Source organism: Eulemur rufifrons, chromosome 16 (assembly GCF_041146395.1).
Source record: "Eulemur rufifrons isolate Redbay chromosome 16, OSU_ERuf_1, whole genome shotgun sequence".
NCBI lineage: Eukaryota > Metazoa > Chordata > Mammalia > Primates > Lemuridae > Eulemur > Eulemur rufifrons.
The window spans coordinates 13,875,057-13,947,145 of NC_090998.1; the positions used below are offsets into that span (position 1 = coordinate 13,875,057).

General features: G+C 40.8%; 1 pseudogene; it reads left to right on the forward strand.

Annotated features, from left to right (window-relative positions):
• The first annotated feature begins 27,012 nt into the window (after positions 1–27,012).
• On the forward strand, positions 27,013–40,245 carry LOC138397238 (Y-box-binding protein 1 pseudogene; annotated as a pseudogene).
• The last annotated feature ends 31,844 nt before the right edge of the window (positions 40,246–72,089 follow it).

Below are 72,089 nucleotides of genomic sequence, written 5' to 3' on the forward strand. Positions count from 1 at the left end.
CAGGAGGTTGGGTGTTTAGTCTACCTTAGGTATGAACGTGGCTGTTCTATATTCATTAGCTCATTCACTTAACCTTTCTTCACCTCAATTTTCTCATCAATCAAAGGAATGTTGAGGATTTCTGCTTCAGAGAAGATGGATAACACATACTTTTCCCTATTCCTCTTTCAAAGTACAACTAAAAACCCTCTACATTTTGTATAAAACACACATAAGACGACACTGAGAGGTGGAGAGAAGACAGATCAGCTAGGGACTTTGGGACTTAATGAAAATCACAATGATGAGTTCCCTGGGCTTTCAATTTGCCTCACACATTCCAGACTTGGAGCCAAAAAAGCTTGAAACACCAGCAGATACAGACAAAATGAGCTCTAACAAATGCCGGCTCTATTTAACCAAAAGGCCAGGAAAGGAGCAGACAGGCAAGACATAAAACTTTAAGACAACATTGCTCAACTTTAACCAACCACCACAGAAAAGGCTGTAGCTACCTCATACCCACGCCAGTTAAGTCTACGTGGGAAGCCTAGAGTTCTACCATCACTAGGCTCCATTGAGGCATCCCAACATCCCCACCAGGATGTCAGACAAGGTGTCAGAGAAGGCCAGGTGGGAACCCAGCACTTTTGTCTTTGCTAGAAGGTAGCAAAACACCCCCCTCTTGGTGTCAGTAGACTGTATCAGGAGCCTGGACTTCTTTCCCCTCTCTCAGTAATGAAGTGGCAACTCCTCCTTTCCCCTGCTAGAGCAGTATCAGAGAAAGCCATCTAAAATAGGATGTTTAAATAAGATCCAGAGCCTTATAACATAATACCCAAAATGTTCAAATTTCAATTGAAAAGTATTTGTCATACCAAGAACCAGGAAGATCTCAAACTGAATGAGAAAAGATAATCAGTAGATGCCAATCAATGACAGAGATGCTAAAATTATCTGAAAAAGATTTAAAGGCAGTTGTTATAAAAAATATTTTAATGAGCAATTATAAATATGTTTAAAATAAATTTAAATATTATAATCTTCTGTAAAGAAATAAAGTGTCAGCAAAGAAATACAAGACATAAGGAAGAACCAAATGGATATTTTGGAAATAAAAAACACAATAACCAAAATTAAAAAAAAACCTCAATGGATGTGGTGGCACACACCTGTAGTCCTAGCTACTCAGGAGGCTGAGACAAGAGGTTAACTTGAGCCCAGGGGTTTGAGGCTGCAGTGAGCTATGATGATGCCTCAACACTCCAGCTTGGTAGGCAGAACAAGATCCTGTCTCAAAAAAAAAAAACTCAATGGACAAACTCAAATGTAGACAATAGAAATTATCTAATACAGTCCAGGCATGGTGGCTCATGCCTGTAATCCTAGCACTCTGAGAAGCCAAGGTGGGAGGATCACTTGAGGCCAGGAGTTTGAGACCAGCCTGAGCAAGAGTGAGACCCCATTTCTACTAAAAATAGAAAAAATTAGCTGAGGGTGGTGGCACACACCTGTAGTCTCAGCTACCCAGGAGGATGAGACAGGAATATCGCTTAAGCCAGGAGTTTGAGGTTGCTGTGTGCTATGATGATGCCACTGTACTCTAGCCCAGGTGACAGAGTGAGACACTGTCAAAAAAGAGAGGAAAAGAGAGAGAGAGAGAGAGAGAGAGAGGGAGGGAGGGAGAGAAAGAAATTATTCAATACGAATAAAAGAGAGAAAATGCACTGGAAAAAATTGAACAGAGTCTTGGGGACCTGTGGGACTATAAGAAAAGCTGGGATGGTCCTGCCATCAGAGTCCTTGAAGGAGAGTGGAAAGCGGGTGGCACTGATGGAGCATGCAAAGGAATTTGGCTGAAAATTCATCAAATTTGGCAAAAGACATAAACCTATGGATTAAAAAAACTGAATAAACCTCAAATAGAATACACTCTAAAAATCCACACAAAGATACATTATAGTCAAACTTGTGAAAACTAAAAACAAAGAAAAAAAATCTAGAAAACAGCTAAAGAAAAATAACACCTTCCCTAAAGGGGAAATACAATTCAAAAGACAGCGGATTTTTCAACGAAACTATAGAGGCCAGGAAAAGAGTGGCACATTTCTCAAGTGAGTTGAAAGAAAAATTTGTAAATCTAGGATCCTATATCCACCAAAAATATCTTTCAGGAATTAAGGGGAAATCAAGACATTGTCAGATGAGGCAAAACTAAGAGAATTTGTTGTACCCTAAAAAAAAGGACCAAAAGAAGTTCTCTAAGCAGAAAAGAAATTATTAAAAATGTAAACCTGGGAAAATCAGGACGGAAGAAAGCATGCAGTAAAAAAAAAAAAAAAATAGGTAAATACAATAAACTTTTCCTTTTGTGTTTTGTAAATTATGTTTGATGGTTGAAATAAAATTTATAGCATTGCCTGATGTAGTTCTGAATGTATGTAGAGGAAATATTTAAGAAAATGTATTATAAATGGATTAGGGTAAAAGAACATGATGGGAAGTAAGGTATCTATACTCTGCTCAAACTGATAATATGATGATACTAGTAGACAGTGATAAGTCACGTATGTTCAAAAGCAGTACAAATAAGTCAAGCTGAAATTCTAAAAAATTTTAAGTAACCCACAGAAAGACAGAATAAAGGAAACAGAAAAAAAGAAAGAGACAAATAGAAAACAAAACAATAACATGGCAGACATGCCCTAATTTACCAATAATTATATTAAATGTAAAAGACACAGAGAAGGACATTAAATAATGATAAAAGAGACATACTACCAAGAAGACATAGTAATCCTAATGTCCTAATATATACACCAAACAACAGAAATGAAAAATATTTGAAGCAAAAACTGATAAAACTGAAAAGGGGGAAATAGATAAATCCACAATTATAGTTGGTAGAACAATTATTACACAGAAAATCAGCAAGGATGTAGAGGAACTCAACAACACCATCAACCAACAGAATCGATCAACATTTATGGAACACTCCGCCCAACAACAGAATGTACATTATTTTCAAATGTCCATGGAACATATACTAATATAAAACAAATCTTGGGCAATAAAATAAACCTTAATAAATGTCAAAAAATTAAAATCAGAGTATGTTATTCAACCAAAATGGAATCAGACTAGAAATCAATAATAGAGATTACAGAGATTTAAAAAAATCCAAATACTTGGAACCCAAACAACATACTTCTAGATAATACATCAGACTGGGCATGGTGGTTCTTATCTATAATCCCAGCACCCTGGGAGGCCAAGGTGGCAGGATTGCTTGAAGCTAGGAATTCAAGACTAGCCTGAGCAACATAATGACACCCCATCTCTACAAAAAATTTTTTTAAATTAGCTGGGCATGGTGGTGTATGCCTATAGTCCTAGCTACTTGGGAGGTTGAAGCAGGAAGATCGCTTGAGCCCAGGAGTTTGAGGCTGCAGTGAGCTATGATGGTACCACGGCACTTCAGCCTGGGTGACAGAGCAAGACCCTGTCGATAGATAGATAGATAACATTAGTCAAAAAGGAAATCTCAAAGGTAATTTTTATATAGATAGATAGATAGAACTGAATGAAAATGAAAACATAATATACTAAAATTTGTGGGACACAGCTAAAACAGAGATGAGAGGGTAATTTATAGCACTAAATGCATATATTAGAAAAGAAGAAAGTCTCAAATCAATAATCTAAGTTCTCACCTCTGGAACATAGAAAATGAAGAGCAAAATAAACTTAAAAGCAAGTAGTAGAGAAATAATAAAGGTAAGAGCATAAATCAGTGAAATTTAAAATAGAAAAACAATAAAGAAATTCAATGAAAAGAAAGACTTAGTTTTTGAAAAATCAAGAAAATAAGATCAGCAGGCCCCTAGCAAAACTGAAAAAGAAAACAAGAGAGAAGACATAAATTACCAGTATCAGGAATGAAACAGAAGATATTACTACTGACTCTACAGACACCAAAAGGACAATAAGAGAATACCACAAACAATTCTACATGCAAATTTGACAACTTAGATAAACTGGACCAATTTCTTTTTTTAAAAAAAGCACAAACTACTATAACTCATGCAAAATAAAATAATGTGAATAGACCAATAACTATTAAGAAAATTGAGTTTATAATTTGAAAAACTCTCAAAACAGAAATCTCCAGGCCCAGATGGCTTCACTCAAGAATTCAACCAATAACTTAAAGCAGAATTGACAGCAATCTACACAATCTCTTCCAGAAAATACAAAAGGGGGCAACACTTCCCAATTCAATCTATGAAGCTATAATAGAATTAGCCTGATACCAAAACCAGAAAAAGATAATTTTAGAAAATTAAAGACCAATATCCCTCATGAATATAGACATAAAAATCCTTAACAAAATATTATCAAATAGAATTCAGCAATGTATAAAAAAATTATAAATCTTTACCAACTCGGGTTTACTCCAGGCATGCAAGGCTAGTTCAATATTTGAAAATCAATAAATGTAATTCAGCAATTAGGCTAGAGGAAAAAATTACGTGACATATCAATCAATGCAGAAAAATGCATTTCACAAAATTCAATACCCATTCATGACAAAAAACTCTCAGGAATATGGAATAGAGAGGATCTTCTTCAATTGAATAAAGAGCATCTACAAAAAAATTTCAACTCACATTACGGTTAATGGTGAAAGACCTAAAATCAAGAACAAGGCAAGGATGTCCACTCTCACTGCTCTTATTCAACATAATTCTTGAAGTTCTAGCCAGTGCAATTAGACAAGAAAAAGAAATAAAAGACATACAGATCAGAAAGGAAAAAATAAAACTGTTCCTATTTGTAGATGATATGATTGTGTACATAGAAAATCCCAAGAAATTTATTAAAAATCTGCCTAGAACTAATTGAATTTATCAAGGTCATAGGATACTAGGTAAACAGGCAAAATTCACTTGTATGAATATATACTAAGAATAAACACATGAACACCAAAATTAAGAATACATGGCATTTACCATTGCTAAAACAGAGGAGAAATACCTAGGTTTGGATCTAACAAAATATGTGCAGCACTTGTATGTTGAAACCTAAAAAACACTGATGAAAAAAATTAAAGACCTAAATAAATGGAGAGACGTACTGTGCTCCTGAATTGAAAGGCTCAATGTAATAAAGATGTTAATTCTTCCCAAGTTAATATGCAAACTTAATGCAATTTCTACCAAAATTCCAGCACAATTTTTTGGTAGATATAGACAAAATTATTCTAAAATATATATGGAAAGACAGAGGAATTAGAGTAGTTAAAACAATTTTGGAAAGGAAGAATATGATGGGAGAAATCAATTAATCTGATTTCAATATTTACTGCATAGATACAGTAATTAAGACAGCGTGGCACTGGCAGAGAGATAGACACATAGATCAGGGGAACAGAATAGAAAATACAGACACAGACCCACACAAATATACCCAGCAGATTCTTGATAAAGGTGCATAAGCAATGCAATGGAGGAAAGATGGTTTTTCAACAAATAGTGCTGAAACAATTAGACATCCCTAGGCAAAGAACAATGATAACAATAATAATAATAATGTGCACCTAACTCTCACTTCTCATGCAAAAATAAATTCAAAACGTAGAGCAGACTTAAATGCAAAACATAGACTATAAAACTTTCAGGAAAAACCATAGGAGAAAATCTTCAGGATCTAGGACTAAGCAAAGAGTTCTTATACTTGGCTGGTCCAAGTACAGTGGTATTTACAACTAATTGATCACAACCAGTTACAGATTCATTTGTTTCTTCTCTACTACCACTACTTCACCTGACTAGCTTTAAAAAAAGAAAAAAGAGTTCTTATACTTGACACAAAACGCACAATCCACAACAGAAAAAAATTGATAAATTTGACTTCATCAGAGTCAAGAATTTTTGCTCTTTGAAAGATCCTACTAAAAGGATGAAAATACAAACTATAGACCAGAAGAAAATATTTGCAAACTACATATCCAACAGGGAGAGAGTGCCTAACGTACATAACTCTCAAAACGTCAACATTCAAGTACCATATGACCCATGTAATTGCAATTCTGGGTATTTATACCAGAGAAATAACTTATGTTCACACAAAAATTTGTACATTAATGTTAATTGTAATTTTATTTATAATAGCCCAGACTGGAAATAAATACTACTCAGCAATAAAAAGAAACAAGCTATTGGTGGACATAAATCTCCAGAGAACAATTCTGAATTGAAAAAAAAAAAAAAATCCCAAAGGATTACACACTGTATGATTCATTTGTGTAACATTCTTGAAATGACAAAATCATAGCAACAAAGAACAGATTAGTGGGTCCCAGAGATCAAGGAGAGAATGGGGCAGGAGGGAAGTAAGTGTGGTCATAAAAGGGCAACATGAAGGGTCTTGTGATGATGAACATGTTCTGTATCTTGACCATATCGGTGTCAATATCCTGGTAGTCATATTGTACTACAGCTTTGTAGGATGCTACCATTAGGGGAAACTAGATAAAGAGTACACAGGATTTCTCTTTGTTATTTCTTAGAACTGCATGTAAATCTATAATTATCTTAAAATTAAAAGTTTAATGTAAAAAAAAATTCAAACATTTGATATCTTAAGGTCCTTCTGAAGCTGACATTGTAATTGTCACCATGATTTATGTGGATACCTCTATGGTGGTTTTCCAGAATATGATACATAGAACATGAGTCCACCTCAAGACGCTAGTAAATGGATTGTGGTTAAGGAGATTGTGGTCAAGTATGTGTGGAACAAGCATTAACATAGTAAAGACAATTAAAAAATTTAAAAACCTAGTTAACTTTAAACCATCATTTCTAAAACATGGCACAGAGTCCTTTTCCTTTCCTTAGATTTCCTTTCCCTTTCCTTTCCCTTCTTTTCTTTTTCCTTTTTTCTTAGAAACACCTATTAGCATCTGTCTGAGTTCATTTGGGCTGCTATAACAAAACACTATAGACTAGGTGGCTCATAAACAACAGAAGATTTTTTCTGATAGTTCCAGAGACTGAGAAATCCAAGATCAAGGTGCTGGAAGATTCAGTGTCTGGTGAGGGCCCATTTTCTGGTCCATGGATGGTACCTTCTCACACGGTGGAAGGGGTGAGGAATCTCTCTTGGCATCTTTTATAAGGACACAAATCCCATTCATGAGGACTTCTTCCTCATGACCTAATCACCTCCCAAAGGCCCTACCTCCTCATACCATCACTTTGGGGATTAGGATTTCAACATATGAATTTTAGGGGACACAAACTTTCAGCCCATAGCAGCATCTAATGAAATGCTGGTGCTCCACAGAACCTAATTTGGGATACATTGTTATGATAAACAGTTAATGCCTTTTACATGCAGTACAATTTTTTTTCATTTTCAGTCCTCTCTCAATTCCTCTCTGGCTATATTCCTGTATCCCTGGGATTTCACCTGTCTTTCTCTTTGTACTCTTAGTCCTTTCTTCAACACTGAATTCAGAGCTCCCTGAGGGCAAGAACCTTGTCTTCATCCTCAGAGTCAGTTGAGCACTTGCTTTGTACCTACCTCTGCATCTCCCCACTTGCTCTTCCAAGTGTCCAGGCAGTACTTTTGCAGATATTCTTCTGAAGTGAACCTCTCTTATTTCTGCCTTCCACCAGCATTCTGTCTTCCACTGGGGAACTGATCCTCTCTCATTTCAATTGTGTCATTCTGGCGACTACCCATCTGAGTCACCTCTCTGACATGAGACATAACACAGCCAATGATAGGCTCCTGTTCTCCTGGCCAACGTGATGGACTCAGGGTCAGCAGAAGACCCAAAGCAGACCAGTCAAAGCCTTTTCCTGGAATTTTCCAATCTGGAGTTGGAAAAGAAGGATTCTTCCCTCTTGGGTCACAGAAGCTGGAAAGATGTAAATCTGAGACCATGTTACTAGTTTTGGGAAAGCCTATCTGTGGTAAACAAGGATAAAGCCACTCAGAGACCAGCAGAATTAAGGAACAGTGTCTTAGTCCATTCGTTCTGCCATAAAGGAATACCTGAGGCTGGGTAACTTATAAAGAAAAGAGGTTTATCTGGCTCACAGTTCTTCAGGCTATACCAGAAGCATGGTGCCAGCATCTGCTTCTGGTGCAGGCTTTAGGCTGCTTCCATTCACAGCAGAAAAGGAAGGAGCCTGCCTGTGCAGACATTGCAGAGAGAAGAAGCAAGAGGGGGTGGGAAGGTGCCAGGCTCTTTTTAACAACCAGCTCACAAGGGAACTAATAGAGCTAGAACTCACTCATTACCATGAGGCTGGCACTAAGCCATTCATGAGTGATCCACCCTCATGACCCAAGCACTTCCCATTAGGCCCTACCTCCAGCATTGGGGATCAAATTTCAAGATAAGATTTGGAGGGTCAAATATCCAAAGAATAGCAAACAGGAAGAGTGCAGATGCTAGCTGTTGAATTTCTTGGATCCCTGTGGATAGCTCCACTCCTGGACTTCCCACTTACTTTAGCTAATATATTCCCTTTTTTGCTTAGGTGAGTTCAGGGCGGATTCCCACCACTGCAACTAAAACTAATACATTCCCATTCCGCTTCTCACTCATACCTCATCACCCTAATAAGCAGTAATGATTGGAGCTTGTCATGAGTCATTTTAGCCCATTTGGAGCCATTGAACACATTTATACATTTTGATGTAAATCTGATTAGCTATCCAGACACATACGGGGCTCTTCATGAACGGGATAGAAAAGATGTGCTTTGATGAAAAGGAGCCAGGAAAGGTCTGAAGTGTAGAGAGATGCCATGTGAGGACATGACACAGCCAGTGAGGAGAACAAGAACTGTGGAGAGAAAAAGAGATCAAGAGAAATACAGGAGAGGGTGGCCCCTAAAATATATGTCAGGTCTTTCAAAACGCTGTCTAGCAGTAAGCCTGCAATGGTCGACCAGAGGCCTATGATAGCAAGGAGGAGCTAAAGAAGGAGGTGACAGGGAAATTGGGGAAGAATTGGACAAAATTAACATTTATTCAGTGCCGCATACATGCCAGATACTGTGCAGACTGCTCTGCACGTGTTATCTCTTGCAACCACACTGCAGACTCAAAACTATTAAATAACTATTAGCCCAAGGTGGCAGTTGGTTCAGGGTTCAAACAAGTCTGTTTGCCTCAAAGCCAGTGCTCTTCACACTCTCATATGGGTCCGCATCCCATACCAGAGTGTCCCAGGGTCTGCAGGTTGGGAGAGGGTGGAGCTTGAGCAGAGAACCAGGTCTGGAGCCTGGGGCATTTGAGCACCTGGTTGGAGGGGGAGGAAATATTTCTATGGAGCTAGGCTGTCAAATTTGGAAGAGTGTTCAAGAGAGGTACTACTGTACATAGAGAAGGGTGTGATCCTAATCTTTTCTTTTGGCCCCCAGCAAAGCCAACCGAACTTAGGCTGTTGGCGGTAGGCGTGGGGGGTGGGGGGAAGTAAAAGGGAATAGCAATTTCATGAAGACTGGTTGACTCCGGAAGTAAGGAATCTGGTTCCACATTATATAATCTAAAAATGCCCCCACCACCTACCCCCACCCCCACGCACAAGAGAAGGAAAGGGGAAAAAAACCTCCCAGAAATCACACAGTCAAGGCAAATGCAGCGAAATGGCTCATTGGTTACTGTGGCAACCGACTCTTCCCTGCTCCGGCTGCTTATCCCACGATCCCTCTGTCACCCTATTTTTAGACTGGAGACAACGAATGAAAATGGCTTTAAAATGTTTTTTTTTTTTTTCTTTTCTGTATGTCTAAGACATGCATAACCTTTGAAAAAGACTCAGAAACCAGAGCACTGGTGTAGGGGCCTAATTCCCTAGCCCTGATACTGCGGTGACTCTCATTTCTCTGAGACCTGGACCGCTGGGTGAGGAGGGTGCTGGGCTTCCTACAAGTTAAGTGGCAACAAATAAAGAGAAGCCCTGAGAGGCTGGACCAGGCATAAGAAGCGCAGCTACACATGCAAAGTAAGGTGGAGAACCAAAGTCATTAAAAATAAATTAAATAACAGTTCTGAAGAACAGGAGTTTTGAGTTATCTGATAAGAGTGACTTACCACCTCACCTCCTTCAGCTTTAATTTTCTTCAACTGTAAAATAAAGGGGATGATGGTCTTTCAGAATTTTAATGACCTCTAAGACTCTTTAAAGTTCTAAAATCTCTGATCAGATCACTTTAAATGTTGGTTTCAGCAACCCTGCAAGGGAGCCAACTGGTAAGAATTTACTATAGTTTTCCTGAGAAACAGCCCCAAATCTTTTCACAATTTTTATTTTCAGTTCTGATATTTGGGAAATGTTACTGTAGACTGTCTCCATCTTTTATTCTAAAGGAAAGATACTGTTTTTTAAAATTTCCTCTGCTGATGAAGATCGAAAATGAAAAAAAAATGTCAACACCTTTCCTCTTATAAAACATTGAATGAGTACAACATACAATTAAGATGTTTTTAAGAGAAAGGTGACCTTCTGCAATTCAATGACAAATAAATTATCAACTGAAATGCAAAGCAATAGGCTTGCTATGTGGCAGAAAATAGAACAGGGTTGGAGGCAGGGAAAACTTGGAAAATGCTCACTGAAGGAGGAGAAAAACCTAAACCAGATATAAGCCATGTGTTTTACTTAGTTGAATCAGCACAGTGGTGGCAAGGGGGCCCATGTGTCCTGGTGGATAAGGAGGCCCAGTTCTAAGGGCCCGCATGAGAGAGCAGGGCTGAGAGAGCAACGGGGGAGTGGTCTTCCCTACGGGGGGTTGATGAGGAGACTGGGTGACGCTTTGGGTCAGTCGAGCTCCCAGAGTGGGGACTCTCAAAGTCCAGCATGCAGGAGCATTGCCAAAGTGCTTGTTGGATGGGGGTGGGGGGAGGGGATGGGTGTATGCCTACATGATGAGTGCGATGTGCACTGTCTGGGGAATGGACACGCTTGAAGCTCAGACTCGGGGGGATGGGGGGCATGGGCAATATATATAACCTGAACTTTTGTACCCCCATAATAAGCTGAAATTTAAAAAAATGTAAAAAAAAATGCAAATTCTCATACACAGCACTGGTTTGGAATAATCTGGTCTTTATACTCTTCACCTAGCTAAGACCTATTTTCTTCTTGGTTTGAGCTCAGATGTCCCTTCCACAGGAAGTCTTTTTTTTGATCACCACCAGCACCCTCATCTCAGATGTGACAGGTCTCTTCTCTTGTGATACCACTGCACCCAGGGCCCCTCCCACTTTTGTAATTTTTATTGCACTTGCAACCATTTGCTTAATATCTGTCTTCTATACTGGACTGTAAGGTCTGTACGTTCCATAAAGGACATGTGTCACATCTGTCACCACTGTACCCCTAATGACTCACACAGGGTCTAGCACACAGTAGACACTCAATAAGTATCTGTTGAGTGAATGAATGCTATAAGACATAGCTGTGCTGGATTGAATAGTGGGTAGACTCTTGTCTACCCAGAACTCAGAATGTGACCATATTTGGAAATAGGGTCTTTGCAGATGTTGTTAGTTAAGATGAAGTGATACTAGATTAGGGCAGATCCTAAATACAGTGACTTGAGTCCTTATAAGAAAGCCAGGTGAAGACACACAGGGAGCGAGGCCATGCCAATGACAGAGGGAGCGACTGGAGTGATGCATTTATGCAAAGGAACTGCATAAAGGATTGCTGGCAACCCCCAGACGTGAGGAGGGAGGTAAGGAACAGACTCTCCCTCAGGGTCTCCAGGAGGAATCAATGCTGCTGACATCTTGATTTTGGACTTCTGGCTTCCAGAACTATGAGAGTATAAAATTCAGTCTTCCAGTTTGTGGTAATTTGTTATAGCAGCCCTGGAAAACTAATACAATAGCCTACCTACTTTCCCTGTAATCTACTCATACCACCAAAATTCTCATAGTTCCTACTCCAATCAGACAGTTAAAAGTAACAGAAACCCAAAATAGCTTTAACAATAAAAGAGATTTCTTGCTCATGACCTGGAAAGTACAGAAGTGAGATGGGTTTCATTGATGGCAATGAGGAATCATTTTCTTTCCAGCCGCTCTGCCTTGCTTTACAAAACTTAAGCTTCACCCCAAGTTGGCTCCCTCCCCTGGTCACCAAATACCTACTCACAACTCTCTGGGCTACAATTTTTTCGTCTTTTGTGTTCATTATTTATTTCTCCCAACCAAGTACTAAGCAGGCCCGACCCTGATTAACATTCAAGATCAGACAAGATAGGGTGTGCTCAGGGTGTTATGGGCATAGACGATTATTTATTTCTGTGCAATGAATTACACCAAACCTGGTACCTCAAGACAACAACGATCATCTGTTATCTCTTGCAGTTAATGTGGGTGTGGAATTCTGGACTGGCTTAGGTGTAGGGTTCTAGTTAGGTACCTGTTTCAGGAGGTTGCAATCAGATGTCAGTTGAAGTTGCAGACACTGAAGAGCTTTCTAGAGCTGGAGGATTGACTTCCAAGTTGGTTTACTCACATGGCTGATAGGCTGATGCTGGCAAGTTGGTTCTTGTCCACGTGGGCTTCTCCACCAGGCTGCAAGGATTGTCATGACATGGTGGCTGACTTTCCCCAGAGCTAGAAATCTAAGAAAGCACAAAGAAACCTGTAATGCCTTTTAGCTGCAAAAATCACATGGCATCACTCCCACAGTATTCTATTGTTTACACAGTCAGCCCTGATTCAATGTTAGGAGGCGACTACAAAAGGCCAGGGATACCAAGAGACCATCTTAGACACTGGCTACCACATCCACATCCTAGAAAAGCAAGTTTGGGTTGCATCCTGGAGTTTTCTCAGAAAAGCAAGGAAACTCATTTCCCAGAGGTCCCCAGAAAACTTTCTTCCTGCCTAATTGGCCCATCTTCAAACTAGAAACTGTAGCTAGGGTTTGGTATTGAGCTTAATTAAGTGTGAGTTACATAACCCATCTTTTGGGATATGCAAGGTTGAGGGGTATAAACACTCAAATAAAAATCTGGGTAGATACCAGGAGAAGGGAGAGTGTGTTAGGGAGCCAACCACGACACAATGTTCACTAAATCCAGTCACTTGACCTCAGGAACTTCTATTTCAGTAAATAGTATGTTTGTCTGAAGAAATAAGGACTTTTAAAAAAACATAACCACAATACCATTATCATAGCTTTAAAAATTAGCATTATTTCCTTACCATCATCAAATATCCAACCAGCATTTAAATATCCCTCAATACTTCATTATCCTACAAAATGTTTATATTATTTATTTTGTTTTAATCAGGATCCACATAAGGTCCAAAAACTGCATTTTTTAATGTCTCTTAAGCTTCATTTGACCTATAACTTTCTCATTTACATCTTTTTTCATTGCAATTTGTCTGTTAAAGAAATAGGTCGTTAATCCTACAGAATTTCTCACGGAATGGATTTTGCTGATTGCATTTGCCTGGTGTCATTTAACAGATTCCTCTGTCCCCTGTTGAGCCAGAGGCATCATCTGACTCAGGCTTCGTGGAGGATTTATTGTTGTTGTTGTTGTTGTTGTTGTTTTGCCAAGAATATTTCATAGATGTATGTGTATGGTGATCTGCATTTTAACAAACTCGTATTTAACAAATACGTTCTTTTGAAGTAAGGTATTTCTTATTATCAATATTCATGGAATTGGGCCAGGCACAGTGGCTCACGCCCATCATCCCAGCACTTTGGGGGCCAAGGTGGTAGGATTGCTTGAGGCCAGGAGTTCAAGACTAGCCTGGGCAACATAGATAGACCCTACAAAAAAAAATAAGAAAAATTAGCTAGATGGGGTAGCATGTGCCTGTAGTCCCAGCCACATGGGAGGCTGAGGTGAGTGGATTGCTTAAGCCTAGGAGTTTGAGGCTATAGTGAGCTGTGATGGTGCCACTGCACTCCAGCCTGGGTGACAGAGCAAGTCCCCATCTCTAAAAAATAAATAAAAAGAAAATTCCTAAAGGAAAATTATTCACAGAATTGACATTAAATATTTATATGGAGAGGAGAAAGCTTTAAAGCTGTGATTGTAGAACTCTAATTTACATGAGAATCAACTGGGAAGACTTATTTAAATAGATTGCTGAGCCCCAAACCAAAAGTTTTTGATTCAGTGAATATGAGTGAGATAAGGCCCAAGAATTTGCATTAATAACAAGCTCCTAAGGGGTGTTGATGCTGCTGTTCTTAGAACCATGCTTTCTCTGCTTTAGAACACAGTGGTTCTAATATCTAAGGAAGGCTCTGATATCTGAATATCTAAGGTGAAATTCTGGTTTTGCCACATGCCAGATGAACAGTCTTGAGAAACTACATGACCTTTCTGAGCCTCAATTTCCTCGTTTGTAAAATGGGGTTGATAATACTACTGCCCACCTTAAGGTACAGTGGTGAAAGGATTAAATGAGATAATACATGTAAACCTTAGCATTGAGTCTTATCAATAATCAACATTCAATAAATGGTGGTGGTAGTAGTTTATTATTATCCATATTATTATTCATTTGCTGGTTTTATAATCTATGATCAGGGCCTAAGAAATTACTGCATTCCTGGGGGATCTACTAGGACATCCGCAGCCCTGGAGATATGAGTCTGTGGTCAAGTTGTGGCCATGAATTATTTCAAAGTGGAAAATCAGGAGGACAATGAAGAAAAGTTCTGTTTCTATTTAGAGTCAGAGGTACTCTTCCAAATGGTGCATCAAGAAACCAGTCCTTCCTACCACAAACATTAGTTCTGCCGTGTGGACAGCTTGGTAACTTTTCCCAATATCCCAATGAAGGGGCTCATCTCTGTTAAGAAATCAACAGAAGAGTTCTAACATTATGCGGGATGTGAAGACACAAAGACAAGCAAACCAAAAAAATCAGATAAAGATAATTAAGAGAAATTAAAAATAAAGGGAGCAGAATGAGTATTGTGAAGTTAGGATTAAGAATATTTTAAACATGGCCAGGCATGGTGGTACATGCCTATAATCCCAGCTACTTGGGAGGCTGAGGCAGGAGAATCCCTTGAGCCCAAGAGTTTGAGGCCAACCTGGGCAACATAGCAAGACGCCACCTCTGAAAAAAAAAAAAAGAAATATTTTAAACTTCACTGGTCATTACCAGTAGATGCTTAGGATTCCCTGGGCTGCTGTACCTCTGTAACTTCCCTGGTTCCATCATTCCTTGATTAAGTCATCAGCCTAAAGCAAATTGAAGGGGACTTGGGCCAATTTGGATGAGGATAGTACTAAAGAAGAAAGAACACACAGGAATAGAAATGAAATTTTAAACTGGGCCGACATTTTTTTAAAAGTTGCTAATCCCTAGCAAAAACAGATAAGAAGTCAGAGTAAGATATACACACACACACACACACACACACATATATATATAATGCATATTTATGAAATTGAAGTAGAAATTACTGTTGGGGAAATAATACAGAATAATGACTAAGAGTTAGTAGGCCAAGGTTTTAACTATGTTTCTGCCATTCATGGGCTGCGTGACCTTGGAGAAGCTGTGCAATCTCTCTAAGCATCAATTTTTTCATGATGGTAATTTCTTTCTCATGGCTGAGTAGTACTCTGTGTGTGTGTGTGTGTGTGTGTGTGTGTGTGTGTATCTACGTCATATTTTCTTTAGCCATTCATCGGTTGATGGGCACTTAGTTTGATTCCACGTCTTTGCGATTGTGAATTGTGTTGTGAGCCACAATTCTTATTTAGGCTGAAGAATATGATTCCTGATCACTATGATTGTAAAGAAAGTAAAGAGAAAATAAGCTTACTAGTTAGAGGAAGCACTCTTAGAGCTAATGATGATAACAGATCTATCTCAAGAGGAAGGAAGATTGGGGTGCGATGACTTAGGGGAAGGCTATCAAAAGCTGCAGAGCCAGAGATTTTACCCTACTTGAAAGCTAACAAGATCTACCACAGTTTCATGGACAGAAGACAAATGATTTGTGGGCCAGGGACAAAGGACTTTATTACTCAGTAGGCAACATGAGCATCAGCATATTTAGATCAGTTCCCCTTCCCCCCAAGTCCAACAGGATATGATAGGACCAATGATACCTGCACACACAGAGGGTTGATTTACAGGAAAGGAACCCAAATCCTAGAACCCAGAAATTTTTGATCAAGCAGCAAGCATTGTAGCAAGCGGAAAATAAATCAGTCCCCTTCCCCCTAGGGAAACAAGCTGTTACAGGTAAGTCACACTGGAGTCATCTAAACCTACCTAGTTGCCTGTGACTAGCTACAAAACTGTTCAGTATCAGGAGATGGATACGCCTTGCAAAATGGCAGACTCAGCAAGAAAGTGCAGGAAGGTTTGGAGTCCATAGCAAACGGCCTCCCTAACACAGGGCACTCACCCTTCCTGAGTGCCTTTAAGTTCCAAGCAGTCTGTTAGGTGCTTTATTAACATTTTTGCAGGTATTTTTCTCATTTATTGAAAGTTGAGTGCTCCAGCATCAGGATATAAAGTCTGGGTCTTTAAAATGAATCATAAAACATCAACTCACCACATCTCCAAAGCACGTGAATATTATTTCAAGCAACACAAGATACCTGGAGTTCAGGTAACCTCAATTCTGAGGTGTCTTATATAAGTTCCTAACAAAAACTTAGTTTTGACCATAGATGCTTAAGAAAGATGAATTATAGGAATTTTAACTTTTTATTCTTCTTTTCTTTTAAACTTTCTAAGCTATGTCAGGTCCCCTCACTAGAAAGTTACATACCTGAATACTGCTCTAGTTCTTTACAGAAATGGCTTCACAATCTGTGATTTAATACTATGTCCTCATTTTTCTATCAAAAATTTGTACAGATAATGCTAAATAAACATCTTATTTTGTTGAAGGTATGTCCACTATATTGACCAACATCCCCAAGGATTCACAACATAAATTTTTTTTGGAGTTCAACTTCAGGAAGACATTTGTCCAATATATTAACTCGTATTAGATATGAGAGCTACATAATCCAACATGCTTTCTTTTTTTCCCCCAGCTATGGGAAAACCCAGAACTAAGTCTTGGACTTAAAAGTTGACATTTCCAGGCTGGCTCTCCTCTGCACATGGCTAGTCCTTATCTGCAAGGGCTGATTCTCTTCTGCAGGGAGGGCCAGCTGCTACTCTGTGAAGTAGACTTTCTACAGGTTCCGCAGGGGGCCGGTTCTCTTTTGCAGGGAGAGCTTGTCTCTGCTGTGTCTGTGGAGTAGACTTTCTAACTTTCTATAGTTTCTGAATAAATCTCACTTTCACTTAAAAAAAAAAAAAAAAAGAGTAGGCATTTCCAGCTGTGAGCAGTGGCTCACGCCTGTAATCCTAGCACTTTGGGAGGCCAGGGCAGGAAGATTTCTTGAGGTCAGGAGTTTGAGACCAGCCTGAGCAAGAGTGAGACCCTATCTCTACAAAAAAATAGAAAAATTAGCCAAGCATGGTGGCGCATGTCTGTAGCCCCAGCTACTCGAGAAGCTGAGGCAGGAGGATGACTTGAGCCCATGAGTTTGAGGTTGCAGTGAGCCATGATGACACCACTGTACTCTAGCCCAGGCAACAGAGCAACACCCTGTCTCAAAAAAAAAAAAAAAAAAAAAGTAGACATTTCCCTTAACCTGAGCTTTCTGGAATAATTATTCAATGTCCTTCATTGCTTGGTCCTTATCTTTGCATATTTATTTCAGTGCTCTTAAAGAATTATGATACATTCTCTCAAATCATGTTTTGAAAGTAGTCAGAGTAAAAGTAATAAATAAATGAATGAACAAAACTACCCAAGTTTTGGTTTTTCATTTCATTTATGATTATTAATGTTTTGCCAAACTACCCATAAAGCTTTTTTAGTTTAAGACAGAATCCTCAAATTAGTTTTAGCCTTACAAAATATAAATTGAGCTTCCAAGAGTTAGTTAGCATGCCTTATATTATGAATTTTCCTGACTGTGCTTTTATTGGGGTTTAATCAGAGACCATTGTAAGAATTTCTAATCTGGGTTCTCAGCATTTGACATTATTAAACAGCTGAATGAAAGAGAACAGAAGGGTTGCAAAGTAGAAAATACATTTATTTTTAAATTGAATAACATTATAAATGTAATAACACTGAACACTAAGAAGCATTAGGCAGCTCCATCAGGTCCTGCTTCCTAAGGTCTAAATGAAACTGGAGAGCAATTTCTGAGAAGCCAAGGGGGTCAGGATCTGGTGTCCACACCGGGGCGATTCCCAGGAATAGTGAGGCAGAATTTCCAAGGTACAAGCGAAAGACAGAGTCCCTGCTGCTGGCTGCTGGGTTTGCCCAAGGGCGTCAGTGATAATAGGTTAGTCATAGGTGGGTCATTGCACAGACACACTTGTCATTGTGGAAAGGATGTGCCTGCAACTACTGACAGGAGACATGAAGGCCCCTTTGAAGGACCACATCTGGCCCAGTACTTCTCATCTGGACTCGGCCTTGAACAAGCTTCATCCTGAAGCCCAGAGAGATGAACTATCATGACTGTGCTCAATCAGAGAACACCAAAATCCTCAGTGACACACAACCTCCTCCTAGGACCCCAGATCCACCCTGCGCTGTGGGTGGCCTGAATGAGGAAGAAGCCTCAGCCATCAAAATAAAAAGCAGCAAACACATCTGCTTGCAACAAAAGAAAGGAGAGCAGTCATTCAATCCCGTTTCCTGACATCTCCTGTTTCTTTAGTTCCACCTAAGGATTTAGGGGGAAAAAAATTAAATTCTCAAAAATGACTTCAATAATTTTAACCTTTAATTTAAATAGCAAATATTCATCATCCAATATATAGGTTGCACTGTGTTGCAAACCAGGAAAACAAAACAAAATTTAAAAACCAGCAGCTCACTTCAGAATGGTTGAGAAATGACCACCCTTACAGTAAGGGCGGCCGCCGGCACAGCACCCTCTGCTGGGCGAAGGTTTCTACAGCCCTTTCCAGCACTGCTAAAGCTGGGTGCAGTAGGGTGACCCTCCAGTTGCTCTGGTCACCAAAGCAGAGTAGCCAGTGGCAGCCTTACAGCTAATTTCCAGCTTTGAGTATGAGCTCAAGAAATAGACATGAGAAAAAGAGAAGAGCAAAAATCCAGAGCAAATGAGAGAGAACAAAAGGCATTTTTCTGCTTCTCTCCACTTTGCACCAACTGCTGCTCACACAATAGAACTAGAACTATCACTATCGGGAGGAGAATAGTTTTGTTTACTGTATTTGAAATGACATGAAGAGTTGGTTAATTCAACTTGGCAGATATGTACAGAGACCCTCTTAGGAGCTGTACTGTGAGGTACTAAAGTGTACATAAGTGAGTAAGACACAATGCCTACCCTCAAAGTGCTCAGACTACTAGAGACAGACAGACAAGTAAACAATAATGCAATGAGGTCCATGCTGTAATAGCTTCACTTGCAAAGTGCTATCATCAGAGAGCAAAAAGTGAAGGAGGCCTCTTCAAATCAGTGAGTATGGAAGAGACATCTTCACTCTAAAAATGCTGAGGTCGCATATAAATTTCTTTTAATGAGGCTAGTAATAGATAAGGGAAAGAAATGGAGAAATGAAGCAAAAATGAGGGCTGTAAATTCTAGACCTATTGCAAAAGGACTTTTGTTTTTTCCTTTTAAACTAGAAGCCATTTTGGGTACATAATTATTAACTGTGTCACAAGAATGAAAAATAAACAGAGCATGGAAAATGACAGTACACATCGATATGAGAACTTAATACCCAGGGGACCTTGGCCATTCAGTATATTTAGGGTTAGAGCCAAGAAACCGGAAGGTGGACAGAAAGAGAAAATTATAATATAGAAGGAAAATCAGATGAAAGCATTACTGAATATTTCAATAGAAGTGGAACTAAGGCAATAGCACAAAAGGCAGAGCTGCAGAGGTAAATGATTTATTAACAGAGCTACTAAATTCTGTGTCAAGGATAATTCCAAGTTACAAAGTCTGAAGTTAAGAAAGAATGAAATAAAAAATACAGAGAATGGGGAGTTTAGAGACCAGATTCTAGACTTAGCTGCACTGTTAGCAAATAAGGAAACTTCTTTGGACCTTGGTTTCCATATCCATAAAGAGAAGAGGTATACTGGAGGCTCTTTAAGAAAAAATGGTAGTGCTGAAACATGGATAAGGTATAGTACTCATTCATTCATTCCATTTCAACAAATATTGAGCACATACATAGCATGTGCCAGACACGAGAGATGTATCAGAGAATAAGGAGTTTATACTCTGCCAGGGAAGACAGTCAAATGAGATGAGAAAGGGTAGGAATAGTACCTAAGAATATTGTCAATTTGGCTGTTGAGCACTGTGGTAGCCACCTCCAAGATGGCCCCAGTGATTCCTGTCTTGGGTATTCACATCCTTGTGTAATTTGCTCCCACACCATACCAGTGTTGGTCTATGTGACCAACAGTATATGGCAGAAATGATGGCAGGTCACTTCCAAGATTATTGGATTATAAAAGACTGCAGTCTCAGTCTTGAGTACCCTCGCCCATCCCACCTATTGGGATCTGCATCTTATCTCTGTTGGACCTCTTGCTCTGGGGGAAGCCAACTGCCGTGTTGTGAGAAGCCTTATGGGGAAGAACTGGGGAACTGAGGCCTGCCAACAATCACATGAGTGAGCTTGTAAACTCGAGAGTTTCCAGCCCCCAATGGAACCTTGAGATGACTGCAGCCTTGGCTCAACCTGGTAAGAAACCCTGAGCCAGGACCTCCCAGCTCAGCCATTCCAACTCCTGACCTTTAGAAACTGTGTGAGATCACAAACTATTCTTTTAAGCTGCTAAATCTTGGGGTAATCTATTATGCATTAGTAACTAACTAATCCAAGTACCCTACACATACACACTCACACATATATACATGCATGGTTTTTGTTTGAGTTAAGAGTTAATAGACATAGAATTTCAAAACTGAGGCTTGAGGAGATTAAGATGGTACCACTGACAATAGAGCAGGGACCAGAACTACCTTTTGACTTATGTTTGATGCTCTTTTCACTATACTCTGCTGACTCCCATAATGGATTAATTTCATAGATAAAGAAATAAAGTTTCAGTGGATTAAATAATTTGCTCAAGAGCCTACAACAAGCAAGTAGCTGAGCCTCTGCACTAACCTATTGAACACGACCTCATTCTTTATAATAATCTTTTTCCTACTTTCAAGCTTCACTGACCTTGAGATAATTAGCTGAATGAAGATTAAAAGAAACCAAAGGTGTCCTTAAAGGTTTAGCTGGGGTGTTTGCCTCACGTCTTCCAATTCAAGGTGAGCTCTATGTTGGTGATTTGTACTTAGCAATATATTCATCCATTTACTCAACAAGTATTTTTTGACACCTATTCAAGCATAGCACAATCTGTGGGTTGTAGGAAATACAAAACACTGGGATTTGGTAATCTAATCAGCAATAAATGACAAATATGATGAAAACTTACAATAAAATCAGTATATGTCTGCCTGCTGAATGAATGGTAGAAACAGTATATGCAATAGACACTTTAAAAGAATCTAAAAAATAAAAGAATAAGGGAAATTCAGTGTTTCCTGGTAAAATCATACGCCACCCTCAGGCAATGAAACCTAGACCTAGAACCCCCTGACTCTTACTCCCTAAGAGTTACTTTCTCTCCGGGGATATCCCATTAATTACCACTGCAGATACCACCAGCCCCCAGGAGACACTGCTTTTTCCTTTATTGTTTTGGGGTAACTTGGTCCTCAGGTTAAAGAATTTATTACTCTATAGTTGTTTTTGAGCTCAGGTGGCATTGGGGATGATAACTGAGGTGTCAGAGGCAGGGGGATTCACGCAGGGTCAGCTGGGCAGGACTGCCACCTTGTGACAAGGATGGCCAGCATGCCCTCCTGAGTGGCAGCTCAGCAGTGCTGGACTGGCTGGCGGCTAAGGGCTTTTTCATTTCTGGCCTGTTTTAGCGTGGCGGAGAGTAGAGACAAATGTGGGTGCTTTAAGAAGCTCGATATGGCCCTAGGTTCCCAATATTTTCAGCTATCTGGCTCTCTGGCTACAAAGTTACAATAAAGATATCAAAAACTATTTCCCCACCCAAGCATATTTTTATTTTCACAGGGGATTTTGAGGAAAGGACTGGTAAAAATAAATAGGGCAAATTCCAAGCAGTAACGGAAAAATTATTTGAGCTATGCAGGTTCTTTAAGTCAGCAAGAGCCCCTCTTTGCCCCTAGAAGCCCCACAGGCACCTTGAATGTCCTGTGTCCCAAAGTGTTATATACGACTTCTTTTCTCCTTAGTACCTGCCCTTCCTTCTGCACTCTGTGATTCCGTGACACCACCACCTACCCACTTAGTCCCAAAGCCAAAGAGCCATTCTAGATTCCCTCTTTCTCTCTTTGTCCTCCTCATCCTCCAATTGGTCACTATGCTGTCAATTCTGCTTCCTGAATCTCTCTCCAATCTGTGTGCTCACTGTCACATGCGCTGCGCCAGCCTTGGTTCAAACGCTCATTGTCTCTGCCCCAGAGCGAGTGTGTTCCTTGCAACTGACAGGTGTTTCTCAAGGAAAGCCTTCCACAATTGTGTCAGTCAGGAAACTGTGTACACACTCCAAGGTGGTAGCTGAAGACACGTGAATAAAGGAACTGTTTACAAAGGTGCGAGCAGGCTAAGGGAACCGGCAAGGGATGGCGATGCTTCCCTAAATTAGCAATAGCAGGAAGTTATTGCCACTGTTAGGTCTGAAAAGACAGAGGAAGGAGAGATCTATATGGTAGAACCCAGAGTGAGCTGTAGCTATAGAAAAGAGACCTCTCATTTTCACTACAAAAAATATGTGAGGTGATACATATATTAATTTTTAATAGCCTAATTGAGCCATATTTCAAAACAATTTGTTGTACACAATAAATATATACAATTTTTATTTGTCAATTAAAAAGGTAAAAATAATAATAATAAATACACAAACAAAAGAGAAAAGGGGCCTCCCAGCCAGAACAGTAAGCTCAGGTAGAGCCACTGGGCCAACTGGAGGTGGTGATAAATTTTCTGTCTTCTCTCTCTTCCCATCCTCTGAGCCCCTCCTGGTGCCCAATATGAGCAGAACCCGACAAGAAGCCAGAGGGCTAGGAAGTCAAGTTGGGATGTTTCCAGAAGGTCAACCTCTTGGAGTCAGGGTGCAGAAGGGTGGGAGTGGATCTGGAGTGGCAAAGGGAGAATACCCACCACAAAGACATTTCACCATAAGCATGTGCCCATTAAAACCTTTTTAAGAGACCTCTGGCAAAGAAAGCTCTTCAGATTTGTTTCATTCAGTGTTTTCCTGCTCTTTCTGAATTTAATCTTGCCCAGCTGTATCTACTTCCTAATTGCCACCAGATACGACTTCTTAAAGCACAAATCTTAGCAAGTTACTCCCCTGCTTATAAATCTGTCCATGGTTCCCATCACCCATCACATGAACGCCTCTCCCTGACCCTCACACCATACGCCCACCCGGCACACCCACACCCTGCACCGTCGCTCACTCCTGCCTGGCTCTCCAACTTCATCTCCCTCCTCTTCCTCCCAGCAATTTGTACTGCAGGCTTACTGAGCTGCTTATGGCTCCCTGCTTCATGATCCCATGCTGACCTTCTACCTGGAATGCTCCAGTGACTCCAAGGCCTGCGTTACTAGGATCAAGTGTGTCGCCTTCACTAAAACCTTTTCTGATAAGCCAGACTGGATGACATGGGTTGTTGTGATCCTGCTATTCTTTAGGCTTGCACTTGTCTATTACACAATATGAGCTCTTTGTTTAATATCTGTCTCCTCAATTAGGCTGAAGAATTTGAGGGTAGGAGTCATGGGTAGTACAACTCTGTATCCCTGGTACTCAGCTCAACAACCGGCAAACAATAGATGCCCAGGGAATCAGTTGAATTGAATTCTTCCTCTACGTAAGAACCATATGGACAGTGAGCAATCAGAGGTGGGCTCTTTCCATAACATACCCCTGAGTCATGAGCAGAGGGGATACCAAAAATGTCTGCAACTTGGGCTCCATGTGTTTGGTTCTATTATTCCTCCTTACAGATGTCTAAACTACCGCTAAGAGAAGACATTAAGATTAAACTAAATGTCCCAATTCACAAATAACTTATTTCCTGAATAACTTCTAAATACCTGTTCACAAACACCAATACTGGGCATTGTGGTAGGGACTCCTCTTGAATAGGTTAGAACACACATGCCCTGAAGAGCTATTGTGTTTTGCCCTTGGCCTTTCTTTGGGTTTCTTGCATTAGACTAATCATAAGCTCAGATTTTCCCAAGCAGATCTGTCCAACAAAATAACCAGCCCACAGGGTAAGACAAGTATTCAAATTCTTCCAGATGTTTTTCTGGAAGCGTAACTAGCCTGTTACAAACACAATCCCAAACACCTTCACAAGGGGTGAGAGTATTTGCTCCAGCCGGCTACAGTTGCATAGATCTCACTGTAGTATACAGCGATGGGAAAAGCACTGGATTACAAATCAGACAAAAAAAAAAAAAAAAAACAAGCAGTGGGGCAACGCTTTAAATCCTAACTAATCGCTTATCAGCCAGGTGACCTTGGCCAAGTTGCTCAATACCTCTAATTTTGTTTCCCCATCTGCAAAATGGGAGCAAAACCTAACTCATTGCCAGGATTAAATGAGCTAACATGAAAGAAATTAATAGAAATCCTATAAATTTTTGTTTCCATTTCTACTGCCTTAATTATCTCTTCCTATCAGAGACTGCCTAATTTTAGAAGGAGGCAGGTGACTTGGATGGGTACAGTGAGGTATGCTACCTTGTTTGTTTAAATTTTTTTTTTTTTTTTTTTTTAAAACTTAATTTCAAAGCTTCCTTATGGCAATAGTGTGACAGAAATAAAACTAGGCAGTTGTTGCTATGCAACATCAGTAGTTTGCCGAGGGACTGGATATATCTCTGCTGTTACTTATCTTTAGTTGGATTTTGAGCAACATTTTTCTGACTACCAGCGTTATCCTGTTCTCATTATGTAAAGAAACAGTTGAGACAGAAAATCAGGAAGGAAGTCCTGTCCTGAGATCCACTGGATAATGGCTGGTCCAGGCACGGCCACCTCAATACCAGACTTTCTGGGTCCTCTTTCCATTTTTGATTCTTTTTCTTAATCTACTTTCCTTCCATTTTCACTTTCATAAAAGAAAATACTGTTTTCTTGATGGTGGCCTTCTCAGCTTAGGTTGGGTGTTGGATTTTGCCCCTTTTAAAGCAACAGTACTAGGATTTATCTAAAAATGTTATTAATAGCTAGTCCATCCAATAAATGTCTCTACCTTTCACTTAACTAAAGACATGTCAAAGTTAATGCAAATGCCTTCTGTAAAATATTTAACTTTATGCTCTTAAGTTACTCTTGTCCTCACTTGTGTGCTGGTGTGCAGTCTTCACACTTTCTTTCAACACACTCCGTCCTTTAAAATGTCTGCAGTAAAACTTCTACATGTGGCTTGTTCATAAATCCTCCCATTTGTCCACGTCCCCTTTTCAATCCACAGCTCTCACAAGTTCCTCCTTTTCTGTTCCTCTCCTCTGGCTCTTCTGCTCTCATCATAGTACATGCTTGAATTCACCTGACCCGTCTGTCGTCTCCCATTCTGATCTTACTGGCAGTAACTTGTTGAAATTCTGGGGAGGTGCAGAAAAAGACTGCACAAGAATTCAAAGGGGTATATTCTAAAGAATTATGTGACCAGATTTGAGGAAGATGTTCCAGCGTTAGGGAGCATTGTGGGAGAGGGATAGGATTCTGAACAAGGATTGTGTTTTGAGCTTGGAGGATTTTCTCTGTGCTGGGAGAAATGATTAAACAATAACAACATGATGCTCTCATTTCAAAGGGAGCACTAGGGCTTTTGTGCTGAAACATGTCCTACCCAGCCCTCCACCCCATCTCCTATCAGTGTTTCTACCGTCTGTCTTTTGCCCCAGCTGAAATGTATTGGCCTTGCATTTGCCTCACTAAGCTTTCCCAGCATCGACTGTGTTGAAGAGAAATGTTCACAACTGAGGGAGATCCCTGAGAATACCTACTCTATCTAACTTAGAGACATTCCAAAACCCAAAGCCCAGAGACTAGAACAGGTTGGCTAAATTCACACAGCTTGTTAGTGTTGGAAGGAGGAGGGACCCAGCATCACAGGCTCTGGCTTTTCAGCCCATGGACTGATCGGCTAAAAGAGAGTCCTGGAGGGTGGAAACTTTAAAGCAAGGCCTTGTTTTGTAGTCTAATTAATGACCAGAAGATGGTGAAATATTTTTAATCTTAGAGCAAGGGGATGGAAGACTCAAAGCAATAATGGGCATAGTTCTAGGTTAAACGGATTGTAAATGAGTTTTAAACCAGACAGTACAAACAGGTTCCTGTTTCCATTATCATGGTATCTTGCCCTGTGGTCTTCAACAAATATTCATGTAGCAAGCGTGTATTTAGCGCCTGCTGTTTCCATATCCGGCATTGGGCACAGGAGTGCCAAGATGCTGAGAAAAATATGATTCTGATCCAGCCCTCAAAACACTTGCAGACTAATGGTAGACAAAATCTCAAATGAAACAGAACAAAAGACAGAATTACGTGAAAAAAAAAGCTTTTTTTTTTTCCTGCACAGAGAAGGAATGATTAACCCTCTCTGTGAGGAAGAGGTCAGAGATGGTCTCACCAAGAAGGTAGCTTTTGAGCGGGGTCTTACAGGGTCAATGTGGACGCGGGAAGCAGGCAGACAGGAGGCAGCACGTGCAAACAGAAAGCGGCCATGACAAACAGGGTGTTTGCGCTTGCATTTCCGGGTCAGAGGTTGAGAGGTGCTGTGGCGCACCAGGCCTGCGGGGAAGGGAGGCAGGACTAGGGAGGCAGGACTAGGGTGAAAGGTCAGACTGGGGCTGGACATGCCGGAGAGAGCTGGTACGCCAATGACGGGGTTTTGATTAATACAGCCATTTGCATATTTATGATGCAGTTGGATAGGAAAAAGATTTGCAGCTGTGGCATTTGGACGTTATCCTGTGAGCCACAGGGAGTAAAAACGTTTTTAATAACAGGAGCATCGTGACTGAATTTGTGTGTTGGAAGGCTTTTCCGATTTTCACAACTGACCCTTCAAATGCTAGGTGAAATGAGCAAATGTTGCATCTTTCCGCGGGTGAAAGAACTGCAAAAGCTAAGCTATATTTACAAAGTGAGGAATATTTCAAGAAGACTTAGCTTGTTATGTCTGTCGAATTCTGAGTAACAATGGCTGTGGGTTAGAATAAGACCTGAGGATGAAGAGCACATCATCTTTTCCTCTGCAGGAGCCCTTTGAAGAGCTGTGTAAGCTCCTAAACCTATTAAGCCATATAAAGTTTTATTTATAATACACAGTGACCCCCTACCTAGACAGCCAGATAACAGTAATCACTAACATTTGTGTAACTCTATATTCACAAAGGACTTTTATTCCATTTACTGTCTTGAGTACCACAAAATATTGATAGATCAATGCTATTCTTGTCCCCACTTTAGAGATGAGAAAACTGACAATTGGAAAGGTAAAGTGACTTGCCTAAGGTAACAGCTAGTCAGGAATAGAGTTGAGAATTGAACCTGAGTTCTCTGACTCCATATTCTGATGTTCTTTCCATTGTATGCTGCTGGTAATTAGTAGAGTGACAGGTGTCACAGCCAGATCATTTTCACAGACATAAGGGACTGCACTCTGCAGCACCAAAAGCTGCCACCAGTTTCTTGATGACCTTGGGCATGTCCTCATCCGTCTAATAGGAATAATAACAGCTGCTCACTGATGGTCAGGATCTTGTAAGAGTATGATACTACTTTGCAAAGTGTGGAGTGCTAGACAAGCATAATGCTCATCTATATGCATTTAGTATAATAGCCTGATCCCCAAAAGCCTAGAAACCATCCATATATTAGAGCTGACAAAATATTTTTACCTGATATCTGCCACTATCACATGGAGAAGGGACAACAGAAATAGGTCATATCTGTAATGTGTTCTTCTTCCAGATTATGGAAAAAAAAAATGTAGGCTTACTTTTGTAGCCAGTCATAGTGACATATAAACCAGGTGTTTTTTTAAAAAATCAGTTTTAAGCTGGAAAATTAGTGGGCAAAGTTACTTCACCTCACAAGACCTGAGAGGCCTTATCTGTAAAATGATGCACTCGGACCTGATGAACTCGAGGGTCTCTTCCTGCTCTAAGACTGAATTATTCTATGAATAAATGAAACAGGTTGGTATAAGACCTGATTAAGATCTTTTTGAACCTCTAGGGGAGATTACTAAAAACATAGTTTTTAAAGCCTGTTTCTTGCTGCAAGCCTCACACCATGACACTCTACCCCCAGGGGCAAGAGAGCCTGAACTGATTCACTGACAGACAGCCCTAGGGAAAAGGTGAAGAGAAGTTCCCCTCCTTCTTCTCTCTCTGTGATAGCTGAAAAAGAGGAAGGGGTTGGGGGGATAAGAAACTCCGTTCAAAAATGGACAAAGGAATTGAATAGACATTTCTCCAAAGACATACAAATGGCCAATAAGCCCATGAAAAGGTTCTCAACACCACTAGTCATCAGGGAAACGCAGATCAAAACCCTGGGGCCTTTGGAGGGTGATTAGGTCAGGAGGACTCCACCCTTGTGAAGGAGATTGTGCCCTTATAAAAGGATTCTTGAGGGAGTGAGTTCGCCCCTTCTGTCTCTTTGGCCATTTGAGGACACAGCGTTTGTCCCCTCCGAGGATGCAGCAACAAGGCGCCATCACCAAAACAGAGAGCTCTTATCAGACACTGAATCTATCAGCACCCTGATTGTGGACTTTCCAGCCTCTAGAACTCTAAGAAATAAATTTCTGCTGCTTATAAATTACCTGGTCCCAGGCATTTTGTCATAGCAGCAAGAATAGACTAAGATAATGTTTTAAAATAAAGAGCTTATAAACTGGAGCAAGACTGTTCTGAATGGCCCAAAGTAGCCAACGTACAAGGCATCAGACTCAAATATCACCAGGGGAGCTGGCTCCCAAAAGAAAATGGTGGTCTGGCAGGGAAAAGTTGGTGCAAGTCATTGGGCAAATCAATCATTCATATTTGTACCAGAATGAATTCAGTCAATTTAATAAACAAGTGGCATATTGTGGGAGATGTGTGCCAATGTCCCCAGCATCCATTCTTCCAATTCTTTCACAGTAATAAGGTTTGCAGTTCTCAGCTGAGCAACATTGCAGCTAGGTTTGAACATGCCTAAATTCTAGACAATGGAATATACATGGAGGTATCATGCGGCAGCTTTTAGAGGCCACCCTTAGGGGCCACTGTCTGACACCGTTTGCTTCCCCCATCCGCCTTGTTCTCAAGCATTCCTCCATTGCGCTTCTTAAGCTATAAACTTAGCATCCAGAGCTACAGCTGATGTTCTGGATCGTGAGGATAACAGCCACAGCATCAAGACGAAGGAAGGACAAACTGTAAGGATTATGGATTCCTGGAAACTTTTTGGAGTAGAAAAGTCACACCAGCCCAGCCTACCTCCATACACAAAAAAGGAAAAAAGTCTATATTTTTAAGGCCAGTGCTATTTTAGGCTCTGTAACTCACAGCTAAACCTAATTTTATATGAAACATATACAAATTATATTATCACAAATAATCTATAAGTTCAAACATAGAAAAAATAATTGTATCATACTTTACCTCATGTTAGTCAAAACAACATAGATACCAAAAACCAACATTTTTGGAGGCCTTATGCAAGAAACTTTACCAAGGGCTTCATATGGATTATTTCTTTCATTTTCTCAAAAACAACGCTGTAATTCTATAATAAAGACATCTGCACTTGAATGTTTATAGCAGCACAATTCACAATTGCAAAGATGTGGAAACAGCCCAAGGGCCCATCAATACATGAGTGGATTAATCAAATGTGTTATATGTATACCATGGAGTACTACTCAGCCACAAAAAACAATGGTGATCTAGCACCTCTTGTATTAGCCTGGATAGAGCTGGAGCCCATTTTACTAAGTGGAATATCACAAGAATAGAAAAACAAGCACCACATGTACTCACCATCAAATTGGTATTAACTGATCAACATTTATGTTCACATATAGTAATAACATGCATCGGGTGTTGGGCAGGTGGGAGGGGGTGGAGGAGATGAGTAAATCCACACCTAATGGGTGCGGTACACACTGGGGGACGGACACGCTTGTAGCTCTGACTCGGGCGATGCAAAAGCAATATATGTAACCTAAACATTTGTACCCCCGTAATATTCTGAAATAAAAAAAAACAGTACTATAAATAGGAATCGTTGTATATATGTCTTAGAGATGAAGAAGCTAACACTCAAAGAAATTAACTTGTCCAAGGTCGCACAGCTAGTATTTGTAGAGCCTTGACCCAAACCCACTGTGTCTTCAAAGTCACACTCTTAGTCACTACACATCACACCTGCCTAAAAGTTCTCTGGCAAAGATCTATTTGTGTGAAGATATGGAACAGATTGAACTGTAATAAAATCTCTTAGGATTTTAATAATATATAAAGGAGGGATTTGTTTAGTGTTGGGTATAGATGATATTTGGTAATTAATAAGACAACAGAATGGTGTAGGATTTGCTATCTTGGCTACTGTAACTCATGCTATAGGTCTACAAGACTGTTGTTTAAATAAAATGTAAATAATTAATTCTCAATTTGCTTATAAATTGAGTAATGCTGTACTATAATATGAACGCAAGAATATGTTGGAAAACATCCACTGAAGAATATATAACATTGAGAAAATGCTGTGATAACAAACCCACAATTCTGACCAAATAGAACAGATAAGTTGTTATTTGAGATAAATCTAATAAAGCAGGTTATTTCAGCTTCTTTTTATTGCTATTGTAGAAAGTAGAATTGCTCTGAGAATGTATTGGAGAGTTTTTAAATTTAATAGAGAAGCTGAAACAAACATAAATTTGAACATTAAAATAAGACAGTTATCTTTGGTGACCAATTAGTTTGCATGAACCATTTAAACCTTTCTAAGAGAATGGAGATTCTAATTCACTGGCATGACTTCAAAGTGGTATTTAGGGATACTCCTCAGAGAACCAATAGTATCAGGTCCATTCCATAGTACAGGGCTTGACATATTGTACTTGTTTAATAAATGTTTGATAAATGAAATAACAGATGAATAGAGTTGTATCGATAGTGCTTAGGTAGGTGAACGGGTGGATGGTTGAATAAACAAACATGAATGGTGATGGTGCTTTACCAGTTTCAAATAATTTTTACAGGAATTATCTCACTTGACCCTCAAAAGCCACCTAATAGGAGGTAAAGGAAAAATGATTATACTTATTTAAAAAAATTAAACGTAGAGATTCAAAGATTTTGAAAGAGTTACTTAGATAGACTTACTATGGGAATCTTTAGCCCCCATAAACACAAGAAAATCTTTTCTTGCTTACTGTTCTGGGGAAGAAGAAGAAATATCTGTGTTATGAAGGATTCCTTGAACGAGTCATGATGTTCACTCATCCATGTCCATAGCAGATTGTATCTTCCAAAGATGGTCACAAGTAATATCTTCTTATAATGTGACTTAACACTCTTCCCATTGAGATGTGGAGTCAGCGTGTTCTCAACCCTTGAATCTGGATTAGCTTCAGACTGTGGTAGAAGTGAGCTATATAATTTCTTGGGCCAGATCATAAAAGGTGACATAGCCTCTGCTTGAAGGGCTTGGAACACTCACTCTTGAAACCAGCTACCCTGCTGTCATGCTGTAAAGAATTCCCACAGCCCCCAGTTTGGCTGAGCTCCCAACCCACAGCCAGGAACGATTTGTGAATAAATCATTACAAAAGTGGGTTCCCCAGCTCCAAGTGCGGCTGCCTCAGCTGAAGTAAGCCATCCCTGCCTCGCTCTGCTCAGATTACAGACCCACAGATTCACAAGCAAAATAAATTATTGTCCTTGTCTTAGGCCATTAAGTTTTAGGTGGTTTGTTATACAACAATACATATCTACGAAAATATATCTTTACTGTTTCCACGGTTTCAAATGTTCTTCTTTCCCTTGTCCTTGGAAACTCCTACTCATTCTTCAAAACCCAGATCAGTAACGCCTTCTCTAGACTATCTTCTCATGTACTTCCTCATTCTCCAATAAACTTATCTTCTTTATCTGCATAGCTCCTGTGTATCTTAAATCTCCCTCTAGGAGTGTACTGAAAATATTGCATTCTATACCTGGCATACACTAAGAGCTCAGTGGATATTTCCCAACTAAACTGAATTGAATTTCATTGGTGAACAAAAATGTGAAGCTAGTGCTGTACTTAACCAGTCCTTCTGGGTGATGGCCCCACCATTCCACTGCCACTAATCCTGGTGCTCTGCCCCACAACTCTTGCGTTGACCTCATGGTTCCACTGAGTAGCCAGAACAATGTCTCCCTTCCATCCAACCAAACATATTTGATTTAGTATGGAGAACTTCTCTATCACCACTACTGCTACAACTCTGTTAGAGGTGTCTCTTTTTTCTCTGTTCCCTTTAGGTTTCTCAATTATGACATTTTTTTAAACAAGTTCCCTTGGGGCTAAATTGTAGAATATTTGAATAGCACCATATTGTCTCCAAGAGCCCAAATACTAGTTCCAAAATCATCTTTATTATTTCCCCCAGCTGACACAACAGGCTAAGCAGGGCTCCTGGTGGCGAGCATAAAATGCCAAAATTCCCTGGATGAAGGAACTGATCAGGACTCCTTTCCTCCCACCTGTAACCCTCACTTAGATTTATTTGTAGACTTAATTACAGAAATTGTTTTATTAGTTCATATGTATTGTTTTTGTAGTGGCATATACTGGGGATATCTCAGCTTGCAGAGGTCACAAAACTCCTTGCCAAGACATGATAGGACTCCACTCGGATAGCACAGTAACAGTCCTGTGCTAAGGCTCACGGGAGTCTATGCCTCCATTATTTTCCTCCCAACCTTTGCCACACTGTCTAGCAGAGATTTATTCAAGTTAGCATCCCTACTTCACTGAGAAGGGCTGCGTTTCAACATTTTCATATTTTTCTCTTTTGTTAACCATTCTCCCACTCAAGACTGACATTTCCGATTTTTATTGGGCCTGTTTAGACATGTTTCACAGCACAACTGGTTGGGCATTTGCAGTCCAAGTGATTATTATTGCACTTTAAAATGGTGGCAGCACGGTGCAATAGGAAAAACAATGGAACTGCAGGCAGAAAACCTAGGTTCTGGTCCCGGTTTACTCATTAGATATCCCTATTACCTTGACTAAGTCATTTCACCCTTTTATGTCTCCATTTCTCTGTAAAATGAGAAAACCCAAACATATCTTCACTAAGGACGCTGTCAGAAATAGCATTTGATGCTTCTATACTTTACTTGAAATGCACTTTATTTGTTACATGCCTTTCCTAGGTACTTCTATTAAAAAAAAAATCTTAGAGCCACCCTATAATCATAACATGGAATGATATGGTTGGAAGCCATGCTTTATAGAATTCTTGATTTTTTAATATATTTATATAAAAACATCTCATATAATTATCCAGAAAGCATTGCCAACTCATCAAGATTTCAGGGGCAGGAAAGAGAATGAGTAAATTGCTTCTGATGGAGTTGAAATTAACAGCTCTGAACCGTAGCAAAGACAGCAAAAGGAACTCCATTTTCCCCTCAAGTCCAGCATTGATTTGTTACCTACCTATGATGGTTAATTTTATATGTCAACCTAACTAGGCCACAGTACCCAGATATTTGGTCAAACACGTCTGGATGTTGCTGTGAAGGTATTTTTAGGTGAGATTAATATTTACATCAGCAGACTGTGAGTAAAGCAGATTACTCTCTATAATGAAGTGGGCCTCACCTAATCAGTTGAAATCCTTAAGGAAAAGACTGAGATCCCTCGAGGAAGAGGGAATTCTGCCAGCAAGCTAGCTCCAGACTCAAGCAGCAACATCAACTCTTCCACAGGTCTCCAGCCTGTCCTACAGATTTGGACTTGCCAGCCTCCACAATCATGTGAACCAATTATATATAGATACAGCCATAGATGGAAAGAGAGAGACAGACAGAGACAGAGAGACAGATATATCTTTTTAGTTCTGTTTCTCTGGAGAACTCTGACTCCTATAGTATCTTCCCAGACAAGGAAAAGAGGCACTCCACTCCATCCTGCCCTTATCTCCTGCCTTTATCTCGGGTCCTCTGATTCAGAAAGCTCTATCCTTAGCCAGAAGGTTCATTCACCTCAATAATGAATGCAAGTGAAAGTGTTCAATAAACTATCAAGTGCCATGCTCGTGTATGCTAACATAATAGCAATTATCATCATCATTATTATCACTGTGGTCATTCCACTTGAGACACTAGATATAGGGCCAACTGGGTGTGCTCAGTGTTACATAATGTGAAAGGCTGGAAGCTCTAAGGGAAGGCAGACCACACAGGGCAGGGTGATATTGTGCTCTGCTTCCACAACCCACAGCCCAGCCACACATCAGATTATTAAAACCACTCCTGGGAAAGAACAGAATTCATTGATTATGCATTCATCCCACATAGCTCTTGGCTCTAGCAATTCTTTACACCTCCAGAGACCTCTCATCTTCCTCTTCATCTACATTATCCAGAAAAGAAAAAAGCCAGCTGTCAGAGGGAGTGATCTTTTCAGCACTTTCCAATCAAAACCAGCCTTTGCTGACTTTCCCTGACTTCCTAGAATAACTCCTGCCTGGTCTCCAAAAAGACTAATGGCTTTTAGTGCATTGGCGCCACCTAGTGACTATTGGAGAGAATGCGCCCAAACTTTCTCGATTGGCATTGAGTTTACGGAATTGACAGCTAAAAATCAAACAAGGTATTCATAACAGCCAGATTTGAATTCCAGAGACTTTCAGGGAACATTGTACATTTTCCATTTCAGGAGCACCTAGAATAAGGATAAGGGATTTTAAGTTTAGGCATCTCTAAGTACAAAATTTTGTTCAACCTCCTACCGCATTTTACCTGTGTGACTTTGGATAAGTCATTTACCTTATTTAAGTTTTAAGGCACTTATTTCTAAAATTTGAGTTATTTGTGAATTTTCTAGTAATTAATATAGATAGAAAATAGATAGGGTGCTTAATAGACTACTTAGCCCACAATAAACAATAAATCATAGTTATGTCTATTATGAGCTACTTGGGGGACTTCCATAGAATGTCCATTTCTCTGCGGGGTGATGCTCCCTGCTCTTCTAAACAGAGGATGATGATCAATTTTTAAATGCTTACTTTAACACAATTTGGGTCTGATAGATAAAAATTTACCTGTGGGAATTATGCATTCTTTAGTATGCTACTGCCTGGCATAAATATTCTAATGAATAAAGAAAGGCATTAAATTTTTTATTAAACGTGTGTCACATCCACTCTCTTCTTTCGTACCTGAATGGAAGTTTGAAGTTCATTCTTAAACCAACAACCTTGGGAATGTAACCTTTTCAATTATCCCCTGTATCTGTTCTCAAAATAAATCTTCAATAACACAATCTTAAGTCTCTCTTAATGCAGGAAAAAAGACACTTCTTAAAGAATGGGAAGAATTTGTTAAATGTTAAAGAACAACTGATTATGGCTGGCCATAGTGTACCTTTGCTCAATTTCATAACTAAGTCTGACTTCCAGAGTCCCTTAGTTTGTGATGCCACTGTTCAACAAAAGAACCCACCCCTGCTCCCAGCCTTGTTCTTCCTTTCCTTTGGTTCCTAAGAAGGATGTATTTTATTTCTAGTCCCACATCTCTCTATTTTTCATTCTGGGTATATTTTGGTGGGGGGAAAAACATACTTGTGATATAGAGAAGAAAGTACTGGACCAGTACTTTACTGCATTACCGTGCCCTTTCCTGAGTCTTGCCCCGCGGGCCTGCCTGTCCAACTCTGGAATCCTGCCTGCTGCACAGCTCTCTGTGGCTGCGTCCTCTAAAGGCTGTGCCCTGCTGCCAGTGGCACTGCCCAGAGTCACCTCTCCTCCCCCGACATAGAGTATGTCTACTCTCTGCAGAAGGCCCTTAATTGTCCCTCTCCCTCTCCCTGGAGCCCCTGTGATAGCAAAGGTCCCTTTGACTTTGAATAGTGACCTTTAGACACCTGATCATCCTGTTGGATGTCTTCAACACATTCCCCAAATGTTTTCCAAATAAGCTGCTGAGTGGAGTCTGATTTGGCCCATAATTTACCAGTTCCTGAGATATAAAACTGAAGTTAGAGGGAAAGCTTGAAGGTGCTCACTCGGGGAGGGGGGGGTGCGAGGAGGGGATGGGTGTATACCTACATGATGGGTGCAATGCGCACTGTCTGGGGAATGGCCACGCCTGGAGCTCTGACTTGGGGGGACAGGCGGTACATGGGCAACGTATGTAACCTGAACTTTTGTACCCCCCATAATAAGCTGAAAAAAAAAACTGAAGTTAGAGGGAAAGTTTTTAAACCACCCCCCACCCCAGATATTTACAATAGGATTTTAATGGGGTGCCTTATTTGAAACTGGCCACCGAGTACCTACATACATTAAAGAGCTTTCCGGGGTGGTCAAAAACCAAAGCCTCTCATATTAGTCAGCTTAGACTGCCAGAACAAAATACCGTGGACTGTGAGGCTTAAACAGCAGATATTTGTTCCTCGCGGTTTTGGAGGCTGGGAAGTCTGAGACCAAGGTACTGGCAGATTTGACCCCTGGTGAGGGCTCTCTTCCTGGCTTGTGGACGGCTGCCCTCTCTGTGTGTACACATGGCAGAGAGAGACAGAGAGAGCAGGAAAGCTTTCTGATGAAAAAAAAGAAGAAGAAGAAGAAGAAGAAGAAAGTACTGGACTAAGAGCCATGGAATTTGCTAGCTCATCTCAACTGAATCAATTCAACTCATGAGACGATATGTTAAATACAGTTATAGCCTAAGTCTCAGTTTTTGCTTTTGAAAAATGGGAACACCTCCCTAGTTTGCCCTACAGAGTTATGTTGAATATAATAAATTAGTATAAGTAAAAGATCTTTGAACATTACAAGGTACTGTACAAATACAAAACTAGACCTTCCACCCCAGGATGAACACTACTAATTCATCAAGATCTATTCTCAATCTTTTAATAATGGAAATCCTCATATGCCAGTAATTGTATTTTTACTCATATTGATTGAGAAGATACAAGTTTTCATTTTGATTTCCATTCCTTTACAGTCATTCCAAAGTCTCACAGACTGTCATGGTCACACATTTGGAACCACTGCCCAAACCAATAAGGAGATTAACCAAAGGCAACCTCAACACATTGGGCTGCTTTCTTCTTGTTTTCAGACCCCACCTAAACCAACAACTTTCATGTCCTAAATGTCCTCTCACTTGATCCGACTCCTGGTTTCCCTTCTTCTCTGCTGGTTTCTGGGATTCTAGCCCACCTGTCACTTCTTCTATAACTACTGGTTATAAATTCTTGATAGTTACTCATAGTTAAACCTACATAAGCCTACACCTCAACAGAAGAAAACAAAATTGACGTCACACGTGGGGCTGGAAAGATTCGAATCCAAAGTACTGGTAAAAAGTATAAAATACTCCCCTCCCCAATCCTTGAGTTATTAATCATCTTGAGGTTGCAGTACCCAGACATCTGTTGGATAAAAGAACAGATTAGAGGGAGGCAAGGAAATCTGCCAAAGACCTGAGGCAGATGCTTCCTCTTAGATTTGGACCTATTAGCAATGCTACATGTACCGACTCTTTTCCTCAGATCCAAGTTTCTAAGTTTCAACATCACATTTCTCTAATGTATTGAAACGATTCCAATAGAGGTAGAACTTGAACAGAAGGAGCCCCAGGCGTGATTGAGCTACTTCACTCCTTCACTCAGAAGCATTAATTGAGAGCCTACTCAATTAGCCCTATATTGTTCTAGGGCTGGAGATTTAGAGATAAAAGACATAGCTCCTGTCCTCAAAGTGCTCGCTGTCTACTCAGGTGATTCGGTATACAATACAGTGACCTAAACGCAATGGAGGGAGGGACCCAAGGTGTCCTGAAGCACATGGGCCGTCAACTAAGCCAGAGGTGACTTCCCAGGGACAGCGATGTCTAAGGTATGATTTAAAATGTAAACATAAGCTCATCAGGTGAGGAAGGGGTCACTTACTCCAGGTAAACCAGAAAGGCTTAGAAACTTGAATACACCTTGAGCATAGATGCAAACTGGGAAACAGGAGGAAGAGTAGTTGAAGGCCCTTAAACAAAGGTTTGTTATGACCAGCTGATGAGCTTATATCGGGTCCTGAAGGCAATGGGAGCTACTAAAGGATTGTAAGAGGGAAAGCAACATGATGGGATTTGCTAAAATATATATATATATATATATACACATATATATATATCAAGTACAGTCATTTTGGGATCCCTATTCCCCTCAAAACTTTTAACTCCCATTAGGATGTTACCATAGTCTCCTGCTGCTTCTCCTGGCCTCCTGCCAGCCCATCCTGCACACTCTCCAGAGTGGCCTTCCCCGAACACACTTATTCATGTTATTCTCCTGCTCTAAGTTCTAAGATGGAATCCATGCCTAACTTTTCACACTCATGTTGCCCCCAGTCACCCTTCCCAGACCTTAATCTCCGGCCAACCTCACTACTTCTTCCTCCCCAACATGCCCCGCTGTTTCCACGTCTTCCCATAATCATTCTTCTAGCATTAATGCCTGGGGCACCCTTCCTCCACTGTCTCCCTGATGGACTCCTACTCATCTTCCAAAACCCAGTTCCGATGTCTCCCTTTGTGTGAATTCTGCCCTCACCGGCCTCGGCAACCCTCTTCTGTGCCAACGTCACGCCCAGCGCAAGTCCAATCGCTGCATTTGTCCTGGCTGTGTGGGACTGAGCTCCGCCTGCTGCTCACGCTCCCCTTGGCACCCTGAGATCTTTGGGGGAGAGGCCTCCTTCCCACCTTCGTAGCCCGAGTTCTTGGGGCTCAGTTAAATGCTCGCTACAGAGTTAGTAAAGGGATGGAGCGGACCCCAGAGAGCCCTCTGCAGCCCCCTCGTGTTACCATCACACATCAGGAGGAGCCGCCGCGGCCATAGCCGGCCCCAGTCACCGTCCCCGCAACCACAAGCAGCCAGGCCGCGACCCGCCCCCGCCCCGGCGCTGCCACACCGAGCCCCGCACGTGGGCAGCACGTGGGCGGCCTCACACGGGCTGCACCTGCCCACGGCGCCAAGAAGGTCATGCAAGGAAGGTTTGGGGAACAGTAAAGTGGCTCAGTGTGAGACACGGATATGGTTTCCTCCACAGGAATGACGCCAAGGAAGATGCATTTGGACACCAGACTGCCATAGAGAGTAACCCCGGGAAGTGCCTTCGCGGTGTAGGAGCGGGAGAGACTGTGGAGTTTGATGTTGTTGGAGAAAAGGGTGCGGAGACAGCAAATGTCACAGACCCTGGCGGAGTTCCAGGTCAAGGCGGTACATACGCAGCAGACCATAACCATTATAGACGCTATCCACGTCGCAGGGGTCCTCCACGCAGTTACCGGCAGTTACCAGAATAGTGAGAGTGGGGAAAAGACGAGGAATCGGAGCCTGCTCCCGAAGGCCAGGCCCAGCAACGCCGCCCACCGCAAGTGACGGTCCCCACCTTACCGCATGCGGAGACCCTTGGGCGGCGACCGCAGCATTCCACCCTCCCGTGCAGGGAGAAGTGAGGGAGGGTGCTGACAACCAGGGTGCAGGAGGACAGGGTGGACCAGTAAGGCAGATAGTGGGATTATAGACCACGATTCCTCAGGGCCCTCCTGCCAAAGGCAGCCCAGAGAGGGCGGCAGTGAAGAGGACAAAGAGAATCAAGGACAGGAGACCCCAGGTCAGCAGCCGCCTCAACGTCGGTACCCCGCAACTTCAATTACCGACTCAGACGCCCAGAAAACCCTAAACCACAAGATGGCAAAGAGACAAAGGCAGCCGATCCACCAGCTGAGAATTCGTCTGCTCTGAGGCTGAGCAGCGCGGGACCGAGCAAACGCTGGCTTCCCATGCTACCATCGGCGGTTTAGTCGTCCAAGAAGAAGAAATGAATAAGAAATGCCAGCAATAAGAAAGGAAGAAAAGATCAGAGCTGACGACCTTAAGTGCTTGCTTTTTGCCCACTGACCAGATAACTAGAACTCTCTGCATTATCTATGCAGCACGGAGGTTTTATTATTTTTACCTAAAGACGTCTTCTTTGGTAATAACAAACGTGTTTTTTAGAAAAGCCTGGTTTTTCTTAATACGCCTTTAAGGGTTTTTAAACTGTTTCATATCTGGTCAAGTTGAGATTTTTAAGAACTTCACTTTTAATTTGTCATAAAAGTTTACATCTTGATTTTATCGAAAAAGTCACCAAACTGCAGGCACCTGTTAAGAAAGATCTTAAATAATTTAAAAAAAAAAAAAGAATTAGTAAAGGGATGAATCAATGAATGAATGTTCCTTCTTAGAGATAAATTATTCTGTTACAGTAGAATAATTTCCTGAATCCTAAGCAGGTAGCCATGTACTTGAAAAAGTCTGAAGTTATGTTTGTTACTGTAGCAGAAAGTTATAATCAATTTCTTTATATTCTGTCTCCCAATTTCTCTTTTATACAGACTGTACAGTCTTGGAAATGCATGGATGGACATATGCTATACAGCAATATCCCCCTCATACACTGAGAAACTCACCCAGCGTATAGATGCATGTATACCCACAGCAAACTTATAAGACCTTTATTTTCCTGTGATCCTATTTGAATATCTTTGCAGCCCTAAAACTACCTAACATGCTCTGTTGCAAAAATGAAAAAGGAACTCAAATATCTGATTGTATTTTCTTTTCTGAAAAACATAGGTTCAAAAAGATTCCACTTTTGCTAACCCACATCTAAGTAATATCAAAGCATTTGTGGAAAAAGTGACGGTTATTGGAGACTGAACTTGAAGCACAGGGTCCAAGCCTTGCTGAACAGTACTATGACAGAAAGAGTAGTGCCACAGGTCCTAAAAAGATGATGCTCCCTGGACCCTACCTCCATTGGTAACCAGTAGGGACCGATAATGGAGTGTCAGAGGGACTTCTCCGAATTCTGACTTGCACGTGATCCTGGTGCCAGGGAACCATGCTGGGGCTAGGGTGAGTCTTGGTAGAGTAAATCCTCATCATCTTGATGGAATGGGAGCTCAGAGTTGGAATTAATTTAAAGTATATATAAAGAAGCAAAAGGTAGAAACAAATGAAATGTCAATCAATAGAGAGCTGGCAAAATAAAATAGGATTTATGATAGATAGAACTATCTGTCCCAATTCTATCACCTGTAGTAATATTACATATCCATGTGTTTGCTGTGGCCTCAAGGTGGGCAAGGTAAACTTCCTCACTTCTTGACTATGGTTTTGGCCAGGTGAATTGCTTTGGCTAATGAGATGTTAGCAGATGTAATGTGAGCAGAGGCTTGAAATGAGCTTAAATGATTAACCTCATTTATTCATGCTTCTGTCATCGCCATGAGATTAACATACCCTAGCAGCTACTGCCCTCCATGTGGAGCAACACTGTCTCAGCTGATGTATCAACCTGCAGTCTGAAGCAGAGAAATCCCAGTCTGCCAATAGATGCATGAGAGATAAATAAATGCTTATTTTTATACGCTGCTATTTTGTGATTGTTGGTTACCCAGAAAAAGCTGACTGATAACATGGGTCATCCATATAATGGAATATTCTCTAGCTATTAAATGAGGCAGATCTTCATGAACTGTTACTGAAGGAGTTCTAGGATATACTGTTAAGTAAAAATAGCAAGGTGCAGAGCAGTATGTATAATATGCTCTCAGGTGTGGGGAAGAAAAAGAACATACATTTCCATGTTTGTCTAAATAATGTTAGACTGTCTTTCTGTCTCTAGCACAATGCATTAAAATTTGTTAACTGAGATTGTACCCAGAGAAGAGCAGTGGCTGGTTGAGGGACAGAAGCGAGAGTGACCAACCAGTCGGGGAGTATTTCAGTATTTAACAACCAGTGCAGCTGCACTGATACATACCTGCTGAGTATCCATCCTGGATGGATACATTCTAGAAATAGCTTAGATCCCCCTTTCACAGTTTTCAGGATGGTCCATACAGAAATTGAAGTGATTTCAAGGTTTAAAGAAAGTTGGATTTAGTTGAGTTGGTGAGAATCAGAGGAGGAAGATGAAAAAAAAAAAGGAAATGTGTGCTAAAAATGGGTTTGCCATCCATATGTTTTTACCAACTCACCTCTCTTATTCTCGGCTTCAGTGCCATTCTTAAACCCCAGTACCATTCTTAAACTTGACATCATTATAGTCCACAGTATATAGATAATTGATTCAACTACTTAGAATAAACATTTAGACAAAAGATGAGGTAAAAAAAAATACTGTAATACAAAAGATTTTCTCACAATGTGGGAAGAAGTGTGTATTTTTTTCCCAAATTTCACATAATCCAAGAAACACTGTAAGGAAAAGTGCATGTTGCCATAGAAACTAGATGTCATTATTAGCATCATCAACAGTCACTAAATGCCTGTTAGTACTGTTTTGAGTTACTTCCTACTTACACTAGAAAAGAAAGACATAATGTTTGCTACAAAGAAATTTCTAATTCAAAGAACTTCTAGAATAGCACATGCTTGTTAAGGAAAGGATGAACCTTCACCATTCATCAACTGCTAAGCAATGAAAATTAATAAGACTCGGTTTCTATCCACAAAGAGTTCAGTCTGGTGTGGGGGACAGGCCCGTGAATAGATGATCATTAGATAATGTGCAAAGGCAGTGATGGTGATGTACACGGAGCATTATGCACAACCCCCAAAGCAATCAACTGCTGACACTAGAAGAAGCAATGCTTACTCAAGAAAAACCAATCTGTTTAGATATCTATTTCTTGCCTCATTATTTATCCCTGAACATAACGTTTTAAGATTTATAATGCATAAGGGAGAAGACTCCCTATGTCCTCTCCCTAAATTCTTCTCATTATTCCCAGTTTTAACCTTAATCAGTGAGATCTCCCATTCAAATGCGAACAAAGCTCCTATAAAAAGTGTAAAGAATGGAATTGTGATTTCTACAAGCTGTTAAGTGAAAGAATGTATGAATAATTTAGACTCCACCAACTGCCAATGACCTTGTGTTCCAAAACTCTAGATCCCAGGAGCCAGTGATGGGCAAAGCACCTGGTGCCCAGGAGAGTGATTAATCTTTATTTCCTCTGTGTTGTCAGCAATCCTTGATGCAGGCTGCCTGCCTGCCTGCCTGCCTGGATCTGTCATACTCTCCGATTGCCCTCTGGAGCCCCACTTGTTGCCAACGTTCCACTTGTTACTTCTTGTTGGACCTCCATGGCGTGGCCAACTGCCGAACCTCCTACATCCCATCTGCACCATCTACCAAAGACTGCTTTGCTTATCAGGTTAGTCTTTTTCCTCTCCCCTGCAAGAGAATCTGCCCTCAAGTGCTTACTCTGCTAGGAGAAAATTGGAGTTTTAATACTCTAGCATAAAAGCAGGGTTCCCTAGAGACGTCAAAGCAAAAGGGAGTCAGGCTAATCACACGCAGTGGCCAAAGATGTGGAGTGTGGGATCTTAATCAGTCCAGAGGGTCCTGGGGTTCTTAAAGGAGCTTCGATCCAAAGTGGACCTGGGCCCTTTGAAGCCTTAGCACTTGTCTCCCTCCTAGCCAATAGTATGGTGATGTTTATGGGGCTTCTAACAGCCGTGCTTAGTTTCATGAGGAGAAAGAATATTAAAGACACCAAGTTCACAAATTGCCTAGAGTGGTTTTAGGGCTGGCTGAAGGGCTGCTTTTGTGTCAGCCTGTGCAGCCAGGATCATGCTCAATAAATGTTAATTCCTCTCCTTAATTCAGCTTCTCATTATTTGCCTTCTTAACTAAAGTTTATACACAGGACTTAATCTCCCTTTCCCAAATAACTATCACTTGACCTTGTAACGACCTCTCTAATCCACTGTCCCACCTCTCTTTGATGCCTGTGTGTCCCATCTACCCTCATAGCCTCTACCAGAAAACTCTCCCAACTTTATTTGAATGTGAACCTTGCTACCTGCACACCGAGAACCTTTTGTTTCCAGGTTACTGTGTAGGGAAGGAAAATCCCAGCAGAGCCTAGTAATGTCGCTGAAATGGGGAGATGGTGCTGGGTGTCCAGGAAGGTCAAGGTGGATAGAGTTTGCAGGGCAGAATCCTGGATGGCAAAAAGTAACAAAAGTAAAAAAGAATTCCATGTATCTCTAGACGACCCTACCAAGTATTCAGCTGGTAGGATCTTCTGATAGGCGCATGCATGTGAGAAAACTACCCAAGGCCAGGGAAATAACCACAAGAAAAAACTAGAGAATTAAGGGTGTCATTCATCATATTAATAGGCTATTAAAAAATCATATGATCTCAATGGGAGAGGAGATGAACAGGGGAGGAGGAGATTACAAAGGGGCAAAAGAAAACTTTTAGGAGTGATAAATGTGTTCATTATCTTGAGTGTTGTTGGTTTCATAGGTGTATACTTATGTCAAAACTTAGTAGGTAAATCATGTGCTTTAAATATGAGTATTTTATGTCAATTCTATTTCAACAAGTTGTTTTAAAAAGCATAATTCACTATTGATAGTAAGAATAAAAATTATTGTGGGATTTATGGCACATGTAGAAGCAAATATAAAATATATTATATAAAATATATAATAGTAGCACAAAGGAAAGGGAGTTAAAGTAAACATATTGTTGTAACATTTTCATACTGTATGTGAAATGGTGTAATATTTGAAAATAGACTGTGAAAAGTTAAAAAAAAATCACCCTAGAGCAATCACTACAATAAAGAAAAATTAAGTACTATAAGCCTAGTGAAGACAAAATGAAACCAGAAAAAATACTCAATTCAAAGGAAGTCAGAAAAGAAAAACAGGAAAAATGAGCAGTTGACACAAATAGAAAACAAGTAGCAAGACAGTGCATTCAAGTTTGACATAGATAATTATGTTAAATATAAATGGTTTAAATGGTTAAAAGGTAGAGACTGTCAGATTGAATTTTTAAAAAGATTCACTACATACTGTCTACAAGAAGAAACTCACATTAAATATAAAGACATAGAAGGTTAAAAAGGAGAGAAAAGAGATATAACATGCAAATGCTAATAAAAAGAAAGCTAATTAATATCAGATTAAGTACATTTTAGAAAAGAAATATTATCAGGAATAAAAAGAAACATTTCTTAAAGATAAAGAAGCCAATGCATTAAGAAAATATAAATTCTAAATATATATGTACCTAATCACAGAGCCTGATTGATATAAGAAATAGAAAAACTTACATACTGGAGATTTAAATGTTCCTCTTTTAGTAAGTAGTAGCACAAGTCAACAGAAATAGATATACATATAAACAACACTATTAACCAGATTGACCTATTGCCTTCTGTGGAACACAACATTCAACAATAGCAGACAGCACATTCCTTTGAAGTACACATGGAACATTCACCAAGATGGACTATTTTTGGCTATAAAATAAATGTAGGGGAATTTATTGACCACAACTCAATAAAACTAATATCAATGTCAAAATGGTATCTGAAAAATCTCCAAATACTGGGATATTAAACCACATAATTTTAAATAATCCAATGATCGAAGAATAAATCACAGAAGAAATCAGCAACTATTTTAAAGTAAATAAAAATGAAAACACAACATTTCAAAATTATGGGATACAACTAAAGCAGTTCTTAGAGAGAAAAGTATGTAGTATTAAATGCTTATATGAACAAAGAAGAGTCTACCCCTTGACTATAATAAACTACATAGAAAAAGAAGAGGAAATTAAACCCAAGGCAAATAGAAGAAAGGAAATAATAAAAGTGTGGAAATCAATGAAACAGAAAACTAATAAAACCAAAAGCTGTTTTTTTCAAGTTTAATAAAATCTATAGACCTCTAGTTAGACTTGAGAGAGACAAAATTACACAACTTACAAATATCAGAAATGAAAGAGGGAGACATCACTATAGATCCTAGTGACATAATAAAGAAACATTGTGAATAACTTTATGCTAATCAATTTAATAACTTGCATGAAATGGACAAATTCCTTTAAAAACTAAAACTGCCAAAGCTCATTCAAGAAGTTGATAACCTGAATATCCCTATACCCACTAAAGATATTAAATTTATAGCTGCAAACCTTCCCACAGAAGAAATGTCTAGGCCCAGATGGCTTCAATGGTAACATTTAAACAAGAAATAATACCAATTCTACACAAACTTTTAAAGAAAGTAGAAGACGAAACACTTCACAACTGATTTTATCAGGCCAAAATTAACCTGGTAGTAAAACCAGACAAAGATATTAAAATACATATCATTATCCCTCACGAACAGAGATGCAAAATCCTTACCTATATATTGACAAATCAAATCTGGCAATATATAAAAAGAATAACCAAGTAAAATTTATCCTAGAATCTAAGGGTCGTTCAACCTTTGAAAATCAGGCCACGTAAAAGGTAAAATCATATGATTATCTTAATAGTTGCACAAAAAAATTTCAAAAAATTCAATATCCACTCAGGATAAAAATTTTCAACAAGCTTAGAATGGAATTTTCTCAACCTAATAAAGGGCCTCTATAAAAACCATATAGTCAAATATCACTTAAAGGGGAAAGACTGAATCCTTTTCCCCTAAGATCAGGAAGAATGTCTACTCTCCCCACCTTTATTGAACATCACACTAAAGATTCTGCCTAGAACAATAAGGCAAGGAAAAGAAGTAAATACATACACTTTAGAAAGAAAGAAGTAAAACTGTCTTTTTTCGCAGGCAACATGATTAACTATATGGAAATTACTGTGGAATCTTTCTTTTTAAAAAGCTAATAGAAATAAAAGCGAGCTTAACAAACTCTCAGAATAGAAAGCCAATATACATAAATTAATTGTGTTCTAGGCAAACTGAAACTGCAGCGCAAAAGCTAAAAAAGAAAGCACTATAAATTCTAAGAACTGGAAAAAAATAAGGAAAAATCTTAAGAGTTGAGAGGAGGGGAGGAAGTATTCGTGATAAGGTGGGGCTAAGGAAAGAGAAAGATGGGGCTCTCTGAACAATGCAACGGTGGCGGAAGATCCACTGAAGAATTTAATCTGGGGACGGATTTGATTGAGATCATGCTGACTGAAACGTGAAAAGTAAAATAGAAGCAATCAAACCTGGTTTGGAATAAACTCTCAAGAGGCTCTTGCAATCATTTAGGTAAAAAAGATGAGAGCTTGGTCTCGAGCAAAAGAGAAGAAAAGAAAACCGCAGTCAAAAGAGAGTTGGGAGATGGAATTCGTATTACTATCTCTGGCCATTGGTGAGTGTGGGAGGGCAGGGAGGGCGGGGAGGGATGTCTGGCTGCCGTGGGGAATGGTAACACCCTGCAGAGGAGCAGCTGTGCTGACTGAGTCTCTGACTCACATAATACCCCAGGGAAGGAGCAGGTGTCATCTTCAGCTGTGACCACTATGTGGCATGCTGTGCAGAGTGGCAACCTGCCTGGGCCAGTTTACCCTGCAATGTGGCACTTACTGTGTCCTCCACTCCAGCCACTGCCCTGGGCACTGGCATCATGCTCCTTTGCAACAAGCGTCTCCCTTGATCACTTGCCCAGACACTTCCTGGGCCACAAAAATAAGCCTCAAATTAGGCAGCTGACACAATAGAGACAATGAGGACCTCTGTCTGAGTCATGACCATTTTCCCTTCCCCTGTCTTCTCTCAGGGTCCCCTTAGCTCTCTGAATTCTCCTGAGGAGCCCGATGTGGGGAGTGGGCTCTGTGGCCAGCGAGTGCACACAAGTAAGCTTCGGGAGTTGAAAGAAGAGATGGGAGACAGTGGGCAGATGAGACATGCTCTTTATTGTCGGGGGTCGTGGGTTGGGGAGGGGGATGCAGCAGCAGGGAGACAATAACAAGCGCTTATATATGTCTCAGAACAATAATGGCAACATGCCATGGGAAAGCATGAGCACATGGGTTCACGTAGGAGATAACACCTTGGTTACATAAGTGTGCTGACTCATGCCTCCCCGGAAGACACACGGGCAATCATTTTAGTTTGGCTTAGGAAACTTATGCCTATACAAATGAACTTCCCTTACACCCCACCACCTGTCAGTTTCTTTTTATGAAACTTGAACATCTCAAGCTGAAACTAGCCACCCTTCCTAATAAAATGCAGTCACCTCTACAGGACTCCACACCTTCCAAATACAAACAGCCAAGGGCAGGAGGAACGTTGCAATCCCATCCACGCCCCAACAGGGATTCCCGGTGCAAGCGTCCACGGGGAGGAGCTCTCGGGTGCCTTTTCCCTTACTCAGCAAAGGTTTAAAAATCACCTATGTGCCAGCACTTATGCTAGGCCGGTACAATAATGAATAAAAATAAAAGGCCCTGGCCTTGTGGATCTTACATTTCTATAGGGAGGATGATAAGTAAATAAGTAATAAGTAAACAAATGAATAAGCAACATAATACACTGTGATAAAGTTATGAATAAAAAAGAATGATCAATGATGACATAGAAACTAACTAGGAGAGGACACTCACCAAGAAAGGCGATTCTGAGGAGATGGCATTTGGGCTGAGACTTAAAGGGAGAAAACTAGCCTGCCGTGCGCTCGCCACGTGACCGAGTAGAAACAAGCGTGCCGTATGTTTAGACCTCCACGTGTTATTGGGGCACGGCGCGGGGGCAGTGGCGGAAGGGACGCTGTTGCCATAACTTAAGGCATCAGGCTGTGCAAGGGAAGACAATATTTTGAGAAACTACAAATGTGATTTCCTCTTTTGCCTTTTCGGAAACATGACTTCCTCCCTGGTTAGCTGCTAAAGAAAAATTACTCAATGCTAACTTGTTAAAGCATGGTAAGGACCATTGGCCATTCAAGACATCGCAACAGCTATAGGGACAGGACAAGGTCTTCCGGTTGGGGAGAGAAATTGGGCCAACTCCAAACACAGCATGGACAAGCGGGGATTTATAGGGAAGGAGAAGGGCGGGGAGAAGGGAGGGTCAGTGGGTGGAAAATTACTAAGAGGAAACATCAGTGGTGAGGGGCATTCTGGGTAAACCGAGGCCCTAACAGGATTCTTGCTGAAGACAGGCCAGGTGATCAGACATCACCTGGGAGATGGTGAAGGATGAGGAACCTGATCAGAAATTGAGGGTGATCCAACATGAGAGGGGGTGGTTCTTGGTAAACTGTCCTAGCAGGGTTCTTTGCTAAACTGGATTTTACAAGAAAGTGCACAGATTGGCCTAGCAGAAGATTCAGAAGGCTGACTAAAGTTTGGCCAAGTCTTTGTCAACACCCAAACAAAGCATCCCGGGGGAGAAGGAGGTGTGGATTAGATCAGGACTGTGAAAGAAGAGAAGAGCTGTTATTACAACTTAATAACATTCGCAAGAAGGGTACAGCGTAAACAATAGATTAGAGAACAGGCACAGTCAAGACAGAAAGGACTCTCTCAATTTCTAACTTGCATTGAATAGATCAAGGGCTACACCTGCTGGACTATATCCTATTTAGGTAGGTTGGAAGTCACAGAAACATCCTCCCTTTCCTGATGCAGGGGGCCATGGGACGAAGAAAGAGAGGAAGAAAGGAGGCCGAGGTGGCCTGGCAGTCCCCAGCATGTTCCCAGCTTCCCCAAAGTGAGTGGGGTAGACTGAGGGGAACACTGCAGTTTGAAGAGTCCTCACTCCTCCCCCTATGTGGGCCTCTGGGAGACCTCAGCGGGGGGCACCCTGCCCAAATGGGGGGAGGGCAGGCCCCAGTGTGGTGTGCAGGCTGCTTCTCAAAATGCCCGTGCACCACATTTTTTATTCTTGTTTTTTCCAATCAGCCCTAGTACCCTAACAAAATACACTAAAAATAAGTCAATAGGAAAAGGAAATGAAAAATAAATAAGACAAAGAATACAAGCCCAGCTTTTTTATTAGATTCAACAGACATAAAATGACTATCAAATTGCTTTAAAAGTTTCAAACGCTTCAACCAGACCGTGTCGGAAGATGGAGTTCAGCTTTTAAAAGGCATGAGAGTCCCACAGAATTCCTGCCCCTTCCAGGGTGGCTCTCTGGTACCCAGATATTTTAATTGGCCAAGCAGGTCCTCTATGTCATTATCTAAAAGTATTTCTTTATGAAAACACAGAGTGGGACGTCAGGACAGACTCAGGTAAGAGGAAGATAAGACACGGAGGTCAGACAGCCCCAAAGAAGAGTGGAATAGCTTTCCGCACTGGGGAGAGCCCTGCCCTGATACAGCCTCCCTCATTCACCCCGTGAGGTCATGTTATTAGCAGACGCTTTCAGGATCCCCCCCAGCATCCTAACAGCGCTCTTGCAGATAATCACTTGGCCACGTGCACAGAGCCAGCGGCAAAGGTTGATTTCTATTATTTTATTCCTGGTAGTATATAGGCTTTCTGGCCTCAAGGAAAAGGGAGTAAGTAAGAGAAACCTGTGTAATAGAATGGGGGAAGGTTCCAGCACTCCAGGGCTTAGAACTAGAGCTGGTTTATTGGAATAGTATTCGTATTTAGCACTGTTACTTTTGGAGAAAGAAGAAAAGAGGGGAAAAAATGAAGAGGGTAGAGTGGCACCAGGAAACCCTGCACGAGACCAACCATCACTTACCCCCTTTCAGGACGGCTGGTTCCCCTTGCTGCCTTCCTTTCTTTGCCACAGATGCCAGGGTTCTGGGGTTTTGTGCCACTTCACAGCTGCCACCACTTGGAATTTCCACACTCGTGGAAGACACGGCTGCTCCAGACAGCCCTTTCTATCGACTCACAAACACAAGCGGCAGATCCTTTGTGAAGGAAGAAAACAACAAAGACAGGCCAGTCACAAAGATAATAGGGTCTGTGGACTTGGTCTTGTTCAGCTGTTGCTGATGACTGTGGGCTCTTGCCCTCAATTAGAATAGAATTCACCTGAGATTTGTCCCGCTTCCAACTTTCCTCTGACAGAGCCTCCTTTCCACCTGTAAAACGTAATCATGTCCAAAGAGCAAGTCAAGATGAAGCAATAGCATCCCTTTTGTCCTAAATGGACTTTTTACAGACCTGAGGGCTTGCAGACTAGGTGATGATGGCCAACCAAATAGGCCACGAACCAGTCCAGAATTTGGTGTCTCTGGGCTTCCTTATCACTGCCTAAACCTGCAGCTGCTTCCCAGGCAGGGTAGGCAAGGATGACCCAAAGTCAGAGCTATCGAGCCATAAAAAGAAATGGAGAAACCTTAATAGCATATTTCTAAGTGAAAGAAGCCAATCTGAAAAGGCTACATACTGTATGATTCCAAGCATACGACACTCTGGAAAAAGCAAAAACTATGGAAATAGAAAAAAAAAAAATCAGTGGTTGCCTGGGGTTAGGGAGTGGAAAGGGATGAATAGGCAGAGCCCAGAGGAGTTTTAGGGCAGTGAAACTATTCTATCTGATACTATATCGGTGGATACATGTCATACATTTGTCAAAACCCACAGAATGTACAACACCAAGAATGAACCCTATAGAGTTGGGGTGATAATTATATGTCAATGTAGGTTCATTAATTGTAACAAATGTAGCACTCTGGTGCAGGATTTTGACAATGGAGAAGGCTGTACAGATGTAGGGTGGGTAGGGGATATATGAGAAATCTCTGTAGCTTCTGCTTAATTTTGCTGTGAACTTAAAGTAGTCTAAAAAATAAAGTTTTTTATAAAAGTAAATGAGATCTGATAAGGTGGAGATAGTAAACATATATAGAATTATAAGAAATTTGAGTGTTAAAAGTTGGCAACCTCTCAATTCATCTATAATGGCACTTGAATATACATAAAGAAACTCCAGAAAAAAAAAAAAAAAAAACTAGTACCAGGGATTATCTGCAAGGAACAGAAGAGAAACAGATGAGGATGCTGGAATAGAAGAACAGGAAGGGGACTTTTTGCTGTAAACCTTTTTATACTTTTTTATTTCTAAACCATGTAAATGTATTAATTACTCAAAAAAGTTAAACAACACATCTACCATGTGCCAATCCATTTCCTGATGTCTTGGTGAAAGCTGGCAATCCCCCAAGGAACCGAGACAGAGACAGAGCTGTGTAGGATCTGAGATTATGACCTGGAAATCCCAGATAGCTTTGAGAGCTGATGAGACCGGCCTCATAAATGCCAAAAGTCTCGTGAACAAACAACAGAGGAAAGAATTACCATAATTGATAGAATCCCAGGGAGCTGAGGGTAGAATGAATGAGAAATAGTGGAGCTTGAAAACACTCTCAGTTAAGAATCAGCTAATAAGGTAGAAGGTCAGAAAGCATTTTTGTTGTTAACCTAAGCACCCCACTCTCTTAAAAATGCAAATCCATTTCACTATGCAAAACCTGGAATTATTTAATTGGTCAACACATATTGACAAGAGATTTAAATTAACCACTAGAACTTGATTATAAAGATTATGAAATGAGATCAATTCTATTGTCTTCAAGCCACTGGAGTTTGATACATTTCCATGACCTGTATGGCCCTTATTCTTGTCTTCACCGTAGCTGGCTTTCAGAATATCCCTCCAAATAAAGAGAAATAGCCCAAACAATGCCTCCCACTGAATTCAGAAGGGTTTCCATATGGAAAAAGCTGCTCATTATTATTGTTATTGTAACAAAACAATGGAATTACAAAATCCAGCACAATCAACTTCACCAAGCAAAAAAAGAAAAGTAAATATGACAAATTCCAGCCCTCCCCACTCAGAGTTTATAATAAAGAGATGAGCCAGTAAAACACCCTCAAAAAACACACAAATAGAAATTTTCTCTTTGAAAGTCATTTCTAAGGAAAATTAAAATTAAATATTAACCTCACACAAAGCAATTTGTAATCCTTGTTGCCAAATACTGATAATTATTGAAGTTCTTCATCAAAAAAGCAGTCTGGGTAGGTAATTTTAAATCTGGAGCTATATTAACTCTATCTTAGGCTGACCATATTTACTCACCTATTTTCCCTTCTTTTCCCTTCCTTTAATTTTCTCAGGGGAAGAAAAGATGTTTTTCTTCTGCCTAATTTTCCTACAATGAATTGTAGTGGCATTGAAACTTGGAAAAAAAAAGAACTGGAATAGCAGCCTAAATGTGGGATTATGACCACACTATGTTTTGTAGAATTAATTATATTATTTGCTTTATATTTTTGTTTTATTGTTTTTGTTGTTTGGAGGAAGGAAAACCAAACTTCTACTCAACAGGATTCACACTAATAATATTGGTCCATTTTTTAAAAGATAACCTGTAACAAAAATCCTGTTAGTGTTTCTGACACAATTTAAATATAAGACAGAGGGCTATTTTTTGTGCAATGTCTGCTTAACTATTACTAGTTGAGTGGGGCAGTGGGAAGGCTGGATGGACATGAATCCTCTTGTTCCTACTTGGAAGGATTCACTTGATCTCTTTTTGAATAAATGAAAATTGAATCTTAACCACCCTATCTCTCTAACTAACTCTGAGAGTTACTGGGGGAGATAAATATCCTTAACGCCTCCACCCAGGTATAATCCTATTACATTTAAATGTTTATGGTTTTTGTAAAGTCCTAATTAGGTAAGATTGCTTGTGCTGACTGCTGCGTAGCCAGCCTGCCTTAGAGAGAATACTGTTCCAATGGAACTTACACCTTGTTCTAGGAACACTATGATTACATAACACCTACCTCTTTGTTAGTAGTAAATTATTTGAATAGAGACATGGAACTTATAAACAGGATGCCATACCCACATATACACTCTACTTTATTTCAAAATTTCCAGCCAAATGTCACAAGTCCTGTTGCTACGGTTTGCCTGTCCCTTCCAAATCTCATGTTGAAATTTAATTGCTGATGTGATGGTGTTAAGAGGTGGAGCCTTTAAAAGAAGTGATTAGAGGGGGAAAAAAAGAATAAAAGAAGTAATTAGCTCTGGGGGCTCCACCTTCATGAATAGATTAATGCCATTATCAAAGGAGTTATCTCAGGAGTGGCTTTGTTATAAAAGGGATCTCTTAATGTCTCTCTCTTTCGAGTGCTCTCTCTCTCTCATTCCCTCCTGCCCTTCTGCCCTTTGGCCATGTTATGTCACAGCAAGTAGTTCTTCACCAGATGGCCAAACAGATACCAGCACCATGTGCTTGGACTTCCCAGTCTCTGGAACCACCGGCCAAATAAATCTGCTTTCTTTATAAATTCCCTAGTCTGGGGTATTCTGTTATAGCAGCAGAAAACACACTAAGACACCTGTGCACCAGACTGTAAACTCCATGGGGCTTTTGTTCGCTCCCATACTGTATTTCTAATGTCCCAGTTCAGTGCCTGACACAAAATGCTCACTCAGGAAATTTTGATGAATGAATGAGTGAATACATTTATAACGGATAGAAATCTTAGTCAACAAATTCCAGGATACAAGAAATACTTCACTGTTTTATATTAGATTCATCGTTTTAATTTGAATTCTTAACCTCAATCCTGGCAGAGTAAAAGTTCAACCTCAGTCATACTGTTGCTTCCACTCAGCACAGAGTGGAGCCCTACATCACAGTGCCAGTCTGCGGGAGAGGGGGCATGGGGCTGTGGTGGCTCAGGGCTGAGCCAGCCCTCGAGAATCAATCATTTTTCTACACAGCTCACATGTACAATACTCCTACCAACATGGTCCCACAGGGAATTAATGACCAAGCCAGCCCTGTGCTCTCTCCCTGGAAGTGCCATGCATCCATCCCCTCTGGGATCTTGCTGCTTCCCAGGAGGCTGCCAGGAAGGCTGGGACACCCCTACTACTCCCATGGCCCAAAGACTTCTCTCCTCTCCCCAAGTCCATTAGCGGTTTGGGGGAAGCCTTCAATTAATCCTCAAACTCTATTTCCCCTACTTCACTTTTCTCTGTAGCTCCTAGCTGTACTTTGTGGATCTTTCCTTTTCCATTATCCTCCTTGTGTCAAGTCGTGGTTGTCTGTTCTGTTCTGGTCTTGGTTCTTGGTGTGCTCTTGGCTGAAGAATGACCAGGCACACCAAAAGCAAGGCACACGTGGAACGAAGTTTATTGAGGAAGGACAAGATAGGTTTATAGAGCAAGAGCAAGATACGTTTGCAACAGAATGGCATACAAACCCCTCTGTTGTAATAAGAGGGCTCTGATTATGGTCTGGGATCTGGTTTTATTTATTTATTTTTTTTTTTTTGCAAGTTAAAAAAAATAGTTTCATATTTTTTCCCCACCCCCCCCTTTCCCGAGTCAGCACCTTCAAGTGTTACCACTCCCCAAACAGTGCGCAATGCACTCATTGTGTAGGCATACCCCCATCCCCTCCCCCACCCCCCACCTCAGTCTGATGTCCAATTGGTGTCGTTCCCAGATTTGTATTTAGGTGATGATCAGGGAAACCAATTTTCTGGTGAGTACATGTGATGCTTGTTTTTCCATTCTTGGGATACTTGGGATCTGGTTTTATAGTGTCTGGATTGGGTCTGCCTCGTGGTTCAGATGTCACCATGGAACCACTCTGATGGACAGTTACCAACATGCTAATTAGCATTAGGTTACTCTAGGTCACTTTCCAAATCCTATTTTGCCTAGGCTGCCTGGCCTGCAGGGGGGATTCCCTGCACTCTTGCAGGGGTTCCTCCCTACCCCAGGTGTGACAATAACTCAGGGCAGGACTAAGGTGCAGCAGCACCAAGACGGGGTGGGGGGCCCCCCTTGTCCTTCTTCCCTGATGGGGCAATTGCTCGAGGCAGCACAAAGGCAAGGCACCACTTTTGTCCCCTAGGAGAGTCTTGGGGACCCTTGCTATCTACCTAACACTTGGGCAATGGAGAATATGTGCTTGTTGGCACATGGGCACCTTTCTCAGCCTGCTTGTGCGTGTGAAAATCTGGGAGCCCCCAAATCATTTTTATCCTAAATAGTCCCAGTCTCTTTTAATGCAAGCTCATAGCACTTTTGGCAATAAATATAATATCTCTCCAAAATATGTATTCTTTTTTTATGACTGCAGTCAACTCCATGTGCCAAAAATCACACCAACATTTCTTTTTGAGACATGACTTTCTTTCTAGACTTAATCACAGGCCCTTTGAGTTTATCAGGCTTCCATAGGACCCTGTTCTAAGTCACTTTTCTAGGAGCCATTTTGTTCAGCGGAGTGGGTTGGTATAGCCCACCTTAATCCAATGAGAAGTCTTAATGAAACATCTCATAGCTACATCATTAATTTGGTCTTTGTCCTGAGGCTGAATTGGCCTTTCTAGATAAAATAATTTCTCCTTTTATGTTTTACTATTGGAGAGGAAGAAAGAGTAGTATCTTTTAACACAGTCTTAAAATTTTTGGATTCTCTCTTACTCTTTAGTTTTGCTTGCAAACAGACTAATTTTTTTGTCTGAGCTCATTTCTTTCTGATAGTACTCTACCAAATGCAGCTATTATCAACCAACCCATGCTATATATACTGCTTTGGAAACTCTTCCCCAAAAGCCATACATTTATTATATAAAAGATCAGTGCAAAGCAGTAGGTTGTGAATGAATGGCATGTTTAAGACCTTTTCCATAAAGAAAAATTTGAAGATATGTTAAGTTAAAAAAATTAAATAAATAAGCAATCTTGGCAGGGAGGGTGGCTCACACCTGGGAGTTATTAAATCCTAGCACTCTGGGAGGCCGAGGTGGGAGGATCACTTGAGGTTGGGAGTTCAAGACCAGCCTGAGCAAGAACTAGACCCTGTCTGTCAAAAATAGAAAAAATTAGCCAGGTGTGGTGGCACTCACCTATAGTCCCAGCTACTCGGGAGGCTGAGGTAGGAGGATCACTTGAGCCCAGGAGTTTGAGGTTGCTGTGAGCTATGATGACGCCACTGCACTCTACCCAGGGTGACAGAGTGAGACTATGTATCTAAAAAACAACAACAACAACAACAACAACAACAAAATAATCTTTAGAACAGTGTTTAGCATACGTTACAGTATCTATAGGGAGAGAAAGTATGTGTATGTGTTGTCAACCTCCGTAAGAGACAGACAGACAGATTCTCCAAAGATAATGAGTTCACTGGGGAGTGAGCAGGGGATTTGCAAGTCTGGGATAAGTGGGCTGTGGAGACCATAGTCACATCCAAAGAGTTTGAGGCAATGGGAAACTCTTAAAGGCAAAAAAGAAAAGCACTGGTAATTTGTTTTGAAACAAAGAGAACATTGGTTAAACAGACTTATTGCAGGAGTTGACAGCAGTTCATTAGTGGAGACAAAGTATCAGGGAAGTGTTCTTGTGGAACTGGCTAGCTGTGCTTGTGACTCATGTAGCAAGTTGTAGTTTGAAAGTCTTGGCAAAAATTATCATAGGTATATGTGCATAAGAGCCCTTCAGAGAGTCTTTATAATATTCATAGTTCTTATCATAGGCATGTGTGTCTGAGGGCCCTCTCTTAACATCCTAGCGCTTTTTTTGTTGTTATGGTTTGACCCAGGCGACTCCATTTTGATTTTGACAACTTTCACAGGGGGTGTGTGTGTGTGTGTGTGTGTGTGTGTATAAAATTTAATACACAGAATATCTCTGGAAAAATACTCAAGAAACTGAGAACCGTAGTTGTTCCTGGGGAACTAGAAGATGGAAGTCAGAAGGAATTTTTCTTTTCACTGTACACACACACACACACACACACACGCACACATTCCTTTGTATCTTTTGAATTCTGTACCATGTATGTACATTATATATTCAAAGTAATTTGTTAAAAGTTGAAGTATATGCACAATAATAAAAAGTGAAACTTTTTTCTAGGGTCGGCACAAAAAGCACTACAAGTTTAGTAACAGTTTAATATACTGCTAAATATGTGTAAACTGTAGGATATAACATTTACATTTCTGTGTGGTTTTTTAGTAGTCTGTATTGCTGGTTTTAGTGCTTTATAAATTGTTAAAGTTGTCTTCTAAGAATTAAATTCATATTAAATATTTACAATGAAGCACACCTCCACAGAAGGGGTCCTTGGAACATGGTTTAGAAACCATTGTAGCTTTATATTAAGAAGGCAGTTATGGGCTTCTTGGAGACCAGACTGGGTTTTGGAAAGATGTATTCAAATGGTCACAGATTGGGTTCCCCAGAAAGCAAACTCTAGGACAAAGATTGAGTGCAGAATGTTTCCTTGGGGGACCTCACAAGAACAAAACCTATGGGGACATGAAGAAAGTAAAATTGGGCAGAGAAATTGAACTGTGATGCAGTCATGAGAAAGGCCTCAGCTAATCTTAAAGGGAGCTCTGGAGACAGGATGACACTTCAGAGTTGCGAGAGGACTGGGCCTTTATGTCCACAAAACAAGCAGACATTGGATATAAGCTACTCCTGGAAGGGGGCAAGATTTTGGGCAAGGTGGCTCTCTTCAGCAAGGCCTGGAGAAGAACTCAGCTGAGAGCTATTGACTGACAGCACTCCAGTGAATAGCAGGGAGTAACGAGGACTTCAGTCCTGGAGGGGGAGCAGCAGAGAATCCACTGTACTCCACACCTGAGCCTCTTGGATACACTTGCTTCATTTAAGTTCTGAGAGCAGCTCCTCTAGGATTTTATAGGGCCTAGTGGAGGTGGAGGGGATGGGGAGAGACTTGTAAGAGAAAGATGAACTCCAGCACCACCATGTAGGTGATCTCAAGACCATAAATGATACTTATCACCACTGTTCCTTATAACTCTTTTAGACTCCCTTTACCTCTTCCAGCCTAGGTAGTCTACCCTACCCTAGGTAGAGTTACCCAGACAGTCATCTCTAAGGGGTCTGCGACACTGGTCATCCTCACCTTTTCAGGATGTTCCTGTCATACTTGTCCATTTACCATCAAAATTGGGCAAGGAAGTAGTATCAAGAAATTACGTGGATTGAGCTTGTGGGTGCCAAACATATTCTTTCCTGATGATCATGGTTAATTACTTTTTCCAAGATGGTGAATCTTCTCCTTGACTGCTGGTGTTTTGGCACCATTAGTCCAAAGTAAATGGATGGCTGCCATGGTTTGAGGTTTAAGCAACACTTTCTGTATCTCCTGATGGAAGAGTTCATTCTTTGTGATCAGGATCTGCAAATCTGCACGTCTGCAGAGTCCGGAAATGCTATTTCTCTTGTGAGTTACTGGGAAGTAATGGTTAGTGGAACCACTCCTGCCTTCATCCATTGGTTCCCAGATCCATATATTCCACTGCAAAGATTTCTCAAGTTCAGATATTTTAAAGGACATACCGGACTCACATAAGGCTCTTATTTAAAGACAAATGATGCATTGCAGCAAGAGATGGAGAGTATAGGCAAGCACTGAGTCTGAGCGGGAGTTCACACACCGCTCCCCAGGTCCTGATTTGTGTACACTGCTTCTGAATCCAGGCCAACTACCAAGATCTGTGCAAGGAACCTTAGCTGTGAGAGAGCTCAACGAGGAAGTTCCCAGTGGAGTTTTTACACATGCTTGGCCAGGCTTGTCAGACTGGTTAGGTCAGTTTAAGTCCATCAGTATAGAAACTGGGTGTAGCACTCAGGAGGGGAGTTTCAGACTTCAAACAGCACACCATAAATTCCATTGCCCTTATCTTGGCTAACAGAAAAAAAAAAAAAAACAAACCCAGACATCTAGGCATCCATAAAGACAAAGACAGAGCTTTTCCAGTTCAGCTGTAAAACAATTCTATCTACCATGCCTACTTATTGGAGATAAAACAGCATATAACACTTGTTGATTTAAGAGGTATACTGAACTGGGTGTGGCGGCACATGCCTATAGTCCCAGATACTCAGGGCAGGGGCTGAGGCAGGAGGATCACTTGAGCCCAGGGGTTCAAGTCTACCCTGGGCAACATAGCAAGACCCCATCTCTAGGGGGAACAAAGATGTATACTGATCCTAGAGGATGATGCCCCTATCTTCTCAGGGTGTTCTCCTAGCTGGTACCTTAATAGGTTTTGTCGGAGCTGTTTTCTTCAAAGCTGTTTCGTCACTCGGTCAGACCAGCAGCCTCTGGGTAGAATGGTATGTGACAGGGCCAGTGGATCGCAAGGCATGTGTGAACTGCTGCATCTCCTATGCTGTTAAGTGGATCCCTTAGTCCAAGGAGATGTCAGACAGGATCCCAGGTCAGTGGATCAAATACTTTGTAAGCCCTCAGAAAGTGTTTCTGGGCAGGGCCTTTCAGGCAGGAAACATAAACCCATACTTAGCATATGTGTCCATTCCAGTCAAGATGAAATTCTGAAAGGGACCTGTCTTAGCCCTTTAGGGCTGCTCTAAAGGATAACAGAGGCTGGGCGACTTAGAAACAACAGAAATGTGTTTTGCACAGTTCTGGTGGCTGAGAAGTCCAAGATCAAGATTCAGTGTCCAGTGAGGGCCTGCTGCCTAGCTCATAGATGGCCTTTTTCTCACTGCCTCCTCACATGGCAGAAGGAACAAACACATCCTCTTCTATAAGGATACTAATCCCATCCACGAGGAACCCACTCTTCTGGCCTAATCACTTCGCAAAGGTCCTACCACTTAATACCTTCACCTTAGGCGTTAGGATTTCAACACATGACTAAGCATTCAGTTCATTGTGGGATCCAATATAGTTAACATGCCAGCAAGTGGCTGATTAGTCTCCTTGAGGGATGGTGCTGTATCGGGGCCTCGGGGTTGGTCTCAGCAGCATTCAGCAGCAACAACAGCTAGATCAGCCTGGGTGAGTGGCAGCCCGTCTTGCTGGACCCATGTATAGACTCTATCCCTGCCACCATGACTGCTCTGTCCAGGTACCCAGGGAACCAGCTCTGGAGTGGCTGGTGACAGAAACTGCCTGACATCTACTGGCTCAATCATTGCCTACTTACTTATTTAGGGGGAGAATTTTCTGCTTGTCTGAAGGGGGAGAATTAGTCTTTGTAAGGGAGGAGAGGACTACTTCTGTAGAAGAATCTCAGGATCCAAGATTTTCAAGCTCATCACCCCAGATGTCTCCATCCCCTGTGTCAGGGATCCACTTCTTCCCAGTCAGACTCCCAGTCAGTGCAGGGAAAACTTTCCATGGTTGAAAAATCTAACGTTTTTGGAGCTCTGCTTCTTTTTTCATCCTACAGGAGATGAGAGTCTCTTTTATGCTGCCAAGAAGGCCCTCTGGCATTTACACTTAGCCTTTAATTAATTGATAATGAATAATCCTTTCACTATTTTTCTACAGAATTCAAATGGCCCTCAGCAACAGCCATACAATTGTATCGTCCTTATATTTACCATATCCTCTGTCGTTCTCAAATGACTGATGCATTGTACCCACCAGCCCATTCCTTCCACGGGAATACTATCCAAGTTCACTGCTAATGAAAGTTTTAAAAATTGTACTGTTACCACCTGCCATGAACTAATCTGTGTTCCACCTGCCGCCATGGATGGGGTCCTCACTAATATTTGACCTGAGCGATCCATTTCCAAAATCTGGTCTTAAAGTCTACGTTTTCAGGCACTCCTTGTACCAACTATTGCAGATTGGGTTCCCCATGAACCAAATTCTGTGGCAGATACTTACAGTATTGACAGGAGCTTTGCTGGGGAATGATCTTAGGACCAACTCCTGTGGGGAAACAAATGAACATAACAAAACAAAGTGAAAAAAACCAAGATTGTTTAGATAGAAAAGTTGAACTATCATTCAGTGAAAACGAAGGTCTCAGCCCATCCTAGTGGGAGCTCTGGAGTTGGGGTGACCCTCCAGATTTGCCCCAAATTGGAGTAATGGAGCTAGGCTTCATGCCTCTGCATCCACCAGTCTTTGGATATGAATTGTCTCTTGGGAGGAGGTATGACCTGGGGCTAGGCAGCTCTCTTTAGCCAAGGACAATTCTATTTTTATTTTTATTTATGTATTTATTTATTTTTTGAGACAGAGTCTCACTCTGTTGCCCAGGCTAGAGTGAGTGCCGTGGCGTCAGCCTAGCTCACAGCAACCTCAAACTCCTGGGCTTAAGCAATCCTCCTGCCTCAGCTTCCCGAGTAGTTGGGTCTACAGGCATGCGTCACCATGCCCAGCTGATTTTTTCTATATGTATTTTTCGTTGTTCATATAATTTCTTTCTACTTTTTTAGTAGTGACGGGGTCTTGCTCTTGCTCAGGCTGCTCTCAAACTCCTGAGCTCAAACGATCCACCTGCCTCCGTCTCCCAGAGTGCCAGGATTACAGGAGTGAGCCACCGTGCCCAGCCAGCCAAGGACAATTCTAGAAGAGAGACCCAGCTGAGAGCTGCCAGCTGCCAGTACTCCCACAGCTGGAGGAATTCTTTAACACTTGGATGGGCAGCGATGCCTGGACAGTCCATCACAGCATCCACTAAACAGACTAAGGAAAATCAGTGCCTCCTATACTGAACAAAGATGGATTCAGTGTTTATTTTGTATAGCCACAATTGCCTCTCTTTTATTCCTTAGCTTAACTCAGCTTTACTTAACATCATTATATTTGCTAGGCACCAGGAATGTAACAATGAATAATATTTCTGTATCCAAAATGCCAATTACTTTCTCCCTGTCTCTATGTCTCCCATAAGAGAATGTGCCCATCTCCTGTCTCTAAGAGTCTGCTCCCATAAGCCTTTCTAAGTGCTCAGCTGCTGCATATCTCCCATCCTCTTGGCCTCAGCCGCACCTGTCTGGTTTTCTCTTCTAGGATTTTGGAACAGGCATGTTTGGACCTAAGGCAGTCTTTTTTTTATTAGTTTTAATAGAAATCCATGTAAAGCCAACAGTGCAGTAGACATAACTGGCTCTTATGCCCTGAGAAACAGAGAAAACAAGTGAAAGAGCAGCGCAAATGAGACTTGCAGAAAGGAGCAAGGAAAGGAGACCAGGAACATCCTGTGTCAAGATGATTCTGGCTGCAAGTAATATAGAAAATCCCAACTCAACATTTCTTAAACAGCAAGAAAATGTATTACCTTATATAAGAGGAAGTCCTCTTAGTGCAGTTCCTAGGTACCACTCAATGATGTGATCAAGATCTCAGGTGCTGTCTCTGCTCTGATCCTCTTGGTGTTGGGTTCATCCTAAGGCTGGTTCCCCCTGTAGCTGAAAGATGACTACCAGTGGCAATTGGGATTATAGGCTTTCTTTTTAAGTCTGACAATAGAGAAAGATAACCTCTCCACCAAGTATGGAATATAAATCTTTCCCTTCAATCTGATTTGGCAAATATAGGTCACCATGCTTACCCCTGGGCCAATGGTAGCAAGGAGAATATCACAGACTGATTGGCTCAAGCTAATAAAGATCTACCTCCAAAAATGAGCATGTGGTCACCTACTCTTGGAATTGGAAAAGAATAATTACCTAAATATAATCAAGAATATGTTAGGAAGAATCTGTTAGAAAGTGGGGGGAATAGATACTGGGTAGCTCTGCTATCAAAGCTATGGCCATGAGAAAGAACCCCCAGTGAGGACAGAAAAAGGCAACAGAATCCTGTATTATATCCATTACCTGCCAGCACTTCATCTCTGTCCATTTGCACATCTAAATCAAATTACACTTTTTATCCCTGTTTCTTTCCCCTCTCTTTCCACATTCCTTTCCCCACCAACTTACCAATGGTCCGTAAAGCAACCTCCTCTTCCCCTTCACAGTAGAATTCAGTTTCAGCTTGTGTTGTTGAAAGCATTAGAAAAGAAACTTGATGCTTCAGAACATGTGTTGTTTTTTTTTTTGTTTGTTTGGTTTTTTTTTTTTTTTTTGGAGACAGGGTCTGCAGCCTCAAAGTCCTGGGTTCAAGTGATCCTCTTGCCTCAGCCTCCCTCCTGAGTTGCTGGGACTACAGGCACATGCCACCACACCTGGCTAATTTTTCTATTTTTTGTAGAAGTTGGGGTTTCACTATGTTGCCAGGCTGGTATCAAACTCCTGGTCTCAAGCTATCCTTCCACTTCAGCCTCCTAAAGTGTTAGGATTACAGGCGTGAGCCACTGCACCCGGCCACAATATGTGTTCTTTATGCTCTTCAGAGTTTTTCAAAGCTCTTGCCCTTCACAGAATTAAGAAAAAAAAAATTCTAAAGTTCATATGGAACCCAAAAAGCCTGAATAGCCAAAGCAATCTTGAACAAAAAGAACAAAGCTGTAGGCATCACACTGCCTGACTTCAAATTACAATACAAGGCTATAGTAAACAAAACAGTATGGTACCGGTATAAAAATAGACACATGATCAACCTAACAGAATAGAGAACCCAGAAATAAAGCTACTTCCTTAAAGCCAACAAATCTCTGACAAAGTTGACAAGAACACACAGGGGGAAAGGACACCCTTTTCAACAGATGGTGCTGGGAAAACTAGATTGCTATATGCAAAAGAACAAAACTGGATCTCTCCCCATGTACAAAAATCAACTCAAGATGGATTAAAAATTTGAATGTAAGATCTGGAACTATAAAAATACTAGAAGAAAACTTAGGAAAAACTCTTGTGGACATTGGTTTAGGCAAAGAATTTATGACTAAGACTTCAAAAGCACAGGCTACAGGAACAAAAATAGACAAGCGAGACTTAATTAAACTACAGAGCTTTTGCACAGCAAAAGAAATAATCAACAGAGTGAATGGACAACTTGCAGAATGAGGGAGAAAATATTTGCAAACTATACATTTGACAGGGGACTAATAGCCAGAATTTACCAGGAATTCAAACAACTCAGCAACAATAACAAAAAAAAAAAAAAAAAAAAAAACATTAAAAAGTGGGCTGAGAACATAAGGACATGAATAGACATTTTTCAAAAGAAGATAAACAAAAATGACCAAAAAGCATATGAAAAATATGTTCAACATCACTAATCATCAGAGAAATGCAAATTAAAATCACAATGAGATATCATCTTAGTCAGAATGGTTATTATTAAAAAGACAAAAAATAGCAGATATTGGAAAGGATGGAGAGAAAAGGGAACTCTTATACACTGCTGGTAAGAATGTAAATTAGTACAACCTCTATGGAGAACAGTATGGAGATTTCTTAAAGAACTAAAGATTGAACTATCATTTGATCAAGCAATCCCACTATTGGGTATCTACCCAAAGAAAAAGAAATCAATGTATAAAAAAGATACCTGCATTCGTATGTTTATTGCAGCACTATTCACAACAGCAAAGACATAGAATCAACCTAGGTGTCCATCAGTGGAGGACTGGATACAGAAAATGTGGTGTATGTACACAATGGAGTACTATTCAGCCATAAAAAATAAAATCATGTCTTCTGCAGCAACAGGTATGGAACTGGAGGCCATTATCTTGAGTGAAACAACTGAGACACAGAAAGACAAATACTGCATATTCTCACTTATAAGTGGGAGCTAAATAATGTGCACACATGAGAACAGAGTATGGAATAATGGACAAGGGAGACTCAGAGAGGAGGAGGGCTGCAGGGGGATGGATGATCGGAGGTGCTTGGTGAGAACAATGTGCATTGCTCCAGTGATGGATGCACTAAAGGCCCTGACTTCACCACAATGCAATGTATCCATGTAGCAAAGTTGGACTTGAACCCTATGAATATATACAAATAGAAAATATATGGGGGAAAAAAAGGCTCTTGCCCAAATCCATAATAAATTAACAGGGAAAGCCAGATTTGGGATCACTGACCCTTAGTTCTTCTGGTAGTTGGTTCAGTTCTCTCTTTCCTCTTAACCACACTCCTTCTCATAATTGGCTGTGTGTAGATAAGACTCTTGATTTCAGGAAAATAGGAGTCAGTATAAACCTAGATTTTGTTCTATTCCTTAAAGAGGCAGCTGTTCAACAATGAGCAGTATGTTTAGACTGGAAATATTAATCTACAAAATTAGGTTCTCCACTGGAGATCACATATCATTAGGTTTGGGAATTTTTTCTTTTTGTTTCTGGATGAAAATTTTAATAATCCCTAAATTTGTGTATATGTGAGGACTTTTCCACATTGTTTCCTGCTATTGGCTAAAGATTAACTCTTCAGAATACCTTTGAAGCAGGACAGACTAAAGGTCTTTGTTCTTTTCTGAGCTTTTGTGGCAATAAAATGTGTACTTTACATATTTAATTGGGTTTGAAAGGAAGGGGAGCTCTACTGCAGGTGTGAATTTGCAAATACCTGAGATCACCTTGCTTTGTGCTGGGGACAGGAGTATGGGTTTGAGGAACTGACATGGATATGAATCTGGATGTGAATGGGAAAAATCAGGGGACGTGACCGTAAACTGGGTCAGCACACGTCTCCATTCTTAAAGAGGCAAGTTGCTCTGCTGTTTCCCAGTGACCTCAATACAGTCTGTTGAAAGCTATTTGGCTTCTCATACTGCAGCCTCTGATTTCTATTCCAGAAACTCCTTTCTTTCAGCTTCCCTTGCCTAAGAACTCCCTGCCTATTCCTTTTACTTCCATCTCAGTGAAGCCAAAGCCCTGCCCTGCTTCTTACATGGCCCTAGAGCAGGTTTTGTATTTAGAAACCTGTGTGGAACAATAGGAAAGGGGAGGGATGAGGGATGTGTGGCCAGTACTTCCTTCCCCATACCTGACCCTCAGGTGCCACTAACCAAGTCCACATCATGTTTCCTGTGCAATCTGCTCTGCAGTACGCTTTGCCCGGCTCCAGGGTGCCCAGGAGAACCTCTAGGTCTGGCTTTCCTCCAAATGCAAATAAATGTTACTGTAGTCTTTTCCTTACGCAAAGAGTCACACTCTTAAAACTCCCCTGCTCAACCTAAGTAAAAAGAAGGAACTGAGAATATACGACAAAGTGTGTGTGTGTGTGTGTGTGTGTGTGAGTTTTAACTACCTTGTTTTGCATTGTCATTAGCCATAAGATAAAATAATAGCAATAATTTAAAAATTCAAATGAAAAATACCAAAAGAGCTTCAGGATCAGGTCAGCAAGAAGTTTTTGGATTTGTTGTTGTTGTGTACCTTTCTGTGCCTCTGTGCCGCAGTGAGCAAGTGAAAGATGCAATACCAGTGGAAGAGGAAAGCAAGGGGGCGGGTCCTGGAGCCCCATAAAAGGCCGAAGACTGAAAACTATCACCTGGGCTTATACCAGCAATTGGCCTGACATAGGCCCTGGGATTGACTACCCAATCCATTATATATCAGATTATAATGTTATAAATCATGGCAATTCCATATTCTTTGCTACTGATTGGCTCAGAAATGAACTAATTACCAAATTCTGGACAATGAGACATAAGGAGAATTTTGCTGAGAGAATTCTGGAAAACTTTTCCTTTGTTTTGCTATCAGCTTGGAAATGAAGTCAATACCTGCAATAGCAGAGCATAAAAACTGAGAGTCTGGGTCCTTGTTAACATAATTAAGCCACTAGGATAGTCCTTCCCTGACTTACTGTTAGGTGAGATAATAAAATTTCTCCTTATTTAAGACCTCTGAAGTCATCCTAACAGATATATGCTCCTTTCTCCCCTGGAAGTCGCTACACACAAATCCGCCCTGTTACAGCCATAAGAGCTACCACCAGCTCTTAGACTTAGAATTCGAGAGTGTCTCCTACCATGTCCCCAAAGATCAGCAAAGAATAAAAGGGAGTCCCAGGCTACACCAAGGGACACAGTACACAGAAGCCAAGTTCATCTATATTGGCAATAGTCCAAGACTATGTCAACTACAGTAATAACAAAACAAACTTTTAAAAAAATTACTATTATACGACACGGTTTCCATGGAAAATAGATTTTCAGTTTGGAACAATGACTTAGAGAATACAACCAATGGTAAACTTGAGATTGTATATGTGTTCTAGTTTTCATTGAAATCCTTAAATGAAAAATAATCTGGCCTGACTTAGATGTTTGGAAATTCTTATCCTAATAGCACAGATTCAACTCCATGTCCTCCCTTGCCATTCCCTAGGCAGGGCTTCGCTTGGCCCAGTGTGTGTGTGTGTGTGTGTGTGCGCGTGTATGTGTGTGTGGGTGTGTAGGGAGTTGGAAAGGAGGGGAAGCAGAGGCCAATCTCATGGTGTCCCCCTGCATGCCAATGTGGTTATTCAAGCAAAATAAAGTTAAAAAGAACATCTGGGGCTGTCTTCAATGAGTAATTAAAGAGTCACAAAAGACCAGCTATACGCTGATGAAGGTCCACCTCCTACTACTGATGTGATAAAAGAGAGAGATATAGGCTAATTGCATGTATATAAATCTTAGATATATCTTTAGATCCAGGTAGAAAAATCTTTTCCTTCTTTGTCTGTCCTGTCCCTACCCCGGAATAGCAGCGCCCATGAGTAGGAGGGACAGTTTGTATCGCTCACTGAACCAGTTTGTCAGTCTACAATGAGTAGACCAAGTCAAAAATAACCTAATTTCTTCCTAATCCTCAAGACAAGGATCTTCCCCCTCACTAGAATAGTTCTCAATTTTTGTATTCCTCCACCCCTTACCCCAATGTGATAGAATAGCTACCTTTCATTAAATACATACCAGGCACCTTTCTTACATTATCTATTTAATCCTCACACCAACACTGTAATGTGGATGTTATTCTGCTAGTTTTAGTTATGCAAAAATACAGGAGAAATTTGATTGACTAACTTGATCAAGATCACACAGGCAGCGTTAGAGTCAGGTTTGAAACCTGTGTTGACAATCCCAAAGTCCGTACCGTTACTAAGCAACTGTGATGGGACTTCCCGAGACCACCCTCAGGTTAACAATTCACTAGAAGGATTCACATAACTTAAAAAAATCTGTTAAACTCGTATTGTTTATTAAAATGAAAGGACAAACATTTAAACCAGCAAAAAAGGAGTCCAGGAGAGACAGGAATAAACTTCTAGTTTTCCTTTCCAAGTGGAGCCACACAGACAGCACTTAATTCTCCTAGCAGCAATGTGTGGCAACATACATGGAGTATTGCTCACCAGGGAAGCTCACCTGAGTCTTGGTGTCCAGGGTTTCTATTAGGGACTGGTCATGTAGGCACAGAGAACCCACATGACTGACCTTACTCCCTCCAGAGGGCAAAGCAATTCAGCACAGCCCACAGCCCCCACCACAAATCACACTGTTAGCATAAACTATCTAGTGTGGCTCAAATGTTTGATAAATTGACTTGAATATCAATTTGGGATCAGTTTACATTCCCAGGGCCATAGTCAATACGCTGGACAATTATATTTCAGGGGCATCAGCAGTTCTTTTTCATTTACAAGTCAGAAGGCATAAATGAATTTTAAAAAGATATTAGAGTCTTCTGAGTTATGAATAATTGAGGAGAAGAAAATAAGCTATTAGACAAAGAACAATAAAAATATCTTAATGCATGGATAATCAATACAAAAGAAGAAAGAAAGATGCATTTTAAATACTCTTAAAAACAAGTGTGCTTTTTAAAAATTGTAAAATACTCTGGATTTATAAGCTCTATGACTTTGGCCTTAAATGAGCTTCAGTTTCCTCATCTACTGAAAAATAATGATAGTAAAATTATCACTCACACACCTTGCTGGGATTTTTGCAGTTTAAATCGTGTGATATTTACCACCTGTCTGCTATGGTCCAGTCACTGAAATAGGCTATGAGTTGTCCCAGAGTGGACTAAAACAGCCGGGCCCTTACACCTCTACCACATCATTGAATGTGGGCTCCCCTGGGAAGGGTGTGACCTTGGTCACACCTACAGGTGACATGGTCCCTGAAGACACTGTCAGCTGAAGGCTGTCCGTTGGCAACATTCCCAGTAGTTGGGGCAACAATCTTTCATTGAAGGAGGGGTCTGGACAGCAAACCACCACACTACATTCCCATAAAATATTATCGTATCTTTTTAGATCTCCTTGATGCTACCCCTCTATACTTGGAAGAGAAGGAATTCCCATAAATAAAAGGGTTTAAAGAATATTATAGGATAAATTTGGAAAAGAGGATAGGCTTGTTCAACAAGCATTTATTGAACATCTACTTGGTACACCGTGTTGCAACAAGACACAAAGGTATAAAAGATATAGAGTCTGAGTCAAGGCAGATACAGAAACATTTACATAAACGCAGAATAAGGCTTTTCTAAAGCACTGAGGAAAGAGGACAGGTACAAGAAAAAAAAAGCCTTAATGGTAAAATACACTAAATTTATTCTGCCATTCCCTCATCCCCTGCATCAAGCCCCTTTCTGAAACTGTTTGAATAAATACTATCAATAAGGACGCTGCTGAAGTAAGCTTTACATAGACAGGGTCTCAAAAAGCTTTTTCCAGTCCAACACTCCTAGGTTCTATTAATATTTTCCTAAATCTATAACAATACCCTTGTTCTATGGAGGCTATGCCATGAATTATTGCCACTAACGGCATATTAGAGTAAGAAGAACTTGAGTTTAATAATCAGAGTTGGCCACTTGCTGAGGCAAATTACACACTCCATATGCTGTGAAATGATAATATTTATACCCATGTCATATCTTAGATGTATCAGATAAAAATATTTAATGGATAAATATAGAAGCTCAGTAGAAATGTGTTCCCTTTCACCAATTATACCCAGTCCTCAGGAAGAGCTAGCCTATGACTAGAGTCCCCACAGACCACAGTCTTCACAAATTGCTCATTTATATAGATTGTATTTTGGCATGCCCTGCCCATGCCGGTTACTGAATGCTGGGAATACAAAGCTAAATGAGCCATGGTCCTGATTTTCAAGCAGCTTACAGTTTGGTGGTGCGGGCAGGGGGTGGGGAGGGAGATTGAGGTGTGGGTGACAACCAGTGTATCAGTAATTGGAACACAGCACGGCTGGCGTTAGAGAGACGTAAATCTGGGTAAGCATTCAGAAGAACAGGGGTGCTAAAATGCCCTAGAGAGCATTTGATTCTTCCCACCTTTTGAACATAGAAAAGCTGATGCAAAATGAAGTTAAGAGATAGCTCAAGTTCACACATGTACTTATTATTAATAGCAGAGTCTAGCTGAAACCAACGACGCCTAAACCCAGGCCAGTGCTCCTTTCCTGTTCCTACTCATTTTTCCCCAAAAACATAAGGGTTTGTGGAAGGGTTTCTCAAGTCAGATAATTTGTGTCTAAGGCCCTGTCATCTGCAAGTGGTCAGAGTCTTTCCCTGAACTTATCCTCCTCAACAGCATCTTGCTTTCATTCCCACTATGAACACCAGTCCACATACCTGGATGAGAAAAGACTTCCAACACATAGACTCTTGAAGAAAGCACGTGTCACAAGTCTTCATACTTTTGGCTTTGTAGCCCCTGTGCTGGTCATCAGTAAAATCAATGGACTCAAGGAGTGAACTGTGATTTCCAAGCCTAGAATATTAAAACCTCAAAAGGCAGGGGCTTAAGAAAACTTTAGGCCGGGCACAGTGGCTCACGCCTGTAATCCTAGCACTCTGGAAGGCTGAGGCGGGCAGATTGTTTGAGCTCAGGAGTTCGAGACCAGCCTGAGCAAGAGCGAGACCCCGTCTCTACTAAAAATAGAAAGAAATTATCTGGACAACTAAAAATATATACAGAAAAAATTAGCCGGGCATGGTGGCGCATGCCTGTAGTCCCAGCTACTCGGGAGGCTGAGGCAGGAGGATCGCTTGAGCTCAGGAGTTTGAGGTTGCTGTGAGCTAGGCTGATGCTACAGCACTCTAGTCTGGGCAACAGAGTGAGACTCTGTCTCAAAAAAAAAAAAAAGAAAAGAAAAGAAAAGAAAACTTTAAAGAAGAAAAACAAAGATCCATGATTTTTTTTCTTTGTTCGATTAGCTCTA